The 72,089-nt window shown below is 43.5% G+C and overlaps 1 protein-coding gene and 2 non-coding genes across 7 annotated transcripts; all 3 read right to left on the reverse strand.

Annotated features, from left to right (window-relative positions):
* Positions 1 to 2,447: 2,447 nt before the first annotated feature.
* Tmpo (thymopoietin) lies at positions 2,448 to 27,395 on the reverse strand. 5 transcript variants are annotated; one of them, XM_036169613.1, is made up of 8 exons: positions 26,766 to 27,386; positions 20,435 to 20,561; positions 18,543 to 18,701; positions 13,156 to 13,253; positions 7,869 to 7,964; positions 7,365 to 7,475; positions 6,479 to 6,567; positions 2,448 to 4,596 (listed from the first exon to the last, which is right to left on the reverse strand). In XM_036169613.1, the coding sequence occupies exons 1-8, from the start codon at positions 27,051 to 27,053 to the stop codon at positions 4,314 to 4,316; spliced, it is 1,251 nt and encodes a 416-aa protein (XP_036025506.1). In that variant the 5' UTR covers positions 27,054 to 27,386; the 3' UTR covers positions 2,448 to 4,313. The 5 variants fall into 5 exon arrangements, with proteins under 5 accessions (XP_036025506.1, XP_036025509.1, XP_036025507.1 ...); XM_036169616.1 differs by lacking the exon at positions 26,766 to 27,386 and adding an exon at positions 8,062 to 8,181 and having other exon boundaries at positions 20,435 to 20,566; XM_036169614.1 differs by lacking the exon at positions 7,869 to 7,964 and having other exon boundaries at positions 26,766 to 27,384.
* An 8,301-nt stretch (positions 27,396 to 35,696) lies between these two features.
* Positions 35,697 to 35,768, reverse strand: Trnaw-cca. Its single transcript has one exon. It is a non-coding gene; the product is annotated as a tRNA-Trp (tRNA).
* A 646-nt stretch (positions 35,769 to 36,414) lies between these two features.
* Trnad-guc lies at positions 36,415 to 36,486 on the reverse strand. Its single transcript has one exon. It is a non-coding gene; the product is annotated as a tRNA-Asp (tRNA).
* Between the last annotated feature and the right edge of the window lie 35,603 nt (positions 36,487 to 72,089).

A 72,089-nucleotide genomic window follows, 5' to 3' on the forward strand; every position in this document is an offset into this window, starting at 1 on the left:
TCTGGTGGCAGTAGACCATGGACATCTGTGGGTAGCCTTTTTGTTCTGTAGATACTCATGTATTCCCAGCATTTTAAGCATATTTAAAGACTCCTATGTTTCTCTCAAGTTTCAGTATCCTCATTGCCAAGACTGGAGTGCTTGAGGCTTACTGGATGCTAACCACTGATTACATCCAGAACTCACCATACCGTCAAATGCCATGCTTTCAAACAGACAACGCAGCCTAAGTCAGGACGAGACCCAACACCAATGGGAGATGGGCTGGGACAGGTACTTTACAGTTGGGCTTTGCTCCAGAGTCTATGGGTCACAGCTGTCTGGGCCGCATGTTTGCTGTGGTTATGGAGAAGCCACCAGCCTCAGTAACCTGACTGGATGTGGCCTGTCACCAGATGTGTATGTCCCAGTGGATACCAAGCACACCACAATATTTGAAAGCTTTTTAAAATCAAAGTTGACTTTTCCTCTAAATTTGTTCTTCTAATTCCTGTCATGATTAGCACTACCTTCCAGAAGGCCAAATTAAGGTCTCCTAGGTTATTTTTCACTTACCCCTCGGTCCAGATCTAGTCAGATCTACCAGTTCCTTTTGAAAGATTAATATAATAGACCACAGCAAACATTCCAAACAACCATCTCCAGCAGTGTCGACACTCTACCGATATTCCAACAACTTGAGAGGTCAAGGAAGGAGGGTCCTCAGTTTGAGGACACCCCACAAAAATTTGCTCCAGACAGGTGTGGTGGTACATGGTTATAATTCCAACAGTCAGGAACCCAAAGCAGGAAGGAGAATGAACGGCCTTGAATTTAAAGCTAGCCTGGACTATACAGTCAGCAGAGTCATCCTCAGTTAATAAAAAGTTCTGGAACCAGGCATCAAACCCAGGGCACTGGACATTATCAAGTACATACCATAGCCACTGAGGTACACACTTGGCCTGTCCATATGAAAAAGAACTTTTAAGCACAGTTCTACTTCCTGATACAACCGTGTGGTTATCTGACACTTTAGCAGAGCTGACACGCGAGCATCAGGAACTGGCAAAAGTGAAGGTATGTTACTTCCAAAACTGGTGTTACAGAAAGGCCAACACATTGCCACGGAAAGCTCAGTGAATGCGATTTAAGATTCAGATGGTGTGGGGGGGAAGGGGCTAGAGAGATGGCTCAGCGGTTAGGAGTGCTGGCTGCTCTTCGAGGTCCTGAGTTCAATTCCCAGCACCCATATGGTGGCTCACAACCATCTGTAATGAGATCTGGCGCCCTCTTCTGGCATGCAGGCAACATGCAGACAGAATATTGCACACAAAATAAATAAATCTTAAAAAAAAAAAGGGTTGGGGATTTAGCTCAGAGGTAGAGCGCTTGCCTAGCAAGCGCAAGGCCCTGGGTTGGATTCTCAGCTCAAAAAAAAAAAAAAAAAAAAAAAAAAAAAATCAGACGGATGACATGTTACAGCCTTTTCCTACTGAGACTCTATTACTAATAAATGAATTTTTTAAAATGTGTAACAAAAGAGGAGGCGTGTGATAGCAAAGGAAAAGATTTAAAAAAAAAAAAGCTGTTTGGAAGGCAGGAAACAAACAGAAAATGAATTAGCAAAACTAAGGGAGGCTTATACTTAAATGTCCACAGAAAGATTAAAACCAAAATGCCATTAACCAAAAGCAAGAGGCGGAAGTGAGCCACTTAACCCTAAAAAGCACACAGGCGGCTTGGACTTAGGAAGAGCAGGGCAGACCGCAGATCTACAGCTGTGCAGAATCAGCCGCTCTAAGCACTTCTCTGAAGGAGAAAGTGACAAAAATACGTCCCCATAGGACGACCGTGACGTCCAGGCCCACACACGCTAAGGGCACAGAACAGTGCTCGGCACACAGTGAAGAACACAACGAGGTTCACACATTTAAATAGTCACCAGAGGGACACACAAAGGACACAAACCTCCATCTCACAAACACAGGCTTTGATGCACTCCAGTCACGAGGCTCAGACTCCAGCAAGACCAACAATCCTGAGTGTTCTACGTAAAAACTCAAGACAGTAAACATGAGCCAGGTGTGACTGTGCATTCCTTTAATGGGCGCTTAGGAGGCAGGTCTGTGAGTTTGAAGCCAGCCAGGGGTACATAGTAAGTTCCTATCTCAAAAAAAAAAAAAAGAGGTGGAAACTGTAAACATGGGGGCACAGCTGGGAAGGACGCACTGCAGAAGTCACTGCATTATAGAAAGAGAAGCTCGGGGAGATTCCAAATGCCATTCTCTAATGACTACTCAGCGCTTACACCTTGGAACAAAGAAAGACCCAACTACTACCGTAATTAGAAAGCAGGGATAGATTCAAATGAGAACTAAAGCTTCATTAATAAATACCACAGGAGATGTTATATAGAAATCTTAAAATTAAAGCTATCTGAAAGTCATTTATTACAACAACAAAACTAGAGGTTAATCACTTTATTATTGAATTATATTGTAAAGTCTACATCTAGGAATTAATAAATGCTTTGCATTTACATCAAGGACACGTCTCTAGTGGAATAAAACAGACACAGACAAAAGACCAAGTACACATTTAAAAGGGGTGGGGGGGGGTGGGCATGTTTGACCAGGCCCTACTTTTGCTGTATTGGATCACTTTTCCTACTTGACTGACATTACATGTTAAGTCTGATTTATCTCCCCACATTTTTAAACATCAAATGGGGGCTTCTCATAATTTTTAATTATAAACAAAAGACTGAAAGCAACATAAGAAGCCATGTCTAAAGACAAAGGAAAAGATGGCTATTATGTTAGCTTGGAAAAGGTGAGTAAAACATGGCCCCCCTGTGGCTCATCTCAAAAGAGACACTTTTACTCAGAGAGGCAAGCACTTCAGATCCAAGTCAGTTTCCCACATGCCCAGGAAGACCAGACCTACATGTTCTGGTCTTAACGGCAAAAGTTTGCTTAAAATGTCTACGAAATATCTAAAAGCTAAATACAGTAATAGAAAACTGTGCGCTGGTCTAAATATTCATCTTCGGCTTCTTCCTTTTTAAAAATTAAAATTATCTTTACATTTTGGATGTTATTAAAAATAATTTACATTTTTAGTGTGCTTTACGGTCAATGACTGTAAAATTGCAACTTAAATGACTAAGTTTAAAATTTTCATGTTTTACTTGATTCTATTAAAATTTAAATTTACTGCAACTTTATCTAAGCCATACATGAGGTAAATTTCAGCTAAAAAATAAGACAACCACAAGGATATTGTTAATCATTTCAAGAGTACATAAAATCATAATGCCCACCTTAACTGAAATTACAAATTAAGCATTCACTACTGCGTATGTGATTTAAAAGCAAATGTTATGCTTTTAAATCAAATTACATCAGGAATTATACGGTTAAGACAAAAACAAAAAATCCCATAGACACCCTTCCTCAACCCAAAACAAAAAAATCCCTGGCAAAAAAAATTTTTTTTGGTAATAGAAGACATTGAAACAATGAAACAGAGGACCTGTGTTTAGTTTCTAACGTCTAAACAAACACCCCTGAACACTTACTAACCTAAATCCTATTTTGATAAGCTGGATTGACAAGATAAATGCTTTGCTGTAAATAAAAAGTACAAGATTCCAATGACAGTCTCACAGCTAGCTAACAGTAGCCTGAAACAGCTATCTATGTTGCCCTAAGAGATAGATCCCTGTGGAAAACCAAGTGTACTCGGATGGTTCTAATGAAGTAGGACTTTCATGATATGAGAAGTATTTCCAGAAGTAGCAGGACAGGCTGCACCAGCAATGCCATCAGAGGTTCCAGAAGAGCGTACTGCTGCACCTTCCACGAACAACATACCGCGGCATTACAGGAAGCACAAACGCCCGACCCTCTCTTACTGAACCTCATTCACATTTCTAACATTTTTCACTCAGTAGAGAAGAAGTCATAAATCTTTTCTGTAAGAATTCCAAGTATTTAATGTGTAGCTTCACATTACATTACCAGGTTTTGCCTTTTTTCAAATACACAAAACAATGCATTTTCCCCAAAAGTGAAATAAGATGTCCACATTAAAAAAATAAAGCCTACAAAAAAGTTCCAGAGCTAAAAAAATTATTCATATGGCACAGTGTGATCTCCAAAGTCCAAAATATTGAAATGAGGTCCATGTATGCGTCCCGTTTGCTTTTCAATGCACACTAACTTTACTGAGGTGAAATCACAATGTAGTTCTCCAGTCAACAGTGGACACAAATGGTTTTCTAGTTATTAAAAACAGGAGATCAAGGTGAATGTGCCGAAGTGCTTTCTTCAGTTGGAGATTTTAGCATCTTGAAGAAAATTAGAGAAGGGATTTCCTTGGTTGGTTTCCATAGCTTGATAGACCAAAAACAAAAAAACTGCTACAACAACAAACAGCAACATTTTTATCCACATGGGAATGGAGCGTCCCTTCTTCGTCTTTTCCGACTTGACATCTGCCAAAGGAGCATACTTGGGGACATATTTCGATGAGAACGACTCTTCCATCCGGAAGTCACTGAGCTCCAGCGGCCGGCCTGCAGCCCCTTTAATTGGCCTGCGGCAGCTAGCACTGTTCAAAGTGAGAGAATTTCACAAGATTACCCTCAGACCAACAATAAACAGTGACCCAACTTCTATTTCTAAGCACACTGTATAAAGCAGCAGCAGCAGCAAACTGACACATTTAAAAAAATAAAAAATAAATAAAATAAAATAAAGGGCAGAGAGCCCATTTGTTATTTCTCTGTATTTCTTTTTTGATGTGGTGGTGCCGGGAGGTGAGCCAGGGCCTCGCATGGTAGGTGGGCATTTTATTATGGAGCCAAAGCCCAATTACATCTTAAAATGAGCTGCGGGCAGGCTGGAGAGATGGCTCAGAGGTTAAGAACACTGGCTGCTCTTCCAAAGGTCCTGAGTTCAATTCCCAGCACCCACATGATGGCTCACAACCATCTGTAATGAGATCTGGTGCCCTCTTCTGGCAGCAGGCATACATGGAGGCAGAATGTTGTATACATAATACATAAATACCTTTAAAAAAAAAAAAAAAAAAAAAAAAAAAAAAAAAAAAAAAAAAAGAGCCAGGCGCCTAATCCCAGCACTTGGGAGGCAGAGCCAGGTGGATCTTTGTGAGTTTGAGGTCAGCCTGATCTACAGAGAGAGATCCAGGCCAGGCACCAAAACTACACAGAGAAACCCTGTCTTGAACAGCCAGGTGTGGCAGCAAAAACCTTTAATCCCAGCACTCAGGAGGCAGAGGCAGGCAGCATCTGAGTTTGAGGCCAGCCTGGTCTACAGAGTGAGTTCTAGGACAGCCAAGGCTTCACAGAAAACCTGTTTCAAAAAACCCTCCATAAAATGTTAGCTATGTCATTTATTATAAAATAACATTGAAAACTCTCTCCAACCTTCTTAAAGGCTTTTCAAAGGTTATTTAAAAGGAAAAGAAAGATAGACGCTCGCTTTGGCTGTGAATCTCCAAGCCTAATGACTGACATCCACCTGGGAGGCGAAAACCAACCCTGACATTACAAGAGTGATGAAGCTTGGACTTGCCCACACCAAAACAAAACCCGGCCTGCAGCACACACAGCTGCAAACTCAGCACTTAGGTGAAAGCATGAGGATCAGGGGTTCAAGGTTCTCCTCAGCTACACAGTGAGTTCAATGCCAACCTGGGCTGCACAAGACCAGGGCAGTGGCTTGGCCAACAAAGCGCCTGCTGTTTACCATGAGGATCCAAGTTCAATCCCAGTGCCTATGAGCACACTCAAACACTCTGGGCTAGTCACTGCTTTTCCATTGAGCTTGAGGTCCTGAGTTTGATCTTACACCCCAGGGTGAAGTAGGAGAACCAACTCCAAGAGCTACCCTCTGAGAAGGCAAAAGATAGGATTCCTGGGGGCTAGTTGGCCAGTCAATCTAGCTGAACTGGAAAGCTTCAGAGTGAGTGAGTGACCCTGTCTCAAATATAAGGAAGAAGGGTTCAGAGGATGGCCCAGTGGAGTAACCATTCTGGCCACATCAACAAACTACAGTCAATGAGAGACCCTGTAGAAAAGTCACTTGATATCCAGTGTCTACCTCTGGCCTCCACAAGTAAACATGAGCACACAAAATAAGTAAAATTAAAAATAAACAAAGGTGTGTGTTCATGCATAGTTTAGTGGCACAGAGCTTGCCAAACACGTATGAGGCCCTGAATTTGATCCCAAGTTCTGTCAAACCCCGTTTCCATTTCCTCCTTAAAAGTGTTACGTGTAATACTCTGGCTTGATAAAATCTATTTTGAATGATTAAATTTCCACGGAGGTGAACCACAGCAGCTGAGAGGAAGTAATGTGTTCACAAAAGAACCACTTGATTCTGAGAACAAAGCTACAACAATGTTGTGATGAAGAACTGAAAGTTCCCTAGAATATATCCATTTTCCATTCAATCCATCCAAGTACCTGATTCCTGTTGGAGTAGATGCTTCATAGGGGAACATTTCCTTAAGAATATCCCTTTCCACTCGTCTTTCCTCTGTTTTCTCTCCCACCTAGGAAGAAACAAACAAACAGCCACATGTTAGAATTTAGCATGCAGTAATTAAAACACTTAAACAAACATTTCGGGACACCCTCTCATCTAGCCTGGCTTTGTCATCATCTAGGTATTCACAAGCCTCCAAGACTCTTCAAATGTCATCATTGAACCGCATCTAAGGTAGTTATTGGAGGGAAATGATACACATTCAAGGGGGGATACCCTGCAACCAAACTGTAAATTTCCTACTGGATTTCCTTGTCTTGCATTAAGAGTGCACTGTTTCTTCCTGTTAGAAATTCTGTGATAAAGGATTAAATATAGAAGATGCCTAATTAATGTAGACCTCTATCTTGTTAAGTCAATCAAGCCATTCAAATTGAAAGAAACTTCATCTCCTTTGCAAAAGATTAAAATTATGAGCCATGCAGCAAGCATTTTAAAGATCATTTATACAGGAGTCACCAGTTACTTGAAAGTCTTATTGCTTGACTTTTCAACAAAAGTGCAGTTTCCCCACAGCCCAAGGAGCATTTTAAACTTGGATCCATAACAAAAAAAGCGTGTTACAGCAGCACCCAAACTCCCCTGCATCAGGACCTGAAGAGCCACACAGCAGCAAGAGCTAGGTATATTAGTAGGTCATGCTAGATTAGTTTCCATTTTCAAACTAAAATTGTCCTTATACCACATATGCATACATATACACACCAACACACATAAACCTCCCAGGAAAATCCTGTCCCCTCCCATTTAAAAAAGCAAGTCTGAAAGAGGAATGAAGCAGTGAGCTAAATTGTATCTATTTACTTCAGCTCTTGTCAATGGTTTCTTTGGTGTTCTTCTGGGTATGTCTGAGAATTCAGGGACTGGCAGAATAGAAGATGCATGCTTGAAATTTCCAGTCAACCTATTGACAACCTGCCAAGATTCAAATTATTCAGACTCAGAATTATCCAAACATAGCAAAGACACTTACAATGAAAAGATATTCCACTTCTGCAATGTTTGATTTCCCCGAATAAATGTTCAGGTAACAACATCTAGAAACACATTCAGGGCTTCACGTGTGACCTTCTTGTAATTCTTCAAATACTTAGTAAAAAGTATTTTCATAGTATTTAGGATTCTTGTGCAATGAATTAAATTTACTTGTAAAATGGTTACATTCTGGATTCTAAAATCCAGAAACTTGAAGTAAATTAGTTCAAAATATAATATAAATTTGTGATCTGCCAAAATTCACCACCTCCCAAATTCCACCAAGGGGTAATACGAAGAACAGCACTTAGACAGTTTATGAAACATATTTACTAAGGAGTCGTTGCTTGAAGCCTTTATAGTTTCAGCTATGGGAGTACTCTCTGAAATTACTGCACCATCTACACGAAAATGCTGTGAAGTTTCCACCTGTTAGTTTGAAAACAGAACAAAAACAATAAATGTAAATAATCACTAAACCCCTACCGCTCTGAAAACCCACTTCTAAGCACTAAGCCTTCATCACCCTTTTCCTTGGAGTTCTCCTCGGCCCTCTTGTGGGCTCCCTAGTTAACGCCTACAGAGCTCCGCCTTTTGACGATCCGCTTGTCCACTCAGTCTCAGCCACTCCAGCTTGAGAATAGCTCTAGTCAAGTGCGACACGTGAGAAGTCAGATTCTACCGCAAACCCCTTATAATGACCATTTCAGCACTCCGAGACACCAACAACTCTCCCAATGCTGGCAGTTACAAACAATGCTATGCCCTGGACACAGTTCTAAGGGCACCGATTTTGCTGCCTTGCAATCAATCATCAGAAAGCAAGCAGACTAATCATGATTCATACGTGTGTCATGTTACAATCCACTTTCTAAACTCAAAATTTACTATCTATAAGCCACGCCCCCACGCCCCCCCCCCCCCGAAAAATCAGGCTGTAAGGCCCCTGACAGTCACTGTCAAACTGCAATTGTGTTCTCACCCTACAGAAAGCAGACAGTGTCACCTTCCAGCCCCAGGTCTCTCTCTCCCCCTCATTGTAGAAGTACTTCAGCGGCACAACACTTGTAATCCTAGCTTCAGGGAGGCAGAAGCAAGAGAACTGTCACAAGTTCTAGGACAGCCTAGGGTACACAATGAGACTGATTTAAAAAGTAACTGAGGGCTGAGGGCATGGCTTGCTTAGTACACGAATGCCACGCTCAGTCACTAGCACCAAGAAGAAATCCTTAGCAGTCGTAAAGGCTAGCTCAAATCCATTCAACCAATGCTTCTCAGCAGCACAGCATTCATAGGCCTTCTGTTCAAGCTAACAGTTTATGAACATCAATGGCAGCTGTATGTCTAGTTAGTACCTAGTAAATCTCAAGAGCTACTTTTTCACTCACAGCCTGTGATAACCACCCAAACCCTATAATGGCAGTCTCCTAATGCAATTTCATGTTTATCTTTATTTGGGTTGACATTAGAAGAGCTCTTTCCTGTTTAACAGCCCTGGCTGTCCAGGAACTCTCTATAGATACCAGACTGAACTTGAACTCACAGAGATCCACCTGCCTCTGCCTCCTGAGTGCTGGGATTAAAGGTACAAACCACCAATGCCCAAGGGGGGAAAAAGCACAATCTTTTAATTATGTGTGTGTCTCATGTACACATACACATCACAGGCCACAGAAGGTGTTGGATCCCTGGGGCAGTAGTTACAAGCGGCTGTGAACCATGACATGAGTCTGAGAACCCAACTCAGGCCTCTGCAAAAGCTCTTAACCGTCATTCAGCCATGTCTCCAACATCAGCATCGTAAAATTATTTACTCACAATCTGAACCTCAGGGTTTCTTATCCCGCTATTAGTGAGGAAATCTCTGTTGAATGTATAATTAATGTCAAAGACAAATCATACAAATAAAATGTAATGAATTCCTATTAATAGTCAAATTCCCAAGTATGTAAATAGGATTCAACACCAGCCTGTGCACCTCAATCCTGGTGACACACCTGTAATCTCAGACCTGGCCTCCAGGTCGTCATTCTCCTACGCCTGCCTAGTACTGCTGCAACTATAAGAATACATCGCCACTCATAGCAACTGACTTTGAGAATATAAATAAAATGATCATCTAATGGCAGAACTTGGAAAGATACACCAACAATTACACAGAGGATTATCTTACAGCATGTACATAAGGCGAGTGCCCTATGCTTTGAGCCAAATAAGAACCACAGTTAGAACAATCGGCAGCAAGATATTCCCCAGAAGTCCTGATGTATCATGGGGACCCATGGAAGAAACCAATCTTTTCTCACCAAATTCTGATTAAGCTACCAAGTGAGGAATGAGTCAGAAGATACCAAGTAGCCAAGGCATGTGAGAGTACAGGAGCTGTGCTGGTAAAGACTACACATCCCAACAAAAGAAAAGAAAACAACCCCCTCAAAAAACCCCACCCATTGCTAGGCGGTGGTGACGCTCACCTTTAATCCCAGTGCTTGGCAGCGGATCTCTGTGAGTTCGAGGCCAGCCTGGTCTACAGAGTGAGTTCCAGGACAGGCTCCAAAACTACACAGAGAAACCCTGTCTCGAAAAACCATAAAGAATGAGTTGGAGAAAAACAGATAAAGGGGTGCATTTCAGCTGGGTGGGGTGGTTTAAGACTTTAGACCCAGCACTCAGGAGGCAGAAGCAGGCCAGCCTGGTCTACAAAAGCAGTTTTCCAGGACAGGCTCCAAAGCGACACAGAGAAACCCTGTCTTGAAACAAAACAAAACAAAACAAAACAAAATCCCCAAACAACCCCCCCCCCCAAAAGCAAAAAAACACACAAAAAAACCAACCTACTCACACTACAACCAAAACAAACAAAAGACTACACACACACACACACAAATCTGTACTAAATTACTTTACAAGATAAACAAGTCTGGCATGGTGGTACACTTGTAAACCACAAGATGTTGACAGAGTAGTAGTAGGAGGAGGTTGAGGCTAGCTAGCATGGGCTACAAAGTAAGACTCTCTCATGTGTTCACTACCCACACTTGGGTACAGCATGATTAACACGATCATTCACACTGACTGGTTACTGCAATAGAGAACAGTACCCTCAGTATTGCTGTGAGGCAAAGGCATTTGGTGATCCCTGCAAAAACTACAGAATACTTTCACCTACGCATTTCCCCTAAACCAAGTGCTACCTGCAGATGGCTGCTTGTCATGCACAAACACCACATAAGTGAGAACTTCTCACACGTTCACTAAAGGACAGAGCAGCTGAGTCAGTTACCGCAGACCCACAAATCTCAGTATGCAGGATGAGGTCGCACAAGAGATGGGAAGGAAAATCTGTTTTGATTTGGAGTGAACTCTAGGACAGGCAGAAGGAGGGTTAAGAGTGCTGTAAAGGGAAAGGAGCAAATATAATAATCCATGTCAGGTACTTCCTATAGAAAACAAACTAAAAAGGAAGCGTTCATTCACAAGATTTTAAACACAGTACTTTATATCCTAGTGAGGTATCTTAATGAAAATGCACTGGATTGCATTTAGCAGCCTTAGTGTTATTTTGAAACATGTAAAACATGATATTTAAATTAAGAGAAGTGTAATTAGAAGAGCCAAGACACTCAGCATAGACACATGTCAGAACCAAGTTTATAACTTCTATCTGTAAACCTGAAATGCCATCCTGTGTTCACAAACTCTCCTTAGGGACAGAGGGGAACAAGGGATGAAACTCCAGACCCCATCTACCCAGCTGGGAATGGAGACCAGTAGTAAAACGTTTGGACAGCATACAACAGGCTTGGATTACAACCCATCATGAATACAAAAATCATAGCATAAAAAATTTAACATTCACTGTGACTCTGCACACCTTTAATTCTAGAACTCACATTTCAAGGCCAGCCCGGACTACTGAGTGAGATCCAGGTCAGGCACCAAAACTACACAGAGAAACCCTGTCTCAAAAAACCCAAACTGGCAAATAAAAGGGATTTTTCTGGTTCTCTTGTATGATCTTACTTCAAGGCAACTAAGGAACCCAGTAAATAAAGTTTTTTATAAAATAATTAGTTATGGATATCAAAGAAAAAAGTCATCATTTTGTAACTTCAAATAAAATAATGGATTTAGGCATTATCATCCACAGCTGTTAAAACCTTTAAGTGAAAAGGCCAGACAAAGCTTTATATCAGATGAGCCAACCTTTCAACATCTGAACTTGTTAATTTTAGTATATTTAAAGCAATTCATGCTGCTTCCTGAAATGACCAAAAGGAGAGCTATAACATCATTCATGAAATATTCTTGTCAAAGAAATTGAATCCAAATCCAGACCAATCCCTTAGTCTATGCTGTCCAATAATATAGTCACCAGCTACACTTGTGCTCAGAGATAATAGCCTTAGTCCAACTACAAGAGTTAGGAAGACCACTCAAGCAGACACCTAACATTTTTGCTGTGACTAAAAAGGTCTGCTATACTGCCACCCAGGTCTAGTCTCCAGCACACCATATCACACAGGATACCAAGGGAAAAAATGAGACTCTGAAACAACCTACCACCTCCAGACGGCAGGAAACACTGTCATGATCAATTATGGTCACTACATGGAGGGGGAGAAAACGGCTGTACTGGGAATCAGTATACTGTTCAGATTCCTCAAATGGATTACCCAGTACCTAGCATTTGGGAGGTACAGGCAGGAGGGTCAGGCAAGGGTACACTGGGCCCTGCCTCTCCACCTCAACCCCACAAAAGGAAGGAAGCAGGGCACGGCAGTGCACACCTGTAATCCCATCTCTCAGGAAGCAGAAAGGTTGACAAGTTAAAGGCCAGCCTGGGCTATATAGTGACACACTGTCTCAAAAACACCAAGGAAATGAGGCAGACAGAACATGGAAAAGACAGATGAATAACAAAGTAACATGGTGTCTAGCTGAAGAGTAAGGAGGAGGAAAAGAACCTTGGGTACTAAGCCTAAATCAGAGCCTGTAACGCTCCTCTGTAAAGTAATATATTTATTGATGCCTTATAATTATTTTCTCCCCAATTTCCTGTAATTTTCCTTTTGGAAACTGTTATCTTGTTCTCACCCCATCCCCAAATTGTAAATCTTTATCTTAAATAATGTAGTTTTAGAACCATACTAGCTTCATAGTGTAGGAAAAATCTACAAGTGAGGAAACAAGGTAAACTCAAACTCAGAAATCTAGACACAATGACAAATATAGAAAACTGTTTTCCCAAGTTCCAAAGAAGCTGGATCAAAAGTACATTTATTTCTATCTTCTAAAACAACTCTTTCAAAAGGAAGTATGACGGTAGAGTCACTGGCCTAGCACACCTGAGATCCCAGGTTCAAATCCGTTGCATCAAAATGAACAATGGGCGGGATGACCAAAAGCAGATTGCTCAGCAGGGGAGACAGCACAAGGTATGAATGCTACTGACAAATCCACAAAGTATCTATTTTCCATACCATTTAACAGTGAGACTAAGTGGATGGGTAAGCTGGAGCGTGCTCGCCAACTATTTATCAAAGGTCACAACACAGGACAGATGAGTGCTGGTCAGGTGACTCACACCAGCATAGGGTGATCATAAAACTTCAGATACCTGATTATGATCAACTCTTCTTTGCTTGAGTGTTACTGGAGTCTTTGCTCTGCCCTTTAGTGGCTCTCTCTTCTCAAGCTTGAGCTCTATTTTAGAGTCTGGAAATAACATTGGAGAAAACATTATCTACTGAAACACTTGAGTTATGTTTCACTCATATCACTTTGGAACCCTGGTTTTGGGCACATTAGTAGTACACATGACAATCTGTTTATTGTAATAGTCAGTGGAACAAAACTGCTTAGAAAATTTATCAAACAAACAAACCCTCTTACAAAAAACCAAAACAGGCCAAACCTTGACTTTTATAATCTTAGTCCATTTTTAGCCTTTCCCACTGTTTAATCTGATTATTCCTTCCTATTTACTCTTACCCATTTTCTCCACCCCTAGAATAAACCTTAAAACATCAAAGAATTCAAACTGCTCCTGTGGAGGCTTTTCCCTAAAAACCAATGCAAATGTGGAGGTATTGTTTTGTCTACGCAATACATTACTGCTATACAGCAAAGGTCAGCTAGTAAATTAAAATGTCGCATGTGGAAGGGGGGGAATTAAAAAAAAAAAAAAAAAAACGAGATTGTGCGGCACTAGTCATTTGACTAGGGTGCAGCTCAGTAGTAGAGCATGTTCTTGGGGTGCTGGGCTCAATCCTTAGCACCAAATAAACAAATAAAATGAAGTTTCTTATAGCATAGTCATTAACCCAATAACACAGTTTAAAAAAGAGCCAAGTGTCCCAATTCTTGTAGTCTTGGTTTTACCATAATTTGAAGACCCATTGAAAAACCTAACTTCCCAGCAGCCACAGTGGCACACACCTGTAACTCTAGCTCCTGGGGCTGTGGAGATGGGAAGATCTAGAGTTCAAGACTAGCCTGTGCTACATGGTGAGACTGCCTCAAAACAGAACAAAAACTTGACTTTTTTACTTTTGTGGTCATTTATAATAAAGCAGGTCAATTAATGCTGAAACTTTTGGTTCCAAAATTTTGCTTTCTTAGCAGAGAAACAATAGAATCTGGTCTTAAAGTTTAATTTCATACAAGCTCAATGTAGCCATGCTTCAAAATGATCAAGATAACTTTGTGCCTCGCTGAGCTTCCTGTCTAATCTTCTTAGTCCAAGCACATCTGCCATCCCTCTCCCAAGACAGTGATTGCTGGCCAACTACTTCAGACAGGTCAGTTAGACCAAGCAACCAACTCCACGCCCAACCGTCACTAGCTCTATGAATCTATCAGTACTGGTACACTGCTCAGTATAAAATCCACTCTACCAGTTTAGCAGAAACTGATTAGACAAGTAAGTCATCAGGCTACAAATTAGGTACTTGTTCAAATTTAGATTTTAATGTCCAATTGAATATGATCCTTAAATAGTGGAAAGGACATATGACCACCAGAATATTTTCAATTATACTGCTGGAATGTTTCAATAATGAAACGGAAAAGGTATGTTCATTCACAAGTATTCAACTCGTTGAAACTCCAAAAAGAAGACACACATAAAACATGTTTCTGGAGACCACACAAACTGTTCAAATTTAACCACTTTATTGAATTTGTAGAAGCATTCTACAGGAATACATTGCTTTAAGAAACCACACAGCACTTAACAGGTACATGTACACATGGTACATTTTAGGACACAAGTAACAAAGCTGCACAGATGGAATGTGCAGTCTAAGAAAGAACATGGCAGTAGACGTGTACACTCAATGGACTGTACTTGGTTATGCTTAAGACCATTTTCCATGTCTCTACATCAAGCTACCTTACCTTACAACCATACACATGAAAACAAGGCAATACATTGCTTCATACAAACACAGACATTGGGGTATAGTAAAATTACTTAAGGTTTTTAGAAAATAATTCAAATTTGCTTCTAGCATTCAGATCTGAAATTTAACTACTCAGGACATACAACATACCTTTACATACATGTAAGTAAAAAAGCCCTGTCTTCCCCATGTCTCATTCATCTAACAAAAGTCGTGTTGAGTGAACATCAACTGTGAACATCTACTTATCCACAGCCGTGTTCCTCAGTGTGGTCTACATGCTCGTATGACATTGCTTTTCTCACTAAAGTGAGCACACATGTGAGTGTGTGTGTACATACATACAGGCACGCACTGCACCTCTTATCATTCTCTTACAAAGTATCTCTAGGTTGAAATTCTTCCATGAAACTTTTCGGGTGGTGGTGAACTGAACTCGGCCATGTGCATGGTAAGCACATGCTTGAGGTGCAGCCTTCCCTTCTACTGTGGCAGAGCGCCGAGTCAGCACGTGTGGGGACAGCACTGAGTCACACTGGTCTAGAATTACCTTACAGTCTGTTGGAGTCAAGAGCATGAACAAGAACACGGACACATTTAGAACGTGTAGACACTTAGCCAAGAGTGACCAAGAGACTAAGTGCAAAGGCCGCCTGGAGATGCCTTGCTGTCACGAGTGGACACAGGCCTGCTAGCTAAGATCTGTGCAGTGAAAATGGCAGCAGGAAGCAGAGCAGACGGAAATCACAGGGCTGTGTGCCTATTTCACTGCCGTGAGACTTGGCATTCCTGCACACTAGACTTTTCAAAATAATTCCTTTGAGAAGGAAAAAAACAAAACAATGACTTAAGTGATTAACAATGTCTAACCCTGATCGAGGCAGAAAGAATGTGAAAGGCACTGATAAAGAGGGCGGCCGCCGGGCGGTGGGGGTGCAGGCCTTCAATCCCAGCACTCACGAGGTGAAGGCAGGAGGATCTCTATGAGTTCAAGGGCAGCCTGATCTACACAGAGAAACTCTATCTCGAAAAACAAAAGCAAAAAGATGATTCTACTGATACTTTAGTTGCTGGAATTCTTTTTAAATCTAAGAGCTGTAAAATTTTTTATCAGAAAGAAAACAATAAGACTCGTGTAAAAGTGTTATATAAAACAGGAAGCTATAAACTTACATAGTGAGACAAACGTGAACTAAACTTCAACTGTGGTAGGTCTGTCTGTGTGTAATTATAATTGGTGAGCGGAAGCTTAACACCTTGAAATTAGTGCTATTAGGAGACTAAAAAAGGCCTCAAAAGAAAATTCTGGCATACAAGTTGCTAGAATCCCTGAAAGGTTCATAAATTCTACAAATCAAAGATAAGTTCTTTTGTTTTTAACATTACTGTTTATTTCCACGCTTTTTAATAACTTTGTGTACTTCCCCTCCAAATAGTGTCCCACCCTTAAAGGGGGCAACAGTCAGTTTATTCTTAGAAGCTGGGGTAATCTTACAGTCCTTCAACCACAGATAACGCCGACCCATAGTAGAAGACCCCATGATATGGGCAGACACCCTCACGTCATCAAAGGCAGCGTCACAAAGATACGAAGCGGCATCATAGGTTCTGCTCAGAATCTCAAGGGCTTGGTGTGCATGACTAGGATCTGAATTAATAATCTGTGCAGCATGACTTATGTCGGCCTGCAGAGACTTAGCTACAAAGGCAGTGTGGGCTGCAATCTGCAATGCTGATGCTGCAGCTTCATAAGATCTACAGAGAGCTAAGTCCAAATGTTTATCACAGGACTCAGTGGAGGACGCATGAATTGCCATTCGTGGGGTGGTTTCAGGAATAAGCCCCAGGATTTCATCATCTACTGCTGGAACCGATAATATCTGTGTTGCCTCGCTGGAAGAAACTGGGTATTTGCATGCCAGTGAAGGCAGCTGCCCATCAATTTGCTGCCACTCCTGCTCGATCACTTTTAAAATGGATTCATGCAGGGGAAAGGATGGTTCGGGGGCATCTACTTTATCACGCTGTGCTTGCTGAGACACTTCCATTCCTAAGGCAGTAAGGGAATGAGAGACAACACTCTTGGCAAAAGAAGACCTATGTTCAGATGCAGGCGCAGTCTGACATGCCACACGTGAGCCTGAATCCCTTTCCTTTGCAGGCGTCTCACTGAGTCTGGGGACTTTGCGAGGAGGAGACAGGGATTCAGACTCTTGCTGGTTAGACTGGCTAAGTCTCTTGCATATGTTTTCTATATCCAGTGTGGGTACAGAATTAGAACCCCCGGGCACACTGCTGACCCCACCCTGGACTAACAGAGAATTGACATAGTCTCTGATGGCACGAGCAAGTGGTGGAGAGATGACCTGGGACCTCTCTGACTCCTGCAGCACCTCTCTTTCACTAGAGATCACGGACTGATCTGAAACATCAGGCCCCTCAGCACTTGAGGGCCGAGCCCTACCTTTCCCCCCACGGCAGATACTTTCTACTATGTCTTTACAGTAAGTAGTAGTGGTCTCTCTCATCAGTGAGGGAGAAGCCGCAGCAGAGGTCAGCCTGGCAGCGAGTTCACGCTGAGCAGATGATGAAGAACTTTTCTCTACACATCTATCATAGCTAGACTCGGAAGGAATAAATACATTCCGTCCTGGGACCAATTTCTGCACCTGTCCCTTCCCAGGCAAGGCTGTGTCAGTAAGAGGCTCCCTGGGGGGGTCTCCCTTAGAAGTGTGGACTCTCTTAGCTGCCTGCACTTCAGTCCTGCCCAGAGGAGGGCGGGTGGAGATTTCAGGAAAAGAAATACCCTGAAAAAATCCACCAGAGGGAGCAGATGCAAGTTCAGAAAAAGGAACAAAATCCCTAGTGGACTTCACTTTCTTGTGTTCTTTCTTCTTCCCTGTAGAGGCAAAAGAGGCAGGAAGTTTAAGCATGACTGGTCTGGGCTGGTCTTATTCTTTGCCTCCTTGCTAAAATAGTGTTGCTGAAGAAAAGGACCCTATACTTCACACTCCCAGAAAACCAATCTGGTACACAGTGCCTTGGAAGGCATGGTCAATTAGATATTTACAAAATCAGCAAACTATGAGTTAAAACTCCAAGCACCAAATTCTGCATTTACTTTAATTTAAAAAGGAATGTACTATTCTCAAAAATATTTAAAATCATGGTCAAAATTGCCATGAAATCAAATTATGTAAGCAAAATATTTTAAATAACTTGTATGCCTATCAAGAGAAGAAAACGTCATATGACACTATATTTATTATAAGGAATAATGAAATATGATCCAAAAAATATAACAAGGAACAAAATAGCACATAAAAGACTCAGTATATCATTTATATAATTAAAAACAAAACAGTATTTATCACGCTGATCACTACATATAAAAACTGGAAAGATAGATATCAAATTAATGATTTCTTCTGGAGATATGGTAATGGGGAAAGAAAAATTTTGAGAAAAATTCCATGTGAAGCAAAAGTTAAGTGGTTATTTAGACATACATCTTGTCCATACTGTTTTAAATTTTCTCTTCTTCATGGTCAGCACTGAGTCATGAAAACCCATGCATCCGATAAGAGCATTTAAAACTTACCTTCATCGTTGTCGCTGTATCTGTCAGAGTCATTACTTCCATTCTGTCTTGTGTTTTCTGCTGAAGAAGAGACTGTTGGGAGAGGCGTAGATGACCGTGATTCTGTGCCCTGTTCCCTCAGTTTCAACAGCTTCTTCTCATACAGCTTCCTGGTGGTCCCTGGGTGAAGGCAGAAGTTCCATTACTATTGACATGAACTGTCTTTTTACAAGATTGAAAACAAACAACAAAAACCATTATGTGCATGTACAGTGCAGATGCCCAGAGACCAGAGGGGCCAGATCCCCCTGGAGTGGGAGCCACAGGCCACTGTGAGCCACCCAGTGTGGGTTCTGGACAAGGCTCAGGTCCTGGCAAGAGCAGTAGACTCTTCAAACTGGGACCATCTTTCCAGCCCCTACAAGAAACCAGTCTTTAAGCAACATGCTTTCTGTTTCTAAAGTGATTAAATACAATATATAATGAACTCTTTTCTGAAAGAGCTGTTTCTCTGAGATGTTAATACAAGATTATAATTCTTTTTTTTTGAGAGATAGGGTTTCTCTGTGTATCCCTGGCTGTCCTGGAACTCACAGAGATCCGCCTGCTTCTGCTCCTGAGTGCTGGGACTAAAGGTGTGCACACCATTGTCTGCACAACATTACAATTTTCTTAAAAAGATTTTATTATTTATGTAAATGGGTGTTCTGCTGGCGTGTCTATCTGTGCATCATGTCCCTGGTGCCTGTGTCATTACAGATAGCTGTTAGTCACGTGGGCTCTGGGAATCAAAGGTCTGCTGTAAGAGCAGCTAGTGTTCTTAAATGCTGAACCATCTCTGCAGCTCCCCAAAGAGCTTTTTTATAAACAGATGGGAACCCCGAGCAAAAAATGATTATACTTCACAACATTAAGAGATCGATATGCCTATAAATAGTCAGTGAAATATGGGTTAAATTCTATAAATCATACTTGAATGTCTTTAATTTTCTACTTACATTAGGTATGCATCTTTCCTTAATTTCTGGATGATATGATAACTGGTTTACTGTTCACAAATAACACCTATTTGCTATCAAAGTAGTCTTAAGACAAACAACTGGTACAATAATATGTAATTTAGCATATTTTCATATAATATACATTTCAGTGTCTCTCAGAATTTTACAAAAGATATCAAGTGTCTATTGGTAATTAGAGCCACAGGCTTGTCTGAGAACAACTTATGAAATGCATACTTAAGTCCAGCCCTTGAGTGGCAAATCGAGGTAGGCTACATAGTAAGATCCAGGCTCAAACAAACAAAAGACAAAAACCAATCATTGTTTCCACTATAGCTAAATAAAACCCACCCAATCTCCCTCCAGCCTTCAAAATTTTTCATAGCCCTGACGCTATGTGTGAATTTTTCTCATTTTAGGGTTATTGCCTAAATCCTGTAAGAAAATCATAATTAATCTGGCAAAACTACTGCTATCTAGAAAAGCAAATGAGGAACCTAGAGCATTTAGTTCTGCGTGCCTTCTGTTTCATTTGTTCTTTAGGGTTATCAAGACAATTAAAAAGACTTTAATGTTAATTAGGAAATGGAACTTGTTAGTTAGGAACTGAGCTGCACTCTGCTCATTGACTGAGATGATTTGACCAGATTTTCTTCAGCTGTAAGACCCAAGGCTTACAGAGCAGCTCAAAATAACCACTGACTCGGACAACACCAGCAATGGGTAATTTTACATGTTGTCTACTGAAACTCTCATCTTACCTTCCTCATTTAGCGTTAATGAAACTAAAGTGTTGGCTGGTTCTATAAATAATGACAGCCCCTGAAGACCCAAATTCTAACCATTACTGAGAGTAAAAAATGCTCTGGGTCTTGCTTCTTAGAAAAGACATTTGAGACTTGATCAACTTACCCACAATGGGACCAGGATTCACCCCGTATCTCACAAGTTGATCCAGAAGTTCTTCATTAGAGAGCTCTGTCACATCTAGGTCATCTTTATCTTCTAGTCTGGGCTTATCAGTTTTCTTTGTGGCTTTCTGTAAACAAAGTACAATTACCTTCTCTACATGAAAAGCACTCATTTACATGACATTTTCTACCCTATCAACAGGTGACTCGTTACATTAGCCACAGCAATTTGGCTAAACTAAAAACCATTATTGGAAGGCTTTTCTAAGTTCAATTGTAGTTAGGCTGTACAAGCCTGATACACAAGTAACTTAGATGCTAAACACTGCTGTTGGAGGTGAGGGTATGGCTCAATGTCAAGGCCCTGCCTAAGCGAGGAGATAGTAATAGTGTGTCCTTTGACACCCATCAACTGTCCAAAAGGAAATAAAAACAGATTAAAATAAATTAACTTTGGTCAACACATCTAATATAAACCTTACATATTCTTGGGAGCCTTGGAATTAAAACCATGCTACCATGCCTGACCCAATTTTTAATGTGTAGTTTGCGTAATCTGGGTATACTTGTAAGAGAACATGAGAAAAAGGCAGGAACAGTATCACATTTTTATCCCAAGCATCAAGAGACAGAGGGGAGCCGTAGAATGACCCAGGAGTTAGGAGCACTTTAATTCCCAGAACCCAATAGAATAAAAGATCAAAACAAAGAAATGGCTTAGGCTGGACAGCGGTGACACACACCTTTAATTGGAAACTGTGAGTTCGAGGCCAGCCTGGTCTACAGAATGTGTTCCAGCACAGGCACCAAAAACAACAGAGAAACCCTGTCACCCATAAATCAAAGTGCAATTTGATGAGGAAAAAATTAAGTCATTAAAGAAATCTATTTCTTATTAGAAATGCCAGGGCTGTGACATAGCTCCACAGTGGAATGTTTGCCTAGTATGCCCTGGGTTCCAGTCTGCCCTCAAAAAAGAAAGAAAGAAAGAAAGAAAGAAAGAAAGAAAGAAAGAAAGAAAGAAAGAAAGAAAGAAAGAAAGAAAGAGAAAAGAGAAATAATGTAGGCTTTTAGAAGCAGGAAACCAATTCACACATAATGAAGTGAACAAAGAAAATTTGAGTGGGCAATATGCTCTCATAAAGTGAACCATCAACAGGTTGTTTGATTTTAAAATTTAATCTGCCTTGGGAGAAAAGTTCCAGCAAAGTAAATATCACCTAATAAATAATACATTTAGGAAGAACAAAAATTGGGAGGTGACTAATTTGTACATAATGAACAAAACCGCAGTTTCAATTAATAAGTAGTAACTGTGTGGAATTCTAAGTATTTTTTGTGCCGGAGCTGAGGACCGAACCCAGGGCCTTGTGCTTGCTAGGCAAGCGCTCTACCACTGAGCTAAATCCCCAACCCCAGCTCCTTTTCTTAAAAAAAAAAAAAAAAAAAAAGTTATGGGAATGATTGCTTGCCAGAATGCACTGTGCATATACCATGTGCATGCAGTACCTGTGGAGGCCACAGGAGGGCATCAGATCCCCGGAACAAGGAGTTACAGATTTCAGCAACCAAGTCAGTGCTGAGAAGCAAACCCAGTTCCTCTGGAAGAGTGGCCAGTGCTCAAGTGCTGTAACCCAGGGTGACCTTGAACTCCCAGCAATTCTCCTGCCTCTGCCTCCCAAGTTCTAAGTCTAGGTGCATGAACCAGTATATCCAGCTACTATTATAAAACATTCCACTGAACATCCGTTATGTATCCAGTTGAATTTTAAGTGCATTATATTTGCACTAACTTAAGGAACTCTAAAAATTAAGCCAGGCAAGGTGGCCTACACATTTAACACCAGCAGAGGCAGGCAGATGTTTGTTTGTGTTTGATTTTTTAGAGACAGGGTTTCTCTGTGTAGCCTGGCCGTCCTGGAACTCACTCTGTAGACCAGGCTGGCGTCCTGAGTGCTGGGATTAAAGGCGTGCGCCACCACACCTCCTGGCAGCAGGCAGATCTTTTGAGTTGGGAGGCCAACCTGATGTACAGAGTTTCAGGAAAGCCAGGGCTACATTTAAAAACCCTGTCTCAAAGCAAAGAAACGAAAAAGAACCCTAAAACTCCTGTGAGACAGACACATTAATATCTCCAATATTATAAAGTAAGAAAACTGAGACCCAAGGCTAATCTATTAAATCTTCATCTTCAGTGTGTTCTCTAGTAACATTTACATGGACATCATATCATTCTTTCACATGCACCCTTTCCTGGGAACTATTATCACAGTAACTTTGCACCACATTACCCTGACAATAAAGAAAGCAATCAGAAACCATATGTAGTATAAGCTACTGAACACAAGGCACACACTTATGAAACCTAATTAATCAATTTCCAACCTAATTAAATAATTACTAGATTTCTACATTTTATATGAAAAGGCCAAGTGGTGCAGAGCACCAAGTTCAAGGTCACCCCCCATGTACTATATGAGTTCAGGTCTAGTCTGAGCTACAGGAAACCCTGCCTCAAAACAAAAAGGGGGACGGGGACGGACACACCAACCACAGGTTTCATTGTTACTCCAGACATAGTGGGTCATACCTGAACTCCCAGTACACGGAGTCTGAGAATAGGACCCTAAGTTTGATGCCAGCCTGGGCTATATAATAAATTCAATAAGTGAATAAGTGTGCATGAAGTTCTCAATTCAACCCCCAGCACAAAAAAATCTCCCTTGACAGGTTCACTCAAGAATGTCTCTACGCTCCACTGGATCCCTAACAACTCCACCTGCATGCTCTGCACGCTCAGACAAAAAGGCAGATTGCCAACTCCATAAATGTTTACTCTGGTGCCCACTATCTAGATAACTGCAACACCTAAATTGCTGCCTGTAATCTAGCACTTAGGAGATCACGGCAGGAAAAACATGAGAATAACTCTATACAAGCAATCATAAATGTTCTACAAGACTTAAAAGTGCTAACTTAAGATTCTGAAATAAAAATTCATTTTATTCATGTATTTAAAACAATACGTCAATATTAATTTTGGGTAGTTGATAGAGTCCAATCAAGGCTAAACACCTAAAAAAATTTAAATGTTGCAGGTGGAGAATACAGACCTATCATGAGACCCACAGAAAGAACCCAGCTAGCTTGAAGATACGCAGGGCATAGGAGATACTCTGCCTCCGCCCTACCCCCAAGTGATAAGAGCTTACTTAACACAGCGCCTAGAGCATTGTAGGTGCTCAAAAAAAAGGGTAGGATCTTTCTTGTAAAGATGAGCTGAGCTGGGATGAGGAAGTAACACAGCTTTTAAAAAATAACAATAAAAAGTATGTAACCTATGAAAGCTTCAAGCCCAGTAGGTTTGAACTCCCGATCTTCCTGCCTCCACCAGATGAACTGGGATTTAAAGCACTGGCTGTCTAGAGGATCCAGGTTTGATTCCCAGCATCCACAGGGAGGCTCACAATGGCGTCTAACTCCAGCTCCAGAAGGTCTGATGCCCTCTTCTGGCCCCCTTGGGGAATGAGCGTACACATACACATGGTGGGCATACATGCATGCCAAACATTCACACACATACAATTGAAAAAAAAAAAAAAAGAAAGAAAAAAAAGAAAAAGAAAAAAGTGTGAAGTGTGGTCAACTCTTATAGGAAAACACCAAAGTGGATTACTAGACTGATGACAGTCTTTTTAAAGCTGCTGAGCAGACCTTCTGGCTTCCACATCTTGCCTTATTTGGTGACTGCCTGACCTGAGCCTGTTTTTTTTGTTCTCTCCTACAAAATAAAATCGTTAATACCCATAAACACGAAAACAAAACAAACAGATAAAGAGGTGTACTTTAGCAGGGCGGTGGTGGTGCACGCCTTTAGTCCCAGCACTCAGGAGGCAGAAGCAGGCGGATCCCTGAGAGTTCGAGGCCAGCCTGGTCTACAGAGCCAAGCTCAGGGCAGTCAGGGCTACACAGAGAAACTCTGTCTCGAAAAACTTAAAACAAGCCCTAAAGAGCAATTCTCTTGTTTAGAGACAGGGTTCATCAATGCAGCCCACACCGATTCAAAAATTCTTGGGATCCTGCCTCAGCACCTTGAGTGCTGGAGTCTCAGACTTGAGCCACGTGCTGCTAGTAAGATCAACTTAAAGTGTACGGGCGTGTCTTCCACAGGTTTTTTTAAAGACACATGCTACTGCTGCACTCAGCTCTTTATGTGGGTGCTGGAGATCAGATTGTGCATGGCAGGTCATTCCCCTAGCCCCCTAAAGTAGGCTTTAAACTCAAAAATCATGGAATAGCCGCCGAATGAGTCACTGCGCCCGCGCGCCCGCACAGAGAGAGAAAGGAGGGGTTTTTTTTTGTTGTTGTTTTTTGTTTTTTGAGACAGGGTTTCTCTGTGTAGCTTTGCGCCTTTCCTAGAACTCACTTGGTAGCCCAGGCTGGCCTCGAACTCAGAGATCCGACTGGCTCTGCCTCCCGAGTGCTGGGATTAAAGGAGTGCACTGGGCGAGGCCACAGAGGGGTTTTATTCGTCTATAAAGAACAAAATCATGTCATAAAAATAATGGATGACACTGGGGATTACGTTATGTGAAACTAGCCACTCAGGTATGGTGTACACCCATAATCCCAGTACCTGGGAGTCAGAGGCAAAGTCATCCTCGACTACAGTGAACTCAAGACCAGTCAGGGTTTTGAGACCCTATCTCAGCTTCCCTTCCAAAGACAAATATCGCGCATTTTCTCTCACATGCAGACTCCAGATATTATTTTTAAAAGTCCGACATGTAAAGTACAAGGGAGTAAAGGGACTAGTGGGAAGGCGGAGGGGGCGGGGAGTCAATCTGGAAAGAACTTGATACACATGCAAAAATTTCAGGTGAAATCCATTACTTTGTTTCATTAAAAATGTAATAAAATGGAATGTTCGTCCCCAAAAATCTACAAATAGGGAGACACCAAAGGCAGTAATAGGTGCGGCTGGTCAATATTTATGCGTTTATTGGTTTTAAACAAGAGCAGGTAGCTAAGGATCGCCACGATGGAGATTCCATCTACATCTCCAGGGGTCTGGGATTAGAGGCACCCGCTCATCCGGCCGGTGCTTACTAGACAGCACCACGTGCGCCACTTAAGACACTGGGGAAAAGAAGCGCGGTCAAGTTTTCTCATCTAGAGCCACACGTGCCTATGACGTATCTTTCTCTCATTTGGGCAATCAGCAAAAGACATCAAAACCAAAACAAAACAGTAAGATTAAACAAAACACTGTAAAACTTTCAAAGAAGCGACTGGCCCGAGGTGTGGTTCCGCGCCAGCACACGCTAAGCTGTGCTAGGCTGTGGGTTCAATTCCCAGCACCAAGAGAAGCAAGCCGCGATTTTTGCCCCCGGCTATACCAGTAAACAGTAGCAACCACTCCAATCAAAACATTCACTGGGTCTCTCAAAGACTAAGTTACACCAGTCACGAGCCTTAATTACTCGTTCTGACTTAAATTCTGGTAACTAAGTATAAACCAACAAAATACTATTTAAGATGTAGCCAAGAACAACATAAAAGCCAAACAGTAAACATCTGAAGGAACCCCTCTTAGATTTCAAGGGTCTGAGGCTTCAAATTGCAACACTGATACATCAGCACGCCACAAACTTTTTTTTTTCCTGCCTCCGAATCCTCCCTCCCTCCAGCAAAGCCTTGAAAACGGTAAACAACCCAAACTCTAACTGGGACCCTCCAAATACGTCTAGGGGAACTCCTTTTTCAAACGCAGCGTGTGAAGCATGCCGCTTGCAGGAAAGCTTAACCCACGAGAAGCGGGGCCCGTGGACGGCACACGGGGAACACGCACGAGGAAACCAACGGTTCAGAGAGCCCTCCGGAGGCACAGATTTAAAAAAAAAAAAGGCGGGAAGGTCGCTAGTTCAAAAAAAAAAAAAAAACCGGCCAGCGATGACTATGTCGCGAACTGCCCTCCAGGGAGCGCTCTGAGACTCTGCTGCGACTCGCTCGGGCCCGAAAGCGGGAAAACGCTCCAAGTCCAGCGGGGGTGCAAGAGGCCGAGCCTGCGGGGGGCTTTAACCCGGGAGGCCGCGTCTACACCGGCTCCCGGCCTGCGGCGCAGGGCGCACAGGGCCCCGGCGGCTCGCACCGAGCATTCCCCTCCCCGTCCGTGCCCGCCCTCCCTCGCTTCCCGGGCCAGCGGCCTGGCGACCACCGGCGGGCACCGCGGGCACCGGGGTGGGGTGGGGTGGGGTGGAGGGGACCCCACGCCGGGAGGGCGAGCACGCGCCCGCCTCCGTGGCCCCGAGCGGGGCGAGCGCCTGCCTTACCCTGCCGACGGCGGCTCGGCCGCGGCCCGAGGAGGCCCCGGAGCCGAGCACCGGGGTGGGCTCGCGCTCCTCGTCGCTGGAGAAGTCGGGCGGTCCCTTGCTGTTGGCGCCCGCGGCGAGCGACGACGACGACGGCGGCCGGTTGCGCGCCGTGAGGTGCTGCAGGTAGAGCTGCACGTACACGTCCTTGCGCTGCTCGCCGGCCGGGAGCGTCACGTTGTTGGCGACCAACTCGCTCTTCAACTTGTCTTTGGTCAGGACCGAAGGGTCCTCCAGGAACTCCGGCATCTTCGGGCTCGGCCCACTCGGACCCCTCCTCGGCCCCCTGACGGTCGTCGCTCACGCCGGCGCGCTCGCTCGCTCGCTCCTGGCCCGGGGACTGCGCCGCCGCCGCCGCCTCGCGGGGAGGAAGAGGACGAGGGATCCCTGGCCGGGAGCAACGCCGCCGGGCTGCGCAGAAGTCGGGACACAAAGCCCAGGTCGGCCCCGGCCACAAAAGCCCCCGGCGCACGACTGAGCGAGCAAGCGAGCGAGCGAGCGCAGCCAAGCCTGGAGCCCGCAGCCAGCCCGAGCCTACACACACACACACACACAAGTCGGAGGGGGCGGGAGGGGGCGGGGGGAGCAGCCTGGCTCGCGCACGCCCCAGCAACGCGCGCTGCCATTGGCGGGCGGCGGGAGGAAGCGCGGCGCCCATTGGCCGCGCGGCTCGCGCGGGTTCCAGCCACCGCCGCGGCGCAGAGCGAGAGATGCAGAGACGCAGTTTCAAAGGCGCTCGGGGCGGGCGTGCGGGCGGGCGGGCGGGCGGGCGCCCGGGCTCGGGGGCCCCGCTGTTTTCCTCGGTCCTCCACCCTTCCCCTCGGACGTTGATAAGGGACGGGCGGGGCTGTCCGGGCGCCCCGTTTCCTCTCCTTCCTTTTAACCCCCGTCCTGCTCCGGAGAAGCTTTGCACCGGGGTCGCTCGCCTTCGGAACGGCCGGAGTTGGTGCGCCAGCTGGGGAGGGACCCTCTGGCCCGGGCCTGGCTCCCTCCCGGGTCGCCGAGCCGCCCCCACCCAGTGCTGGCCCTGGAGGGGAAGCGGGGAAGCCAGGCAGGCTGTGGGCGCTTGTGTCCCCAGATGTGATCACTCGGGGAGTGGAAGCGGGGCGCAGGAAGGCAAAGCCCCCTCGGTTCGCAAACGCTTCTTTTGTTCTGGAATCTAGGGGAGAGCCAGACTTCCACAGCCGGATGAGTTCATGCTACTTGAGTTTGTTACAAAATTGCATTTTTAAATCCCCCGTTCGCTTCTTAACCTGTTACTAAATGCCTTGGTTTCAGTAGTTACTTGAGGCTTAAAACAAATCTCTGCTTTTGTGTTGTCCTTGAGCGGTCTAGGTAAGACACCCCTCACCCTCACCCCAAACGCACCAAGGATCTCACCATAACTTCATCAAACCTTGTGTGTGGTGATGGAACAAAACGAAACGAAAGCGCAATGTTTAGAAACGCCTTAATAGGCAACTTCATGTGCATCTACGTAGTGGTGCATACTGGCTTTTTTATTTTTGAGGAAGCCAGGAGCTCTATAAAACTCATGCTATAGATTCGAGTTAGAGCTTAATGGAGTCTCAGATATGCTACAGTTATAATGTCTTCTAGAACACAAGACTGACAACAAATGTTTCTCATTAACATATATTACATATAGAGGTGCGAACATGATCAGTGTTTATTAAATATGTAAAAAGTCGCAACAAAACTAGCAGTAAATGCTAATGTTCATTAAATATGTAAAAAGTCGCAACAAAACCAGTAGTAAATGCTAATAAAAACAATGTATATACGGTTTTGAACGATATAAATGTATGCATGTAGATGTATACACACACAGAGGAACTGTTTCAGGGTACTTCTCAGGAGAGGAAGTAGCTGACCTCAGATTCAGAGTATCTTAATCGTTTCCTCAGTGTCCAAGCTCTAGGTTGTGCTCTACAAAAAGTCTTAAATTTTAAACATGAACAAAATTAAAAATATGAACAGAAGATATTTTTTTAAATGTTTGCCTATTTCTACATGGTTAAATTGGAAAAATATTGAAAAGCAAAGCCTTCACTAAAAATGGACCTATAAATTTGAAGAAACATGATTTGGTTTTTTTCGAGACGGTTTCTCTGTGAAGCCCTGGTTATCCTGGAACTTGCTCTGTAGACTAGGCTGGCCTCCAAGATCTGAGATCTGCCTGCCTCTGCCTCCCTAGTGCTGGGATCAAAGATGTGTGCCTCCCCTGCCTTGCAGAACATCACTTTAATGATAGATTATTGTCCTAAAGGCAATTTCTTCTTATAATTATTAATTTTTTGTTTTTGAGACAGGGTTCTCTGTGTAACAGCCCCAGCTGTCCTGGAAATTGTTTTGTAGACCAGGTTGGCCTTGAACTCACAGAGATCCACTTGCCTCTGCCTCCTGAATGCTTTTTTTTTAAAATTTTTTAATTTTTTTTTTTTATTATTTTTAATGGTGTCTTTTCTTGTCTTGTGTGGCATGTGCAGATTCCTGAGGACAGAGAGGTTTGAATCTCCTGAACCTGGAGTTACCCGCAATTGTGAACTGCCTGGTGTGGGTTCTGGGAACTGAATTTAGGGAAGAAAAGCACACTGCCCTTAACCAGTGAGCCCATGCTCCAACCACTGAGGTTTTAATCACAGCACCATGCCCAGCACTCAATCTGTGACTCCTAAAGAGCTACACTGTAGATGCCTGATGTTCCCTAAGCAAAAACTTCACTTTGAGTCTGTTTGCCCACCTTCTTAATCGTTGGGACACCATCGTCTGGGGAGTGTGTGTGTGTGTGTGTGTGTGTGTGTGTGTGTGCTTGCAGAAAATAAATTTCTCAGGAGACATGATTGTTCTCATCAACTCTCAGAAATGTTGCTTTTCTATCAAACAAATATTTGGAGATGCCCATGGGTATACCTTCAGAACTAATTTTAGTGATAGAAGTTTTTTGTAGGTAGGGCTTTCAACATAGGGTTTCACTGTGCAGTTTTTGTGCCTGTCCTGGATCTCACTCTGTAGCTCAGGCTGGCCTGGAACTCTCAGAGATCTGCCTGCCTCTGTCTCCCGAGTGCTGGGATTAATGTTTTTAACTCTGCTGTAGAATTCCAAAGTAGAGAAATTTTTTTTCTCATATTCTGTACAAGTTAAGGTAAGGAAGTTAGGCTAGAAAGTCTGTTCCTAATTACCATTTCCAAACTTTACTCCAACAATCCTTTGTTCATCTGATAGCCTTCGATAACTTCATGGCTTCCTTTACCAACTTGCTGGATGTTTGCTGAAGTTAACCTTTCTTTCTGGCCACCTTGCCCTGTGTTGCTCGGGATGGCAGTGAATCTCAGGGCTCAGGGATCCTCCACCCAGCTCAGCAGCCGAGCCCCAAGTTTCCCTTAGAGCTCCACCTTAGTCTGTGTGACGTCAGCAGGTGGGTTACCACCAGCTTGCCCCTGTGTTCGGCCTCCTCCACGGCGGTGGTGGACCCAACCTTCATCAATAATTGCTCTCCTCCTCCATCTCTATTTCAGGATATCAACCGTGAACCACTAGGCTGTTTGCTCACCTAATTTGTCATATTCTCTCTTTCCTAATTATAACTTCCCACACAGCTGAGTAGGGTCACCAGCATTGAGGGGCTGTGGCAGGAGCACAGCGAATTTGATGTCAGCCTGAGCTACATAGTGAGAGAGACCTTGATTTAACAACAGAAGATTTATTATCTTATTACCTAAAATAGAAAAAAAAGTATTTTATATTGAAATGGGTACTAAACTAAGAAAAATCCTTAAAATACAAGTGATGCCTAAAACCTTGAGAATCAATGGGAAAATATTTGGGAGTTAATGGAAAGGTTTAAAACAAGATTTGGTGCAATTATTTTGTCATAAAGCTTTTTGTGCTTGTTTAATGTTTTTGTTGCTGTTGGGGGTTGAATTGACATTCTGTACATACAACTTAACCACATTCTCATACCCAAAGCTTTATTTTTTTTTTCAGTCACTTGGACAACTTCATCCCTTTTTCATGCTATTGTGCACTCAACTTTTTTAAAAACTGTTTTACATGGGATTGGTTGTGAACTTCAGGATATCACAATATTCACTCCTAATGACTTACTCCTGCCACTGTGTACCATTTCCTGCAGACGTCACAGCCTTGGCGTCACCACAAGCTGGTGACCAAGTACTCAAAACTAGCCTTTGGGGGACACTGGAACCATAACAAACACCTCGTAATACACACACACACACACACACACACACACACACACACACACACACACACAATTGAGGAAATACTGCATGGCCATAAAAACGTATTGTTGGCATTTATTTGAGTGTGCCAGGTTTGGTGCTTCTTGCCTTTAATCTCAGCAGTTGAGAAGCAGACGTAGGTGGATCTGTGAGTTCGGATCCAGCCTGGTCTACATATCGAGTTCCAGCCACAGCTACGCAATGAGACTTTGTCTCAAGGAGGAAAAGGGGTGGGGCCAGGGAATGGTGGCACATGTCTGTAATTCTTACGCTTGGAAGGCTGATTGTGCATTGAAGGCCAGCTGAAGCTGCGTAGCTGATATCAAGAGAATCAAATAGTCCTGGAGAGATGGCTCCGTTTCCACACACAGAACCAACATAGAGGTGGATGGAGGGAGAGACTGGACTGTTCTCTGACCTCTCTGTGCCCCCGACATCAGGCATGTGCAAACACTACATCATCATCATCATCATCATCATCATCATCATCAATAAATTAAAAACTGCAGGGACTGGAGGGGCGACTTAGCAGATAAGGACACTTACGTAATCAGAGGACTGGAGTCCAGTTCCCAGCATCTACATCAGCTTACAACTGCCTATAACTCTAGTTCACAGGGACCCAGTGTCCTCTTCTGAGCCCTGCAGGTACTACAAATCCACAGAGAGAACATTTTTAAAAGTTGAAAAAAGCAAAAGAAATACTGTTAGTCGTTTGTTGTCGAACTGACATTGTATCTGAGCCGATCAGCCTACAGGATCCTGTTGGCTCACAGTTTCCAAGCTTTCAGCCGTCATTAGCTTTGACATCTTTTAGGGCTGTGACAAGGCATAAACATTACTACAGAAGGGCATGGTGGAGGAAAACTCTCACCTCGTGCCTCATGGCAACTGAGAAGCAGAGAGAGACGGGAAGCAGGAGAAACAAGATATACTCTTCAGGGGGCTGGAGAAAGCTCAGTGGTTGAGAGCATTTTTTTCCCCCAGAGGACTTGGGCTCAATTCCCAGTACCACCCACATGGCAGCTTACATCCATCCTTAACTCCAGTTCCTGGGGATCCAACACTCTTTTTTTTTGGGGGGGGGGAGGTTGTGGTTTTGAGACAGGGTTTCTCTGTGTAGCTTTGCGCCTGTCCTGGAACTCACTCTGTAACCCAGGCTGGCCTCAAACTCACAGAGATCGGCCTGGCTCTGCCTCCCGAGTGCTGGGATTAAAGGCGTGTGCCACCACCGCCGGGCTCTAACACTCTCTTCTAATCTCTCAGGGCACCAGGCACAAGTGTAATTCACAGACCTACATGCAAGCAAAACACTGATACATATAAAATAAATAAAAACAAGTCTAATATATATCCACCTACCAGGTCCCACTGTTAGCCCATTCAGTATAAACTGATCTATGGCCTAACCCCACCAATGAAGTTAGTGCTTTCAATGGAGCCTGCAGCTGTGGACCAACCTTCCCACATATGGGCCGTTGGGGACTTTTCATATCAAGATGATAACAAATACTAAATTAGTACTGACCTTAACGTTCGTAGTACTTCCACTGTAGGAAAGGGAGAACAAGATGGCTCAGCAGGTAAGGGTGCTTGCTGCCGTTCCCCATGACCTGAGTTTGGTCCCCAGAACTCTCGAGATGGAAGGGAACGATACGTTGTCCTCTCCCTCCCATGGGCAGGCCTTAGCTCATGTGCCTCTCCCTAACAAAGTGGTTCTGGTAGGCAGTGAGGCACAGGTGAATAATTCTCCTCCTCTTCCTCTTTCTCCTCCTTCTTCCGTCTTCTTCTTCTTCTCCTTCCTCTTCTTCTATATTTTCCAAGCTTTCTACAGTGAACATGCATAGCTTCACAGGTAAAGGTACCTGCTGCCAAGCCTGATTCCTGGAACTCAAATGAGGTAAGAGGAGAGAAGTGAGTCCCACAGGCTGTTTTCTCACTTCCACAAGCTAGACAGCACCAGCTTCCCTCCCCCACAAAAACAAACAAACCCATGCGATTAAGAAACACTAAATTAGTGTGAGAACTGAGTCCTACCTTGTCCTAGCAACAGGAGGCTGAGGAGGGCAGGTGACAAGTTGGAGGCCAGTGTGAGCTACATACTGAGATCCTATGTCAAGAGAAAAACAAACAAACAAAACCTACCCCAATCCCTATCTAAAAACAAAAAAACAAACAAATAAACCCTGAGAAATTTAGGGATCACTTGGCCAATCTGAATTCAAAGTCTGTCTGCAATGTTGCACATTTAAAAGTTCCATTTAATCAGCTCATCCAGATACTATCCGTTTTAGGTAACTGACTGAAAATAATCTCAGAGGAAAGGGGTTATTAATCAGGTGAATACATAACCAGATCATACTGTACTAGCAGATATATCCCTTTTCAGGATAAACAATACCAGATCATTTTTTAACGAACAAGCACAAAGTCATAGAGTGATTACATGTCAAGAGTTTGAGAAGCTAGGGGCTGGACAGACAGCTCAGTGGTTAAGAGTGCTTCATTTCCTTCCAGAGGTCCTGAACTGTTTCCAACAGCCATGTCAGGCAGCTCACAATCTGTAACTCCACTGCCAGGAATCTTGAAGCCCTCTAAAGCTTCTGAGAGTACCTCCCTCAAACACACACACACACACACACACACACACACACACACACACACACTATACATAAATAAATCTTTAAGATAAATATAACTGAAGAGTCAAATATGGATGTGTGTATTCCTGAGTTTCTCTCGACAAGCCATCCCTATATAATGAATATAGGCTAGTTAAAATGCAGTGTTAGATTGCTTCTAAATTATATTAAGCCACCCAATTAACCATTCTAAGAAACTACACAGATCCAGCTTAGAGGAAAAGCTAGGACCTGTGAAATGGTAGTTTTAAAAGAAAAAAATAGTAATTGGCCAGGTGGTGGTGGTGCAGGCCTTCAATCCCGGGATTCCGGAGGCAAGGGTAGGCAGATCTCTTTGTGAGGCCAGCCTGGTCTACATGTTGAGTTCCAGAACAGCCAGAGCTACACAGTGAGCTCCTCTCTCAAACAAACAAACATACATACAAATGAAATATATTCAGGTACATATACTTGCCCTAAGTAGCTCTGTCAATTTCACACAGCCTAGAATCAGTTGAGAAGTCTCACCCACTGAGGGATGTCCAGATTAGATTAAGATTAGCCTGTGGATATGTCTGAGGGGAACTGCCTGGTTAATTGATGTAGGCCAGCCCAGGACAACTGTAGGCAGTCTCATTTTGTGAGCAGGTGGTCCTGGGCTGGGTAAGAAAGCCAAGCCTGAGCCTGAGGGTTCCAGAAAGCAGCGTTTCTCTGTGGTTTGCTTCAAGTTCCTCCTTGAGTCCCTGATCTGGTTTTTCTCAGTGATGGACTGTGACTTCTAAGTTGAAATAAACCCCTTCCTTCCCCCAATTGCTTTGGTCAGAGTGATTTATTGCAGCAAACGGAAGGCCACCACTTTCCAGTTTAGATGCATTTTGATGTATTTGGACTTACTTGACACCCTTAGCTTGTACGTGAACAGCACGGTCAGTCTTATCTGCCCCTATTATCCCAGCGTGCAGTCCAAATAAAAGGCTAGGCCATGTTCTGTGTTCTCAGTGATCTTGTTAAAGTTGTGAATGACAAAATTATGAACAACTGTAACAGCTCTGCATTTCCCTAAGAATAAATCAGAAGGCCACAAGCTCCTGTATAGTCTGCCTCTCATTCACCTCTCCAGTCCTTTCCCTGTAGAAGGAGGCAAAGTTGCCTTCTTTTGAGGGACGAACTTTCTATGTGCACACATCCTTGACACACATCCAGAAGCATGACGTCAGTCCGTCTGCATTAGCACTCCATCTAATAGACTCATTTTCACTTAATCAACTCTTTAAAAGCCCTGTCTCCAAATAGCCACATTCTGAGTTACTGAGGATGGCAGAGGAGTGAGTTAGGTCTCGACCATGAAAACTTTGGATAGACAATTTAGTGTTGGACTAAATCTACCTTTCCTCCACGTGTGCACTTTTTGGTTACAGTACTTCTTTATCTTAGCTTGAACCAAACATGTTATTTCATTTGTACAAACGTTAACCTTTTTGGTGCAGACAGAACCGGTTCTATCACCTTGTAATGGGCTGTATGACCCAGGGCAGAGTTAGTGCGTCCGTTTATGTCTCCATTCCAGTTTATGTTACTTTCATGGCACTTACTCCAACATCTGGCACCGGGTGGCTTAAAAAATAACTGTTTTCTGCTGCTCATAATCTGTAACATTTCATCAATTGTACGCGATCGTACTTGCTTTCAAAAGGCAAATACATTAAATCCATTTTTGGAGAAATAGTCTGTACTGCAATATTGCGTAATTGCTGTGAAAAACAATGCTTAACGCAGAGCTGTAAGACCATTTCTCAAGTCATTAATGACAAAAAAACAAACAAACAAAAAAAATCCCCCTCCCTTTGCAAGGCCTTGAGGCACTATGATATTTGGTAAGCCTTATTTTTCAGCAACTAACGTAGTACGGTGACTTCTGAACGAAGCTTTAAAGCACAAAAAAGCATTTTCGAAAAATGGCGGGAACACACCACGGCTCGCACTGAGCTAATGAATTCAAAAGTCAAAAACAAACTAAAAAGGAGCCATGACCCCGACGTGATTCGAACACGCAGCCTTCTGATCTGGAGTCAGACGCGCTACCGTTGCGCCACGAGGTCCTGCTGGGCTGTGGCTCGCGCGGTTTCTTAGGACTCCGAGAACATGGCGGTGGGCGCCCGCCTACCCCGTCCGTCCCCGGCCTCTCACTCCGGAGCTGGCGGAGCCGGTTCTCTCGGCGCCCGGCTCTCCCTGACAGCTAGCTCTCCGTCTAGGTCGGGAGGTCACCAGCGGAGGCGGGAGACTAGGGTTCGCGCCTAACCCGGTCGGCGGGAGAGCAAGGAACCCACACTTCCGCCTCTTCCCCCCCCCCGGCCACTTCCGCTCTGGCCGCCCCGCCCCCGCCCGTTAGGGGCGGAGACGCCCTCTCCCCTCCCCCACGCGGCCGGTCTGCGCGCCCAGTTAGGGGACCTGCCTTTGTAATCTGGCGGGACGCCACTGCGCACGCGCGGGCCTGCGCCATACGGCGCCTGCGCACTGCCCGCCCTCCCTCCCCTCCCCCAGCCGAGTCCCCGCGCTTTCTTTTCCTGCCCCCGCGCTAAGCGTTTTGTCGAGGAGAGAGCGATGTCTCTTTTCACCGGGGATCGGTGAACTTAAAAACGGTTGTCCCGAGAGGACACGGTTTGGGGTTTGCACACGATTCTTCCCCACATTTGACAGGAGACATGTCAGGGTTAAAAAAAAAAAAAAAAAAGAAAAAGTCTCAATCTCCCCGTCGGGGAATTGAACCCCGGTCTCCCGCGTGACAGGCGGGGATACTAACCACTATACTAACGAGGAGCCGTGAGCGGCTCCTCTCCCAGGTGTCTCCTAAAGGAGAGATGAGGTTTCTACAGGTCCCAGCTTCTCCCTGGAGGACTGAGGATGGAAAATTGGACGCCTCGGAATGAATTGCACTTGTTTATCTGGCATGTTGCTGGTTCTCGCCGTCTCTTCAGAAGAAAGTGCACTACTTCCAAGTTCACTCTAGCGAACCACGTGAAAATACCTTAGCAGAGCTCTAAGCTCTCCAAGGGTGCCAGGCTTTTGTGTTGGAGTTAAGCGTGATGAAGGGCTTGTGAGTTGAGATCCTCACAAATTCGTATTTCACTTGGAAGTTGAAGGCCGAGTGCATCAATCATACGGTCAGAGCAGTTCCGCAGCCCCGTGTCTTCGAACGATTCGTTCATGACACAAAAGGATCCGTGCTCAGGATTAGCTACCTTCAAATTGAATTTTACTCATCCACTGACTCCCTATACCCGTCTTAAGGTGTCTACTACAACTTAAAAATGACAGAAATAAGTTTGTTCACGGAGAAGGAATACTGCATTTAGAGAATTAAAAACAAAGATGTGCCATGGATTAACATAGGGCTGTGAAACACCAGCAGGACCGATAGGAGCATTTGGGATACACTAAGCCGTTTCGTAAACAGGATCAAGCCATTTTTCCAGGGGAACAAGGAGGGCCTCACTTACAAACTTACTTGGTCACCAAGTGCATTTATACAGCCATAGGTAAACAGACGCGACTCAAAGGATTCCAGAGCTATATGGAACTTACAACGTACCAGACATTGTATTAGATGCACTGGGAGACATTAATGGGTAAATCCCGACCTTATGGTGCTTACGTTATCGTAGAAGCCAGACAGACAATAACGATATAATATTAGAACGGTCACTCGTGTACCTTCGGGTCCCTTTCTTGCATTGTTAAGAACTAGTGAATTTTTATAGATCATAAATTACATGGTAATTAAAAAAATAACATCTGCTGGCAAGGGTTATTTGTTTAACATAGACAGAAATGGCAATTTCTGAGGTGTGTGAGGTGAGGCCCATTCATTTTTTTTTTTCACCTCTAACTACACTAACTTCCTCAAAAAAGCCAAAGCCCTCCAAAATCCTGTGGCGTGTGTCCACTTCTCACTCTCCAGTAACTCTTGCGAGGTCCACAGGGCCCTTGTGGTAGGCGATGCCCTTTTCTGGGTAGGATCTAAAGGACTTGCCCAGGTCTTTCAGTTGGCAGAGCTACAAGGAAGCGGGCACCGAGGTCAGCTGGATCACCTGTTTGCCCTGCTCCATATAGGGAGAGGAGGCGCTCACTGCGAGCTGTGCCTGTGTTCACAGGTGTTCCTGCACCCTGGGGACACTGAGCAGTACCCTGAGTCAGCTCAGACCCCGGAGCGAGCAGCTCAGCACCTGCTGTCTGTCTTCCTAAAATGGAAAGGAAAAGCTGGTCATTAACCTGAACCGGGTAGGGGAAATTCCTCACTGTCAGCATTGGGAGAAACTGCCGCTTACAAACGCGGCGGCTGGCAGTGCACACAGTACAGAGTCCCCCAGTGCTCTGTGCAGGGAGAGAGCATAAGGGGGAGTTGACATGATTGGAGTTTCAAGTCTTGGTCGAGCTATGCAGTTGTTTGGCTAGTAATCCTATCTCACAAAACGATCCACACACTCATCTCATCAGCCCGCGAGGCAAACAGGGCTGAAAGAGAGTCTTACCTTAGGCAGAGTGACACAGGAAGTGAGGAAAAGCTGGGAATCGTGCACGCTCTGGCAGCAAATCCTGGGCTTTGCTGCTTCGATCCATATGCCTGTACGTTAAAAAAGTAAACACCGGCCATGGAGAGAAAAATTTATAACTAGCATTTGTGTTTATATGACACATGGGATATGCTTGTTCCTATATTATTATTGACTAATCAGCTATTATAGTTGACAGGCAATGTATGGTTACTTATTCATATACTGAACTTACAATGTGCCAGACATTGTGGTAGATGCATTGGGATATTTCAATGGGTAAATCCTATCCTTATGGTGCTTTTATTACAAGCAAGCAGTAAGCAATATAATAACATGTTAGACATCAGATAATAAACAATATAATAGCATGTTAGACATCAATAAGAGCAGATATTGGAAAAATAGAATAAAATTAGAGAGTGGCTAGTTAAACAGGTTTAATGCATGGAGGTAAGCTTGGTTAAGAAGTGAATACCAGGCTGGCAAAATGACTCAGTGGTTAAGAGCATGTAGCTGAGGACCAGGGTTTGGTTCCCAGCACCCACACCAGGTTGCTTGTAACCATCTATAACTCCAGGTCCAAAGGATCCCTCAAGCTCTCTGACCCTTGTGGGTACCGCACTCAAGTGAACATATCTCTCCACACACACACATAATTAAAAAAAAACAACAACATAACAACAACAACAAAAGACAAATATTTCCTGAAGCTCAGAGAATATGGAGGCAGATAGAGGATGCATAGGAGTGCAGTGAGAGCCAGGTGGTGGTAAACATGGTGCACGCCTTTAATCTCAGCACTTGGAAGCTGGAGGCCGGCGGATCTCTCTGAGTTCGAGAGTTCCAGGACAGGCTCTAAAGCTACACAGAGAAACCTTGTCTTGAAAACAAAACAAAAAGAAGAAGAAGAAGAAGAAGAAGAAGAAGAAGAAGAAGAAGAGAAGAAGAAGAAGAAGAAGAGAGGAGGAGGAGGAGGAGGAGGAGGAGGAGGAGGAGGAGGAGGAGAAAAAGTTTGTACCGACTGTGCCATCAGGATTCCATCATGGATGGGGAGGGGCTCATCAGGCCCCACAGATGAGCCCCACCGGTCTGTGAAGGAGATTCACATTCCTCAGTGGTATAGCTATTGGAAAGTTGCCCTTATCCAAGTGAATAATCCCCGCTGATGCTTATGGAAAAAAACAACAACAACAACAAAAAAAAAAAAACAAAAACAAAAACAAAAAAACCTCTAAACAAGGGCTGGAGAGATGGATCAGAGGTTTAGAGCACTGACTGCTCTTCCAGAGGTCCTGAGTTCAATTCCCAGCAACCACATGATGGCTCACAACCACCTGTAATGAGACCTGGCGCCCCTGGTGCCCTCTTCTGTCCTGTAGGGACACGTGCAGGCAGAATACTGTATTCATAATAAATAAATAAATAAATCTTAAAACAAACAAACAAACAAAAATCCCCCCTCTAAACAAATGTTAAATGTTGGGGGGATGTAAAAAGGGGACCTCTTGGAAAGAAGGGGGTTGGTGGGAAGAAGATAAGACAGGAAGGGGGGACGTGATCAAAGCACGTTATATATGTGTGTGTGTGAAATTTAATGGAATTGTGTAGTGCCCTGGAACTCCCAAGTTGGGTAACTGCAGCCCTGCTTGCCGATCTTGACCAGATGTTCTCCCTATGCTGATTCCCTGCTGGTCTCCATCCTCCTGAGCACTCACTGTGTATCCTGCATTTGGTGTAAACAGCTTAGATGCAAGAATGTAGAAGATCAGTAGCAAACTTCTGCCCTCCAGGGTTCCTCCATTGTGCTGTAAGCCTGTATTTAAGGTTTCCTCCCTTCTTCAATAAAAGGCATTCCGCATCCTCTGGCACAAATGACCCGCTGTCTTTTGTCTCTCTTTTTCGATCCACAGCCCCTCAATCGGACAAGGTAAACAGGTGGTGATAGCGTGGGCGCTACCGCAACAGAATTGGAAATAATAAAAATGTTTCATTGTTTTTGGTTTTTCAAAGTTTTTCTGTGTAACAGTCCCGGAACTTGCTTTGTAGACCAGGCTGGCCTCAAACTCACAGAGATCCACCTCCCTCTGCCTCTAACTAACTAACTAACTAACTAACTAACTAACTAACTAACTAACTGTGTGAATAAGTAAATAATATAAGCAAGACAAGAGAAAAGAGGCAAAAAGTTGGCTAGGTTGAGACTACACTGTAGGGAGGTAACAAAAGTGAGAAGATTGTTAGTGAAGAAATCTATTGCAACAATCCACACAGGTGTCCTGGTTTGCTTTTCTGTCCCTGTGATAAAACACTCTGACCAAAAATCACTTAGGGAGGACGGTCCTTTTATCCGACATGTCCAAATGATCAATCTTCACTGAGGGAAATCAGGGCAGGAACTCAAGGCAGGAACCCGGCAGCAGGATCTAACACACTTTGAGGATGAGTAGTGCTTACTGGACCTCTTTCTAGCTCCCTGCTAGGCTTATCTCTTAATAAGTCCCTGGCCCACCTGCCTAGGGATGGTGCCACCTACAGTGGGCTGGACGCACCCACATCAGTTATCAATCAAAATCTCTTATAGTCATGGCCATAGGACAATCTGATGAAGACAACTTTCGTTTGGGGTTCCCTCTTCCCAGAAGACTCTAGGTTTGTGTCGAAGTTGACAATTAAAAACTATCACAATAAGAAACGGTGGCTTATTATTTATCTTTTAAAGAAAATGGTTACCTTGTTTTACAAGGGCTGCTCTCTTCCAGACCCCAAGGAGACTCACAATCTTGCTTTATTCCTGCTTTGGGTGCACAGCTCAAATATAGTGTTTGATTGCTTGTGGGTATAAGAAAAAAAAGCTGTCTGGAGCACTTCTGTAATTTCGTTCTCCTTTATCCCCAAAGTGTTGATATAAGAGTTTACCCATCGTCAGCCAGGTGTGGCTGCTCATGTCTTTAGTCCCAGCATCTCAGGCCACCCTGGCTACAGAGGAGAGCCTGTCAAACAAGCAAATAAGAAAGCAAAAACCCATAAAGTGAAGCTGGCAATCTAGTCAGGAAACAGCACGCCGCCCTACTCTTTATGCATTTATAAATACTTAAATTTATAAAAGTTGGAAAGAAATAGAAAAAAATTGTTAGAATGTGATGATCTGGAAACCTGGTGGTGGTGGCGCATGCCTTTAATCCCAGCAGTGGGGAGGCAGAGGCAGGAGGACCTCTGTGAGTTGGAGGCCAGCCTGGTCTACAGAGTGAGTTCCAGGACAGCCAAGGGCGACACAGAGAAACCCTGTCTCCAGGGGGAGAAAACAACAACAACAACAACAACAACAACAACAACGTAGAACGAGAAAATGAGGTCACGACTGCTCCAAGGTATACGGGACATTCTACTCTAGATATGAGGGAGAGCATAGCCAGAGGCATCTGGAAGGGTCCGGACTGCACTGGGCCACGAGAAGAGAGAGAAGGTGGTGGGAGGGAAGAGAGAGGAAGAGAAAGAGCGGAGAGAGGGCAGGAGAGGGGACCAGGAGCCCAGAGAGCCAAGCGCACAGAGGGCGCGCAGCCAACAATGGTTGAATTATGTAGGGAAGAGGAGCTGGGGGAAGAGAAGGAAGCTCGGGTGCTGGGGAGGTGTAGGGAGGGGTGGGGATGAGGTGCGGGGCAAGAGCGGGGCAACAAGTAGTGGGGATGCTGAGGGATGCAGGGAGAACCAGGCGGCCAGCATCAGCCTCGACAGGTTAAATTGGCAACCTCAATTTTCTACTATATGCGCGTTATCAAAACCAGTAATTTTTTAGAAGTTACTAATACTAGGCAAAACAAACAGCTCAAATGTCCTTCCTTAGCTTTCTGTTGATTTTTTTTTTTTTTTTTTTAATTCTACTGTGGTTTTTTCATGATTGCGCAGCTTAAACTGTTTATTGCTAGTCCTCAGCCTGGCAAAGGAGCCAGGGCTAGGGCGAGCGGGGGAAGCGGATCCAGCACTGGGCGGGCGGTCCTTTCCCTGTCCCTTTGTCTCAAAGCCCAACGTTCCCGGTCTTTTGTTCTCCGCCCCCACCAGGATTTGAGATTTAAAGAAAAACAAGAGCCGAGTCTCCTCGCGCCCTCTGGTGTCCCAACGAAGTATAACCAGAAAAAAATCGACAAAGATCGCGGCCATTTCATGTAGTGGAGATGCCCAGAGAGAGGAGAATATCTGGAATCGTGGAGGAATCACACACCAACAGACTTTATGTGCGGATACCTACTGAAAAACAAACAAAACCCCAACAGTGCCCATGATGCACGTATTTAGGAGAATTGCAGGTGCTGGAATGTAGCTCTGGTGGCTTTTGCCTGTGCAAAAAAATCTCTGGGTTTGATTCCTATTAATGATGTCACAAACAAAACTAAAAGCAAAACCTCATCAGCTTTAGTAAACACATCAGTTTTGAAAGCAATTGGCAAGAATTTCTGGGCTCTAGAATCAAGAAAGTCAAATAAATCACTATTCTAGTTTTTTTGTTTTGTTTGTTTTTGTTTTTGGAGACAAGGTTTTTCTGCCTGTTCCTGGCTGTCCTGGATCTCGTTCTGTAGCCCAGAGCTGGCTTGAACTCACTGAGAGCCACCTGCCTCTGCCTTTGGAGTGCTGGGATTAAAGACGCTTTACCACTGAGCTAAATCCCCAACCCGCAACCTTTTTCTTAAACCAGCAACAATTTGAATGTCATCACAGAGCTGTGCTTTTAGAATAGGAATAAAAGCAGGATTTTTTTCTTGCTTTTTTTTTTTTTTTAAGATCTTATTTTTGGGGGGCTGGAGAGGTGGCTCAACGTTTTTTTTTTCCCCTCAGAGGACCCACGTTCAATTCCCAGCACCCACATGGCATCTCACAGCTATCTGTAACTCAGTTCCACAGTACCTGACACCGTTATACAGGTAAAACAAATGCACATAAATGAAAGAAAGGACTGGAGGGATAGCTCAGCCGTTAAGAGGGTAGGCTCACAACCAAAAATATAAGAGTTCAGTTCCCAGCACCCGTGGCTATCCCTCTGGCTAAAATTAAAAAAAAAAAAAAAAAAAAAAAAAAGATTTTATTTTTGGGAGTCTAGAGAGTTAGCTCAGTGGTTAAGAACACTGACTGTTCTTTGTTCTTTTAGAGGATCCAGGTTCAATTCCTAGTGTCTGCATGGTGGCTCACAACTCTAGTTCCAAAGGGATATGACTTATTCACATGGTGCATAGACATGCATTCAGGCCAAACATACCCACACATCAAATAAAAATAAATAAATCTAAAAACTTTTAAAGTTTGGCTGTCCTGGAACTTACTTTGTAGACCTGGATGGCCTTGAACTCACAGAGATCTGCTTGCCTTTGCCTCTCCAATGCTGGGATCAAATTAATGGCTTGTGTCACCAATGCTCAGCTTTACCTGTCTGTCTGTCTATCTATCTATCTATCTGTCTATCTATCATCTATCTAGTCTATCTGTCTATCTAAGGAATATGAGTGTTGCCTGCACTTCATGTAGCTCCATATTTGCCTAGCATCTGAGGGGGCTGGAAGAGATCTTTCCAGCTCCTCTTTCTTTGCTTTTAAAGAGGAAACAAGTAAAGAACAAAGAAAAGAAGTAGAAATTATACCATCCCATCCCCAAATACCCATAATAAATTTATCTTTCCCAAATACTTAAAAACTGACCCACATGGGCTGGAGAGATGGCTCAGAGGTTAAGAGCACTGACTGCTCTTCCAGAGGTCCTGAGTTCAATTCCCAGCAACCACATGGTGGCTCACAACCATCTATCATGAGATCTGGTGCCATCTTCTGGCCTGCAGGGATATGTGCAGACAGAACACTGTATACATCATAAATAAATAAAACTTAAAAAAAACAAAAACGCCGGGCGGAGGTGGCGCACGCCTTTAATCCCAGCACTTGGGAGGCAGAGGCAGGCATATCTTTGTGGGTCCAAGGCCAGCCTGGTCTACCAAGTGAGTACCAGGAAAGGCACAAAACTACACAGAGAAACCCTGTCTCGAAACCCCCACCCCCAAAACCAACCAACCAAACAAACAAAAACAAAACAAAACAACAACAACAACAAAAACTGACCCCTAAACTGTCAGGGAGAACATGAGTCACCAGGACCTCTGGAATATGGGGGAAGACTATTTTTTTTTCTTGAGTGGGAACAGCATTAGGTTGTGCCTGCCTTAGGACTAGACAGGTTGCACAGCTACTAACCCAGACATGTCAGGGCAGGACAAACAAAAAGCCAAGAATACCTGTCCTTGAGGTAACAAACAAAAAGCCAGGAGTAGCCTGACCTAGAGGTGGACCAGTGACCATCAACAAGAAGGTTCATCTGAGGAGGGGAAACAGGCTGGCACAAAGGGAAGATAGCCATAAAGAAGGTGAGGCCAAGATGTGGTGCATGGGGGGTCTCCATGGACACTGGGTTTTCCTGCATTATTGTTGTATGTTTAAAAAATCAGTTTAGCCGGGTGGTGTTGGCACATGCCTGTAACCCCAGCATTTGGGAGGCAGAGGCAGGTGGATCTCAGTGAGTTCCAGGCCAGCCTGGTCTACAAAGCTAGTCCAGGACAGACTCCAAAGCTACAGAGAAACCCTGTCTCAAAAAACAAAAAACAAACAAACAAAATCAGGTTATGAGGTTTTTTTGTTTTAAGATATATATAATTTATTTTCACATGTACGAGTATGTTTGCCTGTCCATATGTCTGTGTATCATGGGTGTGCCTAGTGCTGAGGAGGCCAGAAGAGGGTGACAGATCTCTGGAACAAGAGTTACAGACAGCTGTGAGCCATGTGGGTGCTGGGAATGGAACCCTTCTGGTTATCAGTTACCTTGTGGGTTCATGGGAATCGAATCCAGATCCTCTGCAAGAGGAGCTGGTGCTCTTAACCACTGAGCCATCAATCACTCCGGCCTTACACTGTGAGCTTTTTAAGAAGATATATTTCCCCTTAAAAAATAGATAAATTTTTGGTTTAAATGTTGGGTTGGTAAGATTATCATTATTATTTGGAACTATAGTTGTATTTGAATAAGTAACATATTGCCAATAGAATGAAATTCCCAAAGTAGCAAAAGGTGTGTAGATAAAACTGTTCTACAGTTCTCTCAATTGACGTCTGTGGTGGATTGGCAGTTCATCAAGGACTTCAAAAGATTACAGTCTGTTCTGGCTTCCTTCTCTGGGGCTGTGAGAAAACACTCTGACCAAAAGCAGCTTGGGAAGGAAAGAGTTTATTTGGCTTAGAAGTTATGATCTGTCCTTGAGGGAAACCACAGCAGGATTCTGGAGGCAGGTGCTCATGCAGAGGCCATGGAGGGGAGCTGCTCACTGGCTTGCTCCCCATGGCTTGCAAAGCCTGCTTTCTTATGCAACCCATGACCTGCTCAGGACCTACCCACAATGGGCGAGAAGCCCCCACATTAATCATTCATCAAGGAAATTCCCCATAGGCATGCCCACAGGCCGATTTGGTGGAGGTTAGTCTGTTCCTGAAGTTAATTGTGTGAAGCTAACAAGAACTAACCAGCGTGCTTTTTCTCATTCTCCTAGGTCTTCCTTCTTTCAAACCTTTAGTCAATCAACTTTTCCTTTTTACAAATGTCACTTCGTGATTGCACGCTAACTCCTGTGGGCTGTAAGACCACTACTAAGGTTGGCGCTTGAGAGGAAAACCAGTCCCAGCAAACTTTCCAAATTCATTCCTTTTAGCAGCAAGGAAGGTTACCCAGAGTTCTGGCAAGTGTCTTCTTGTTTGGTGAGCCTGTTCCTGGGTCCCAAGGCGAGTTAGTAGGTGATAATTAATCAGAAATCAGCGGACAGCAAGAGACTCTAGTATTTTTTTTCATACTCTAGAGCAGTGGTTCTCAACAGGGGTAGCGTATCAGGTATTTACATTACATAATAGTAGCAAAATTACAGTTATGAAGAGGTAACACAAATAATTTTACGGTTGGGGGTCACCACAGCATGAGGAACTGTATTTTTTTTTTTTTTTTTTTCTTTTCGAGACAGGGTTTCTCTGTGTAGCTTTGTGCCTTTCCTGGAACTCACTCTGTAGACCAGGCTGACCTCAAACTCACAGAGATCTGCCTGGCTCCGCCTCCCGAGTGCTGGGATTAAAGGCGTGTGCCACCACCGCCAGGCATGAGGAACTGTATTAAAGAGTTGCAGCATTAGGTAGGGTGAGAACCACCGCTCTAGAGTTCTGTGTTGTTTTTAAGAGCCCAAATCCATAGTATAATCTGTTTTTCCTTGGAGTCAATAATAATTTAATCATTTCATGTCAAGGGATATACCCAGAGAATTATACACTGCATTACTATCTCAATTCAAGTTGTACAAGCTTTATAGAGCATTCTGCCCACATCCTCCCTCTTTTTCAAGCCCCTCAAAGATTTAGGTCTTATTAGTAACCTTATTCCAACTTCCCTCATTTTTTCAAATAGTTGGATTTTTAAAACATTTTTTCCTTTTTTTGAAAATAGATTTTTTTCCCCATATAATATATCCTGATCTCCTCCCTAACCCCCTCCCATCCAGATCTTCTCTCTTCTCTCTTTCTGTCTCTCATTAGAAAACAAACAGACTTCTAGGGGAAAATAATAAAATAAAATATATTAAGTTAAAACAAAAACTAGTGCATCAGAATAGGATGAAACAAGCAAACAGAAGGAAAGAACTCAAGAAAAGGCACAAGAAGCAGATGTAGACGCAGAGACACACTCATTTGCACACTTAGGAATCCCATAAAAACACTAAACAGGTCAGGCAGTGGTGGCGCACGCCTTTAATCCCAGCACTCGGGAGGCAGAGGCAGGCGGATCTCTGTGAGTTCAAGGCCAGCCTGGTCTACAGAACAATGTCCAGGACAGGCACCAAAACTACACAGAGAAACCCTGTCTTGAAAAAACAAAACACTAAACAGGAAGCCATAATATATACACAAAGGACCTGCTTCTCTGGCCAGAGTGAAACTTCCCTCATTCTTAAAGAAGTTGAACACCATTTCATGTTTATCTGCAGCAATCATTGTCTCCAGAGCTAGCTCAGGGATGGGTTTTCTTCCAGGGTTCTCTGGTAAAGTAGTTTTAGAATGGAAGGGCATTGTTTAGAACAGTCACAGAGACAGTGTTGACGTCATCATTATTTTAGGATTCTGAACGAAAACTCATACTTTCGAGTCTGTGGGTACTCATCCGAGTTTGTGCTTTGTTGCCAGTTCATATTACAGTAGCACTCAATTCCCTCTCAAAAGCCTCCGTTCAGATAGACAATTGTATTGTCAATTATTATTTGACAAGTACACCATAGTATCACCGTTATCCTTTGCTTTAATACCTCAGCCAGGGTTGTCATGAAGCTTGGCCTTGGTGTCCTTCATTGGTGTCTTTTCAGAGCATAGAACAGTGCCTAGCTAGCAGCCAGCAAGTGCTTAACAAATATAAATAATCAATACATAGATTCATTGCTGGGTGCTTGGCTCATGGCCACCTGAGCAACTGGGTTCTGTTAGCAACAAATCTGAAGGAATGGTTTTGGGGTATACAACTCATGGTGCCTGCCAAAACACACATTTGAGGCTTAGATAGATGTTGTCAAGTTCTTCCCCACAGGGGGTGAGGCAGTTTACACTCCCACCAGCAATATGCCTGAGCATCTGTCTCCCTAACCTTCATCCACATGGTGTTATCAAATTTTTTGTCTGTGCCAATCTGGAAGTTTAATTTGCATTCCCCTTATTATAGAGAGGTTTGAGCATATTTTTATGCTTTAAAGCAATATGCAATTTATTTCCTGAGAAGTGTTTGTTTATATTTTTTGCCTCTTTTTTTTTTTTTTTTTTGAGTCAAATATTGGCCTTTTTCTTATCAGTTTTTGGGAATGCAAAGAGTCGTTAGCAGATTTTCCTGTGTTTTGGGTTGGTGTATGATGTTGTTTCTAAGCAGAATTTAAAGAATATATATTTAGCCTTTTTCTATATCTTGTATCATGCTTAGAAATGCTTTTCCCATTCTCATCTATCAGAATAATTCTCCCACAATTTCTTTACTTTCAAGTTCTCATTGTAAATCTTGATCTGTATGGGATTTCTTATTTATTTACTTATTTATTTGCGGTGCTGGAGATTCAACCTAAGGTCTTTTGTGCATTGACATCTGAAGTTTGAGTCAGGTAATAGACATTTATAAAAATATAATCAAAGAGTGGGTGGTTCTCTCCTGCTCCTTTAAAACTCTGTATGATATCTGTGTATATTTATGGTGTGTGTGTATGTATCTATGTATGTATGTATGTATGTATGTGCTTGTATGACTGTTTATAGTGTATGTGTCAGGGAGGGGTATAGAGGCTAGAGATTGATGTTGGATGTCTCCCTCAATTACTCTCCACTTTTTTTTCTTTTGAGTCAGGGCTGTACCTGAACCTGACATGCATTACTTTGGCTGGACCAGCTGGCCCGGGAGCCACAGGGAACCTTAGCTTGGTTTTCATCCTGTCCTTTTGAGAGATTTCTACACGTCTATATTCCAGCCTCTGTTTTGATTTTTAAATTCTGTTTTCATGTTTTAAAATTTCATATGCTCATAAATTTAAAGTAGATCCTAATTGAAAAATAGTACTTGGTTCTTGTTTTATGGAAACAAGATACTGACTTACCTTTCCTCGGTGAGAACATTAGAGAGTGTGATCAGAAGTTGCTTCTCTCCTCTTCAGTTTCTGTTTTCTTCAAGTAGATCTCCTCCTCCTCGTCTATGTCCTCTTCTTTTTCTCAGAGATATGGGTTTACCTTGTAGCCTAGGTTGGTCTTGAACTTACTGTTATTTTTCTTCTTCTTCCTTTTTTTTTTTTTTTTTTTTGGTTAAGGTAGGGTTTCTTTGTGTAGTCCTGGCTGTCCTGGAATTCACTATGTAGGCCAAGCTGGCCTCGAACTCACAGACATCCTCCTGCCTCTGCCTCCCAGAGTGCTAGGATGATTGGTCAGAGTTTTATGCCAGCCACATTCCCACCACTAAATCAACTATAGCAAAAGGGAGGTAACACCATTAGCGGTTAAAGAATGGGGCTGAGAGGAAGCACCCATTACCCATAGTGCACTTCTGCCTTATACATCTACAAATGTAGGCCAGGTGAGCAAGAAACAAGGTGGAAAAGTCTGTCAAGAGGCACCTAATAATGCCTGCTTAGATCTTCTCATAAGCACCCTCATGGAGCATTGTGAGCTATTGAGAACCTGACAACCAGTAGGCAATATCAGACAGAAAGTGTTCCGAACACCTCACGAGTATGCATTGCAATTTAAAGATTGATTTGTATTTTTCAATGATGTGGAAGTGTGTATGGGTCTGTGCAAATGTGAGTGTAGGTACCATACCCATGGAGGCCAGAAGAGGGAGACAGATTCCCTGGAGCTGGAGTTAGAGGTGGTTGTAAGCTGCCTAGTGTGGATGCTGGGAGCTGAACTGCGGTTCTCTGTAAGAGCAGTATCTGCTATCAACCACTGAGCCTTCTCTCTAGATCTGTAGAATGTCATTTAAAGTACAGCTGTCAGTCTATGTGAACAAGGGTCAAGAATGAGGGTGTTTTGTAAGAACGAAACAACTGAAAATAATTAGCAATAGTTTCAGGACCTGGCTGGAAGAATAAACATAAGACAATAGAATAAGAATTTGATCAAATTTGGAGCTGGAGAGATGGCTCAGAGGCTAAGAGCACTGGTTGCACTTCCAGAGGTCCTGAGTTCAAGTCCCAGCAACCACAGGGTGGCTCACAACCATCTGTAGTGAAATCTGGTGCCCTCTTCTGGCATACAGGTGTTTATGCAGGCAGAACACAATATATATACATAAGTTTAAAAAAATCTTAAAAAAAGAATTTTTATTAAATTCACAGTTATAACAAGATATATCACATTAATATTAATATTAAAAGGGGCAAGAAAACACAAAGGGGTAAATTTAGCCTGGTGCCTGGTGAACCTACCTTCTTACATCTCCCTGTATCCAATCACGAATGCCAGCAACTTCAACACAAGCCCTTGTGAAAAATCAAAGTGGAATATAAAACAAAACCCAGGTCAATGTGAGAGGGCCAGCCAAATATCATAACCGCTGCTCCTGCTCAGTCTTCTCTCAGAGATCAAGCCTCGATTTCTTTTTTTCTTTTTCTTTTTGTTTTGTTTTGTTTTGTTTTTTCGAGACAGGCTAGCCTTGAACTCACAGAGATCCGCCTCCTTCTGCCTCCCAAGTGCTGGGATTAAAGGCATGTGCTACCACCGCCAGGCTCAATTTCAGTTTTTTTGGGACTGAGCAAGCAGTTTCTGAGGAAGCCATGAACAAAGGGCAATCTCCGACACCCCTGCCAGTAAGGATGAGGAGGTCTGGTACATGCTGTACCAGGCCTGAGCCACAGTCAGTAGATAACCAAATAAGGACAAAGCCTGGGATTTGTCCAGACCTGCCCCCAAATAGACCTTAACCAGCCCCTGACTAGCTCTGGCCAATCAGAATGTAGTAGTGTGATTGCCATTTACTTAAACCAATCATATCTAAAATGACCTAACTGCTCTGGGAACTCCCCTTAGCCGTACTTAAAAGGAGCTCAAGGTCCCTCTCAACACTGTCAGCAAAGTGGAAGCTTTCTTGAGATAATAAACACTCTTGCTGATTGCATATGTGGATGGTGGTCTTTTGTGGGACTTCTCCAGGACCCTAACAAATGCACGGTGGTAATCTTCTTGCTCCCACCTGCCAAATGCTGGGATTACAAGCCTGGGTCACAGTACCTGGCTTCTTTGAATAGATTTCTCAAGGCCAATGGAGTCACTGAAGGAAGGAGTGAGTGCTGGTTCAGTTTAGAGAGTTCCTGCTTTAGGCTGGTTTAGAGGTTTTACCTTGCTTACAGGTCACTCTTAAGTAAGAACAACCCTGAGTGTGTAATCTGGAATGTTAACACACTCTGTTAGATATTTGGATCCAAGTCCGTATTACAGATCTGGCTCACATGATCAGGGAGGCGGGGAAGGGAAGCCGTTTTCTTGGCTGTCTTGGCTCAGTTGCTTCATCCTAGAGCTCATTCTCACTGCCAGATTGGTAGCTCTGCCTAGCCTAGTCTACTTAGGGAGTGTTTGTCATTTCCAGACAACTGAGCAGAGGGAAGAAAATCCCCAGATGTGCCAATCTTCTTGGAAATGCATCAACTATCAGAGTCTGAAGGGAGCATGGGCATGTGTTTACTTGTGGTTCTGATTTTGTGTTTTAAGCCAATTCATCAACTGGAAAGTAAATCAAAGGAAAATTTATATAAAGAGAGGGCCAGAAGAAGTTTCTAGATGGCTGACATCAGTACAAATACCAGGATCTAAGCTATGGAAGTCATCTAGTAACAAATGTTTAGGTAGGGTAAGAAGTTCTTGTGCTTTTTTTTTTCTTTCTTTCTTTGGTTTTTAGAGATAGAGTTTCTTTGTGTTAACAGCTCTGGCTGTCCTGGACTTGAGGACAAGCCCTATAGACTCGAACTCACAGAGCTCTATCTGCTTCTGCCTCTTAAGTGCTGGGGTCAAAGGTATGCACCGGCACCAGCCTGGTTTCACATAATTTTCTTTCTTTCTTTCTTTTTTTTTTTTTTTAAAGATTTATTTATTTATTTATTATTATTATGTATACCACGTTCTGTCTGCACATATCCTTGCAGGCCAGAAGAGGGCACTAGATCTCATTACACATGGTTGTGAGCCACCGTGTGGTTGCTGGGAATTGAACTCAGGACCTCTGGAAGAGCAGTCAGTGCTCTTAACCTCTGAGCCATCTCTCCAGTTCCTCACATAATTTTCTTAATCAAAATTATTCATTCCAGATATTCTCACTCTGAAGACTTAAGACAAACCAAGCTAAGCAAAATTTAAACAACCAGGCCTAGTGGCATAGGAGGCCGAAGCAGGAGGAATAGGTGTTCAAGGCCAGCCTGGGATACATACTAAGTTCAGGGCCTGTCTGGGCTATATAATGAGGACCTGCCTCTAAAGGAAAAAAATAGCATTTTAATTCCAAAAGGTTTATGTTAATTAATTTTTCTTAAACTTTGGTAATAAGATGGATAAAAATGTTGTCATTACCTCATAAGTTAATTGTAAAGATTATATTAAAATAATGTATTTGTATTTGAAGGTTTTTCCTGCCTCAAATTTCTACACTGAAAATGTAATCTTTTTTTTTTTTTTTTTTTGAGCTTCGGATTGAACCCAGGGCCTTGTGCTTGCTAGGCGAGTGCTCTACCACTGAGCTAAATCCCCAACCCGAAAATGTAATCTTGAAGTTTTTAGTGTCTCAATATTTAGAGCAGGTTTTCTCAATTTACATAGATTTATACAGCTTTGATATTACAAAGTAAAACGGCATAAGACTGAAATAATTCTATTATCATCATCATCATCATCATCATCATCATCATCATCAGAGACTGAGTCTTGCTGTGTAGCCCTGGAAGGCCTGGAACTCTTGTTGTAGCCCAGGCTAGCCTTGGATTGTGATATTCTTCTTGCTTTTGCCTCGTGAGCCCTGGTATCACAGGCTTGCACCACTGTAACCAGCTCTGAATTATTTTTTAAATTTTCACACACTTTTTGAGTGTGCGACATTATTAGAAAATAGACTTGAATGAAATAATTGTGTTGTACGTGCATTTTTGGTGAAGGTTCCTGCTGTGGTTAAGATATTAATCTATGCACGAGAAAGGTAGGGTCTCCAGACTAGCAGCGCCAAGAAGTGTTGGAACCTTTATAAGATGAGGCCTCCCGGAAAGAACTTAGGCCACCAGAGGTGCTACACTGAAGAGACCACTGGGACCCCAGCTTCTTTTTGCTCTTCTTTGCTTCTTGACAATCACAAGTGACCAGGTCTGCTCTACTATGAGCTCTTGCCATGGCCCCACAGGCCCAAAGTGGCCACAGGCTGAAATGTCTGAAATCCTGATCGACAATAAGCCTTTCCTTCTTTTAAAGTTGATTTTCTTAGGTGCCTAGTCACAGTACCAGAAATCTGGCTGGTACAGTCCCTAATGGATAGCTCCCATTGAGATTTCTTTTGTTTTTATTTATTAACTTATCACATTTTGTGTTTTTGAGAGGCCTCATGTAGTCCAGGCTAAATTAGTTGCTATGTAACCAAGGATGACCTTCAATTCTTTTTTTTTTTTTTTGCCGGAGCTAAGTACTGAACCCAGGGCCTTGGGCTTGATAGGCAAGTGCTCTACCACTGAGCTATATTTCCGACCCCGGCCCTCAATTCTTTATCTTCCTGCCTTCACCTCTCAACTGCTGGGATTACAGTTGTATACCACAGTGCTTGGTTGCTTGGTTTATTTATTTATTTATTTTTTAAGATTTATTTATTTATTATGTATGCAATGTTCTATTTGCATGTGTCCCTGAAGGCCAGAAGAGGGCACTAGATCTCATTACAGGTGATTGTGAGCCACCATGTGGTTGCTGGGAATTGAACTCAGGACCTCTGGAAGAACAGCCTGTGCTCTTAACAGCTAAGCCATCTCTCCAGCCCCCTTGGTTTATCTTTTAAAAATTTATTTATTATTTATTTTATGTCTATGGGTGTTTTGTCTGTGAGTGTACTTGTATAGACCGGGAAGATGGTGTGGGATCCCTTGGAACTGGAGTTAGAGATGGTTTTGAGCTGCCGTGTGGGTCTTGGCACAGACCCACAGCTGAGAATCAAACCTAGGTGTCTTGGAAGAAGCCACTGCTCTTAACTGCTGAGCCATTTCTCTGGTCCCTGAAATTTCAGTCTACTGTATCCCCCATGACAAGGTTTCTCTGTGTAGCCCTGGCTGTTCTGGAACTCAATCTGTAGACCAGGCTGGCCTGGAATTTAGAGATCCACCTGCCTCTGCATCCTGTAAAAGTGTGCGTTACTTTTTCCTTTTTTCCTTCTTTCTTCCTTCCTTCTTTCCTTTTTCTTTCTTTCTTTCTTTCTTTCTTTCTTTCTTTCTTTTCTTTTTCTTTTTTTTTTTTTTTTGGACAGGGTTTCTGTGTGTAGGCCTAGCTGTCCTGGAACTCATTCTGTACTCTGTAGACCAGCTGGCCTCGAACTCTCAGCGATCCGCCTGCCTCTGCTTCCTAAGTGCCGGGATTAAAGGTGTGCGCCACTACTGCCCAGTTACATTTCTTTTTTTAATTTCTTTCTTTTCTTTCTTTCTTTTCTTTTCTTTTTTTTTTTCTGAGTCAGGGTTTCTCTGTGTAGCTTTGCGCCTTTCCTGGAACTCACTCTGTAGCCCAGGCTGGCCTCGAACTCACAGAGATCTGCCTGGCTCTGCCTCCCAAGTGCTGGGATTAAAGGTGTGCACCACCACTGCCCGGCTACTGTGTGTCTTTTAATGTTGAAAAATGTAAATTATTTATTTTGGCAGATTCTCCCAGTTTCTTCAGGACCCACCAACTCCAATGTCTAATCATAAATACAAAATAAACATGCATCATATTCCCCCCACATCATTCGTACTGATGCCCACATAGTGTTCAGACCTTTATTTTTAGAGCTTGATTTTAATAGCTTTTATGTTTGTAAGTGTGGTCCATGTATGGGTGGTCTATGCACACATGTGCGTGCCAGTGAACATGTACACACTGAAGCTAGGGAAGGACCTTCGGTATCCTGATCTGTTATTGTCATATCCAGCACACTTATCTGTGTTCCCCACAATGTGAAGAGCCACACTTGCTTTTTATCTGGTTGCTGGGATCTGAACTCAGGTCCCCATTCTTGCAAGGAAGCACTTGGCCACTTGGAATAGACTAGCATCCCACTCTTACCCACTGAACCATCTTTCCAGCCTTAGTTTTAATTAAAATAATTTTTTTTTTTTGATGCTGAGGATGAAACCCAGGGCCTCAGTCATACTAACAAGCATCCTTGCACTCAGCTAAATCCTAGGCCCTTAATGCTCAGGATTTAGAAGGTAAATTGCTTTTTCATGTGCAGCCTTTAACCAGAGTTAAAAGAGGGTCATAAACCAAACACATGGTTTGAAAACTGAGACCCTTAATTAGAGGCAGGTCACAGACAGTACTTGGGTATCACCTCCCAGTTTTCCAGTGGGTTCTACATGTTGCATCCATAGGTTGAAGGGGAGAGTACCCAACCACGATCAAACAGGAATATGACCCTGGACCATCATTGCAGAGTAGCACCTCCGCTCTGCAGGAGATAACTCTGTACCAGCTGTTTGTACATCACTGGTATATCGCTGGCTACCTTTCTCTGTTCAGAATGTAGACTCTGAAAGGAGTGGAGGAGAGACGGAATGGTAACAGTGTCTGCTATGTCTTGGGCTTTTGCTATATTTGAACTAAAGTTCAAGTCTTCTTTCACAAATTGCTACAATAAATAGATTTTTTTTATTTTTTATTTTTTTGGCAATCAGTTCTTGCAGGTCTGATGGGAAGCCCAACCATGAGAAAATACTTCAAGACACTGGGCATTTGGTCTGCTTTTGAGCCTTTCTCCATTCTCTATTTGTATAATTAAGTAGTGAATGAGAAGACACAGGAATGTAAACTGTGCTAGAGAGGGTCCACTTCTTTTTTTCTGGTCATGTGTATAGACCTTTTTTTTTTTTTTTTTTTTTTGGTTTCTCAAGACAGGGTTTCTCTGTGTACTTTTGGTGCCTGTCCTGGATCTCACTCCGTAGACCAGGCTGGCCTCGAACTCACAGAGATCCACCTGGCTCTGCCTCCTGAGTGCTGGGATTAAAGGCGTGCACCACCGCTTCCAGCTGTGTGCACCATTTTCTACAGTCTCCTTTGTAGTTAGATAGAGTCATGTGATACATTCTGCCAAAGAGAACGTAAGTGCAGGTGATGAAAGCCTCCGTGAAGGCTGATCTATAAAATCTGTCCCTGGAACAATCCTCAATGCTTGCTTGTCCAGGATGCACAGAGTGGGCTGACCCCTGGGTGGCATGTTTAAGATAGTGGAGCCACAGGAAGGAACCCACGTCCCTCACCACAAGTGTGAAATAAACCGTCCATCAGTTACCCTCCACTGCTCTGGGATGTGGGTAATAAATAAACTTTATTAAAACATGATGCCAAGAGTTGAAAGCTTTATCTGTTAAAACAGCAAGTGGTTAGGTTAACTTATTCTAGTGTCTAGCTGCCTGGCTGACAATAAGTAAGCAATAAAGGTATAATTTAAAAAAAATGACGTGACTAGAGAGATGGCTCAAAGGTTAAGAGTACCAGCTGTTCTTCCAGCACCCACATGACAGCTCACAACTGTCTGTAACTCTAGTTCTAGGGGATCTGACACCCTCACACAGACATACATGTAGGCAAACACCAATGCACATAAATAAATAAATAAATAAACAAATAAATAAATAGGAATCATTAAAAAATTATTTAAAAAATGACCCTTTAATCCCAGCTCTTGGGAGGCAGAGGCAGGTGGATCTCTGTGAGTTTGAGGCTAGCCTGGTCTACAGAGCGAGTTCCAGGACAACCAGGGCTACACAGAGAAACCCTGAATGGAAAAACAAAAGAAAACAAAAACCAAACCAAAACAAAAAGACAATGGTGTGGTTGCACATGCCTTTAATTCTAATGGCACCGGCTGGTCTCTGTGAGTTTGAGATCTGTCTGGTGGACACAGTGGGTTTCATGACAGTCAAAGCTACATAATGAGACTCTGTCTCAAAAACCAAAAGGAAAACCAATGAACGCCAAACGTCAAAGAAAAGTTCAGCCCGTACCTGACACACCAGAACGGGGCAGACGGAGACAGGGTGATGGCGAACCAGAGCTGCCTTGTGTTACATAGTGAGCTGCAGGCTAGGCTGTGTTATACAGTAACATCATCATCATCATCATCATCATCATCATCATCATCATCGTCAGCAGCAGCAGCAGCAGCAGCAAGACAGGGAGCCTTACTCCTATGCCTCATGCAACACTACATGCCTAGGTGCATGTGTCAAATAAGCTCTGGGTTTAATGGCAACCATTACACCTTTTTTCAAAATTTTTGACAGCATCTTACTGTGTTGCCCTGCTTACCTTGAACTTGAACTTCTAGGCTCAAGAGATCATCTCACCTTAGCCTCCAGATAGCTGGGGTTACAGCTACGCACCATGGCACCTAATCAAGCCACTGCACGCATAGTACCGGCATATTAATAGGTTGGACTTGTAGACCTGAAGTTTTGGACCCTGGCACATCCTGTCACTATAGGTCAGCTTTATCAAAGGCTGTGATTTGAGGGAAATGGAGCTGCTTGGAGAGGAATCAGGAACAGGACTGTGGGAGAGAGTTCACTGGAAGGGCGCACACATCCCACCCCTCACCCTCTCTCTGGGACTTCAAGAAACATAATGACTTTCTCTGTTTTCCTATGACATACATCATCTCTCCCTCCCTACAAGTTTTGTTTGTATCTCATGAGAGAGAGAGAGAGAGAGAAAGAGAGAGAGAGAGCCGAGTTCTGTATAATTCAGCAGTTAGTAGAAGCTTCTATCATTTTCTAACATTTAAAATTTAAAGTAAATGTAGCGAATATATTTTTGTTTGTGAATAAATCACACTTGAAATAGAGCAGACCAGATGTGGCTACTTGAAGAACAGCCCAAATTATAAGGTTCCTCTTTTTTTTAAATGCCAACAACATCATCAGATTCTTTTACATTTTGTAAGATGATATATTTTAACTACTCTTCAAACTTCTGACAACTTTGGGGTTCTAAGTCCACCTTTTAAAAATCAATAGATGTGCTGGGTGGTGGTGGCAGCGGCGGTGGTGGCACACGCCTTTAATCCCAGCACTAGGGAGACAGAGCTAGGTGAGTTCGAGGCCAGCCTGGGCTACCAAGCGAGATCTAGGACAGGCACAAAGCTACACAGAGAAACCCTGTCTCAAAAACAAAACAAAACAAAACAAAACAAACAAACAACAACAACAACAACAACAACAACAAAAGCAATAGATGTGTATCTACTAAAAGTGCAGGGTTAAGCCAGGTATAGTGGCACATGCCTCTAATCCTAGCACTTGAGAGGCAGAGGCAGGCAGAGCTCTGCGAGTTCAAGGCCCACTTGGTCTACAAAGTGAGTTCCAGAACAGCCAGGACTGTTACACAGAGAAACCCAGTCTTGAAAAGAAAAAGGAAAAAAAAAAAAAAAAAAAAAAGGAACTTCTCTTTCCCGCCCAAAGCAAACAAAACAAAACAAAACAGAGTGCAAAGTTGAAAGACTGAGGAAGGCCTTTCTGAAGTAGAAAACTACCTTCAATGTTCATGTGGCCCTTGCCAGGTAGCCCTTATGCATTTGTTTATATGTTAATTCAGAAAATTAAACTCAAATTTACTTTTTAGAGTGTTTATTGGCTTATGTCATTGCAAAAACCCAGAAGTAGAGTGGTCTTTACGTTTGATGTGACGTAGGAGCTCAATGATGCTACTAAAAACTTAGTTGCAAGAAAAGCTGCCTTCCAGGGTGCTGCGGGCCTGCCTGGGTTCAGGTCTGAGACAGGGAAGGGGCTTCGGTATGAAGAAATGAACTGTCTGACCGCCAGGTGAGTTTCACATAAGTGGCCAGCCATGAACAGCTCCAACCATCTTTATTTACATCAAAAACAAGCATGTTTTCCCATCCTAACAAACAAGTTCTTCCCATCCTCCAACATAAACTTCCGGCAAAAACAAATATGTCATATATGTTCTTTCCCCCCAACTTCTATGTCAAACTATCTTTAAACCAAAAACAACACTTATCATTTTGCTTGTTTATCCGAATATCGAGCCAGGTACATCACGTCTTAACAAAATGAAAAGGTGATTGACATAGGCACACATTTTCAAGAACAACAATCCCATTAAAAACGTATTTACGGATAGATAGATAGGTATAGGGGTGATGTGCCTCCTATCCTGTCAGCACTCAATCAGGACAGCTCCCAGGGTCTGGAGTGACAGCTGGCATCCCCAGACAAGAAACCTGAGAAGCACCAGCTCCCAAAGAATTTTGGCGGGAGATATTTGAGAAAAAAAATGGAGTTTCCAGGAACAATCACATCTGTCCCATGTGTGACTGACAGAGTGGCACTAAAAACTGCTAAGACACTCATCAATATTATGAGAGAGAAGAGTGTGCAGGCCGGGCAGTCCCAGCAGTATTCTGCGCTGTCCCGAAGTCCACTGGTCCTCGCCCTGTGAGCTTTGCCTCATCTGAAGACCCTTTGGACGAGCACTCACATACTGGTCCGAAACTAGGCTGCCCGGCTCCCAACACCAGGGGCCAGCTTTATTTGCATTCACCGGTACAAGATGCTCCAGCCTCTACATGCTTTCTCCATATCAGAAGAAAAATTGACTTTCTGGTCCATCAAATAAAACAAAACACAGGGCTGCGCTCTAATGAAAGCAGTTTTTTTTCTTTTCTTTTCTTTTTTTCTTTTTTCTTTTTAGCTGAGGACCGAACCCAGGGCCTTGCGCTTGTTAGGCAAGCACTCTATTACTGAGCTAAATCCCCAACCCAAAAGCAATTTTAAGTCATGGGCTATGACCAGTTGCTATGACCAGTTGCTATGGTTACCTGATGGTAGGTCACTGAGGTAAAAAGGTGGCTGGCTCAGGCTCTTCAGGGTTTGGAGCTAAAGGTATCATTCTCTTCCTGGCTAACCACAAAGGATGGGCGGTCCCTTCAAAGATGCCCTGAGTACTTTTGGAGGGGGAGTGGGTGGGAAAGGACTCCAGGTTTTGGGTTTTGTTTTGTTTTGTTTTTTTTTCTTCGACAGGGTTTCTCTGTGTAACTTTGCGCCTTTCTTGGAACTCACTTTGTAGACCAGGCTGGCCTCGAACTCCCAAGTGCTGGGATTGTGCATCACTACCGCCCCGCGGGACTCAGGTTGTTAATCCAGGAGTTGCCCATGGTGCTGGCTGACGCTTTCTCCTCTTCCAGCGACTTCTCAGCTCTTCTTGCACTCCGCGGCTCCTGACCTTGTTATGACCCACACATTCTGTCCCCTTTTGCATTGTGACGGATAGTTTCAATAGTCTCAGATACTATCTAGAATTACCTGGGAAGAGATTCTCAGGGAAGGACTGTCTAGATCAGGTTGGACTGTGGGCATCTCCTTGGCTGACTGTCTTTTTTTGTTTTATGACTTTTTTTTTTTTTTTTTTTTTGAGCTGAGGATTGAACCCAGGGCCTTGCACTTGCTAGGTGAGCACTCTACCACTGAGCTAAATCCCCAAGCTGATATTTTTAAAAATTATTTGAAAGTTCCATATACAGATTGATTTTATCTGCCTACCATTACCTCCCTCAAATTCTGCATAATCTCCCAACCCCATTTCCCCCCAGATTCACAACGTCTTTTTATTTATTTATTTTGTTATTAACACTAAGTCCGGTTAGTGTTGCCTATGTGTGTACATTGGTGTGTGGCCATCCACCAGGGGACATGCAGCCTACCAAAGGAGAAAGCCTTTCTCTTCCCAGCATCATCTACTGCTGATTGCTCCTCTGATGGGGGTGGAGCCTCATGGGGTCCCTCCTGTAGGGGGGATTGTCTTGATTTTGTTAATTAATGTGGAAAGACCCAGCCCACTCTAGGTAGCACCGTTCCTTGAGTCTGGGTCCTGGGTTGTATAAGAGTGGAGATGAGCTGATTAGTAGGCACTCATGCATCCATTCATTCATGTATGCATCCATTCATTCATGCGTGCATCCATTCATTCTCTTTCTCTTGACTATGAATGCAATCAGCTGTGTCAGGTTTCCACGGCCTTGACTTCCCCACAATGATGGCCTGGAGTCTGGAACTGTGAGCCAAATCAACCCTTTCTCCCCACCTTTTCTTTTTTCTTCTTCTCTCAGGGTGCTTTAGCAAAGCACCAGGAAAGAACACTAGGACACCTACCTACTCTCTGATTCCATGTATTTATGAGAGGTTCAGTGAAGTCCAGAAAGGACGTCATCTGGCTCTGTTATTCCCTTCTCAGGGCAATAAGATACAAGAAAGGCTGAAGTACTGAGGACAGGGCTTCTTAAATGCTTTCTACTCTTAGCCTGATTGGTTTTTTTTTTTTTTTTTTTTTCCTGAGACAGGGTTTCTCTGTGTAGCTCTGGCTATCCTGGAATTTACTCTGTAGCCCAGGCTGGTCTTGAACTGACAGAGATTGGCCTGCGTCTGCCTCCTAAGTGCTGGGAATAAAGACGTGCACCACCACTGCCTGTTGTAGCCTGATACATTTTTTTTTTTTTTTTGATTCTCTGGGTGTACACACACACACACACATAAAATATAGGTATGCAAATCAAACATTTACTAATTATAATTTTGCTATTTGTTAACAATGATTGTAAATTTTCATACTCATGAGATAATTGTACTTATTTTTATCTAGAGAACTAAATCTTGGCTGAATATTTGATACCACAGGATACAACGCCTTTGATGTTTCTTAGTTGGTCAAATTGAGAAATATGGAAGATATTCTGAGTCCCACAGTATCAAATATTCAATCAAGATTTAATTCATTATGTAAAACTAAGCACAGACATCTAATTAGTTCGCAAATCAATCATATGGGGGTCTCAAGTAGCCAAGACTGGCGTTGGATTTACTGTGTGGTTGAGGTTGGCCCTAAACTTCTAATCCTACTTTTGCCAAAAACTGGGAACACAGACTTGTGCTATTAAATTTGGTTTATCAGGGACTGGTTATTGGAAGCAGGGCCTTGTGCATGCTAAGTGAGCACTCTATAGAAGCTGAACTCACAAACTAGCCCAATGTTTTGATTTTATAACTGTCGCTGCTGAGAATGTCATTTTGCATAAATATGTAGTACAAAATGTCAGGTGTGTGCTCAGGGCCACTTCAGAAATCGTTGGAAATTCTGTCCTAATCCCAAACCAAAGTTTCTGGAATAATTTTTCATAAAACCCAAGTGAACAACTCAAACAGCCATTTTTTAATTTATTTTTATTTATTTATTTATTTATTTTGAGACAGGGTTTCTCTGTGTAGCTTTGCGCCTTTCCTGGATCTCACTCTGTAGACCAGGCTGGCCTCGAACTCACAGAGATCCGCCTGGCTCTGCCTCCCAGTGCTGGGATAAAAGGCATGCACCACCACCGCCACCGCCACCGCCGCCGCCGCCGCCACCGGGCTCAAACAGCCATTTTTAAAATGAAGCATGAAGCCACGTTACAATCCAGTCTGATACTTACATGGTGAAGAATGGTGATACAAGCAAACATTATATCCTTGTGTTTCAATAAGAGCGGAAAACTTGTGTGTATAGTACAAACACTGACATTCGCAGTACACAATGCTATCAGGTCTGAGCCAAGGTATGTCAGGCTGAATTCGCTGGTGCTGAGTGTCATGAAGGCACCTTTAGTGCTCAGAACCAATGCTGCTTTGAAGGCAGGCAATGAGCACGGGCCAGTTGTTAGCAGAAACACCTCAGACTCATCATGCCATTGATTTAGATTAACTTCTGGTCATTGCTCATTGGGAAACCTTTCACTGCTGTTTGTTTCTTTTGCAACCCTCCCACATTCAGTGATGGATTCTCATATGGGCTCGTGGTCCATAGTAGAAGAAGCTGGGGACCAGCACAGTTAGAAGTAAAGGTCGTGTGGGTTGTGGTACGTAATGGGTCTTTCTTTGGACTGCCAGCTCCCAAATAATGACATGGAGATGTATTATTAATCATGAAAGCTTGGCTTTAGCTTAGGCTTGTTCCTAACTAGCTCTTAAAGCTTAAGTGTAAGCCAGGCGGTGGTGGTGGTGGTGCACACCTTTAATCCCAGCACTCGGGAGGCAGAGCCAGGTGGATCTCTGTGAGTTCGAGGCCAGCCTGGTCTACAGAGCTAGTCCAGGATAGACTCCAAAGCTACAGAGAAACCCTGTCTTGAAATAAATCAAAACCAAACCAAACAAACATAAACAAAACAAACCCTCAAGTTTAAATTAACCCATTTATATTAATCTGCCTTCTGCCACGTGGCTGGTCACCTCTTTTCAGTACCATATGTCCCAGTTCCTGTGTGCCTCTTAGACCCCTTCCCCTAGTTCCTCTCTCTCCTAGGAAGTTCTGCCGATCCTCTCCTGCCTAGCTATTAGCCATTCAGCTCTTTATTAAACCAATCAGAAGGCGCCTTAGGCAGGTGAGGAAGGACAGACACATCTTCACACAGGGTGATCAAATATCCCACAACAGTGGTAGTACACACCTGCCATTCTAGCTCTCAGAAAGCAGAGACAGGAGCATTGTGAGTTTCAGGTTAACCCGGGTTAAACCTTGTCACAAACAAACAAGGCACCATGACATGAAACAAACCGAGAAACAAAAGAGATGAGTTTCTGTCAGAGCCTCTGAGAAACGTGGTGTAGTCAGGCAAAAGCCAGCCAGCCCTGAACACGGAAACCGAGTGGTTTTCATGACTCTAGTTCAGCATAGGTGAGGTCCACAGGGAAACCAGGTTGATAGGTCAGGAGACCCTGTGACAGAGTGAGGGGCAAAGTTTCATAGATGATCTGAGGCTCATGGATGAGCAGGAGTGCACACAATGTCTGTGAAGGACATATAGTCCCCATCATGGACAGACCAAGGAGAAAAGAGTACAAGAAATAAAAAACAGGGGTTGGGGATTTAGCTCAGTGGGGATTTAGCAAGGCCCTGGGTTCGATCCTCTGCTTAAAAAAAAAAAAAAAGAAAAAAAAGAAAAGAAAAGAAAAGAAAAGAAAGAAAGAAAGAAAGAAAGAAAGAAAGAAAGAAAGAAAAAACAAAACCAACTGTTCCCTTCCTCTGTGGGAAGAACAGCATCTCCCACCTGGTACGAGTTTTGTTACTCACCCATATTTAATAAATTCTGATTAGGGGCCATGGTGGCCTTGAAGATAAAATGATGAACAGGTTGTTCCTGGCCACCCAGACCGCATAGTAGATGGAGACAGATGCTTGTCTAATTTCATTTGGTTTTGGAAGCCAAGTGACCTTGCTTGCAAGCATGTAGGAAGAACACAAGGTTCTTGGAGAATTCACAGAAAAGAGAGGGGCAGGGGTAGCGTGGGGACCCTTATAAGCCAGAGAAGAGCAGCTGCCTTTGTGAGTGCTATTATTAGCACAAGGGGCTTTCTGTGTCCAGTCTCTGAATGTTTCCAATTTGAATTCTTCACTGGAGAATCTGACTGGCTCAGTTTGAGTCAATGAACTTAGCTGACAAGCAGACATGATTATCACCGCCTTCATGAATGCCATTTCCAGGGAGGTGACCCTGAAGCCACCATCTGTATGACAGGGGGCTAGAGAGACAGCCAGCAGTTACCCTGGTGTCCTGGGGGTGAGCTGCCTGAGGCACAGAGCTATGTGGGTACACAAATCTAGAGGCAACCCAGCAGAGGCGAAAGGGAGGCCTTGGGGACTGGTGAAGGCAGGTGGTACAGGAGTTACTGGGGATTAACTTCAGTGTTCTCTTTTTCTCAGTCTCTCAACTCTGCTTCTGTGTGCGGTAGGTGCACACAGCATCTACTGGTCTCGCCACTGGACAATAAATCTCTTTTCCGGCTTTAGCTACAGAAACCTCAGAGAATGGTCCTTAGAGGTCACGGTTGATTTTTAGGTCGGAATCCATTATGCAATCAATCAACTTTATGTACAGAGATAGGACAATGTGAAAATAAATTCCACACTAAAGCTGCTTGATAACTGACAAAAATGGCCGATGGCACATGGCATCAGAGGGGCATATGTGGCTGTATTCCTTGACAGCCTAGAGACAGTTAATGGTTGGTAGGGGTGGGTTGGGCTCAGAAGGCCCACTCTTCTATGAGGCGGTGTAGACAGTTGATGATTTCTGAGGAGAGACGTTTTCTTCAGTGGTGAAGCCACTGGTGAGCTGTCCAGACTCCTACAATGAATCCCTCACTCATACTCTTATGAACAACCCTAATGAAACCCACTGTGTCATTAAAAAAGAAAGGAATGAAAAATCGAAGTGAAACTAAGTGGGAAGAAGAAAGGAAAAGTACGTGGGAGTGAAGGGGGAATAAGAAGGGGTGATGGGGTGAGTATGGTCAAAATACATTATATACATCCATCAGAATGTCATAATGAAACCCATTGCTTATAACTAACACGTGCTAATAAAAACAAAAAAACAAACAAAAAAGGAAGTGACCGATATCAAGTACTTTAGGTCAGTTGTCCCAAACTAGTTATCTATCACTACACAACTAGTTGGCCCCAAACTTAGTGGCTTAAACAATAATCAAAAGTTAAGCTCTGTAGTTAGAGTTTTCCTGCCTGGCCCACACTCAGGACAAATCTCTCTCACCCTTCAGGCCCATAGACACTCAGACACAACCAAGTAAACACACAGAAACTTATATTGTTTACAAACTGTATGGCCATAGCAGGCTTCTTGTTATCTACTTCTTCTATCTTAAATTAACCCATTTCTGTTAGTCTATAAGTTGCCACGTGGCTCGTGGCTTACCATTACCTTACATCTTCCTTGTCATGGTGGTGACTGGCAGCGTCTCCCCTGCCCCAGCCTTCCACTTCCCACAATTCTCCTCTCTCTTGTCCCGCCTATACTTCCTGCCTGGCCACTGGCCAAACAGCATTTTATTTATACAGAGCGATATCCACAGCAAAGCTCTCACACCATCTCTGTGGTTTGATTCGTTCAGGACATTCTGACTCAGGATGTCTCCTGAAATCACAGCCCAAGAGATGTTGGATGGGGATGCACTCATCTGAAGGCTCAGTTAGGGCTGGAGGGTCCTATTCCAAGATGGCGCACTCCCATCCAAGTGTGCTTTCTCAGTTCCTCTCAGTGTAAGGCTCACCACAGGCAGACTGTCCTCATGACAGGGCGAATGCCTTTGCTAAAGAGGACCAGCCCAAGAGAGTTCAAGGTAGAACTCCTGGTGTCTTTAAAGGCATAGTTTCCAAATTCACACTCTATCATTTCCACAGCAGGCATCAAAGAAGCAAGGGTGTGTATCTCAGGAGGGGAGGATTGCAGGGGCATCTTCAAGTCTGGGTATCACACTCTACCCCTCAGGACACTGTACAGAATGGGATAGTAAGTATTGTTATGTGAATTACAGGCTTTGCAGCCAGGCCAGTTTGAGGAAAGTTGTGTTAAACCAAGTTTGAAAGGCTCCTCTTCTTTTTCTCTTTCTCTTTTTCTTCTTCCCTTCCTTCCTCCCTCCCTCCCTCCCTCCCTCCCTCCCTCCCTTCCTTCCTTCTTTTCTTTTCCCTTGAGGCATGGTCTGTCTACATAGGTCTGGCTGTCTTGGAACTCACTTTGTTCACCTCTGCCTCCCAAGCTGGGATGTCCAACTCAAGGTCCCTTTTCACAAGTCTTTTCTTAGTGTCTGGGTCTGACTTTGAATTTCTGAAAGGTGGAGAGAGTAACCAGCAGCAGCAGAGCCCCTTCTCATTCCCCAACTTTCTCACCACTGGCCCCTTCTCCCTTCCCCCATCCCTCTGAAAGCAGACCAGAGCTGCTTGTCTCCTGCTAAACACTCAGTCTCTGGCAAAGCAATATATATTTTCATTTGGAGCTGGTCCTGTTGATTTTGGGCACCGCACATCTTGAAAATGTAGAAGTAATTAAAAAGTGTAGCAACACATTTTCCCATGAGGTGCCGATCTGACTCTGAGGGAGTTCTGTAGGAGAATTTTTCCAAGCTCTCTGTTGGCAATGGTCCTGGGTGATGGTTCGAAGTCAGCAGTCATTGAGACGTAAAAGTTCAGGCTGCTGCTGTAGAATATGTCTGTGGGCAGACACAGGAGGTACAGGCTAGTCACATCTTGTACTTTGGCTTTTTGCCAATGAATATTGAATTTTCCACTTTTAGGACTTTGCCAATCTCCTCTTATCTTAGGAATTTTTTTTTTTTGTTATTAACGTTTAGGTTATTTTCCATGGCAACAATCCAATTCATTTGGAGTGTTTTATTGCATTTCTGTGATCTTACACCATCTTGAATTATTTAACTTGGTGTAAATGCTGAGGTGGTATGTGTGTGAGGGAGCCTTCACCATATGTGTTTATGGAAATATGCTCACTGACGAGCCTTTTCCAAGGGCAGCATCTGTTCTTATGCATATTTCATAATATTTTTGTATCAAGCCTATATAATAATCAGTCTCCATCATTTGATGATTTCTCATCCATGATGGTTTCTTCTTGAAGTCTTCTGATCAATTATAATTTTTAATAAAGGGAGCAAATTAATTAGTATCTAAATTAAAATAAGAAATATCAATAAAACCAACAAATGCAGTATCCCTGAGATTTTTCATTCCCATTACACAGTGCATGCTCTTAAAAAGAGCCAGGGCCTGGAAGATTATTGATAGATGACCTGCCTAGCATGTGCAAGAGCCTGGGTTTCACATCCAGAACAGGAAAAAAGGGAAGGAGGGAAGAAAATGCTTCTTCTTCTAGAAGTAGGTGCTTCTAGAATATTTACATCTACTGAGTATTAGCTCAAGTAGAAAACCCAAGTTTTGGGCTGGAGAGATGGCTCAGTGGTTAAGAACACTGGCTGCTCTTCCAGAGGTCCTGAGTTCAATTCCCAGCAACCACATGGTGGCTTACAACCATCTGTAATGAGATCAGGTGCCCTCTTCTGGTATGAAGGCACACATGCAGGCAGAACACTATACATAATAAATAAAATAAATCTTAAAAAAAAGAAGACCCAAGTTTCTCCCACCTGTGGTTCATGAAGGAGGCTTAGTGCAGAAAAGTTGCTGCCTCTAACCTCTTCTCTGGCTGAAACTTTGGCCTTACTCTGGCTTCCTGTCTATGGCGCTCTCAGTTTCTTGCTTTCTTGCACAAGATGGAGTTTCACAATGTCCACTTGCACATAATGTCTTTTTAAATTGCCTGTAAGGGGTACAGCTGCTGATTTCAGAAACTAGTGAGTCATGTACTGGATTTCTGTTCATCTACCTTCTTAAAATAGTACGTGAAACCATACATGATAATAGCATTTCCTGAGTTCTCAAAAGTAGAGAATTAAGCCTATTTAGGAGACCTAGTTTTTTAAAATTTCCTCAAACATCTACTGGTTTTAATGTAGCAGAGGAAGTACAATTATATTGATTGGAAATCTGATGATTTTAAAGCTGAAAGAGGGGCCTGGATGCCTCCTAATGTTGTGCACACCAAAGCCTACCCCACAGCTTGGTTTGCAAACGACTGATTGTCAGATACAAGATGATTTCAGGAAGTGTATGGTGGAACTTCAAAGAAACCACCCCCCCATAAGATCAAACACAGGGCCTGTTCATACTAAGCAGGCCCTATATCATTGAATTATATCTCCAGTCCAAATAACAAAAAAAAGTAATCATAATTTACTTATTGAACTGCATTGGGCAGTATATTAGTTTGTTTTCTGTTGCTGTGATAAAACCTGACCAGGTTGGAAGATGTTAGCACAAGCCTTTGACCCAGCACTCAGGAGACAGAAGCAGGCAGATCTCCCTGAGTTCAAGGTCAGCCTGTTCTACAGAACAATTTCTAGGACAGCCAGAGCTTCACAGAGAAACCCCATCTCAAAAAACCAAAACAAAACCCAAAAAAACAATCCCCACAAAAAACCCTTCCAAACCCCCAAAATCCCCAAACAAACAAATACCACCACTTGTGAAGGAAAGGGTTTTGTCTTACATATCCTGATCACAGTCTACTATTGAGGGGAGTCAAGACAGGAACTAAGGCAGGGCAGGAACCTAGAAACAGGAAATGAGGCAGAGGCCAAGAGAAATGCTATTGACTGGCTCGTTCTCATGGTTTGCTCAGCCTGCTTTCTTATACAGTGTAGGAGAACCTGCCTAAAAAGGCGGCGCCACCCTCAGTGGGCTGTACTTAACCACAACCTAGTAGTAGCATGTTCTCATTCAAGGTTTTCTTTTCCAAGATAGACTCCAACGTGTCCAGTTGACAAAACACAACACAACACAAAACAAAACAAAAAAAAACCCTAACCAATACAAATAGCATATCTCTCAAAATCTGTGTTCACTTAGAGCCTCAGAAGGTGAAATATTTGGAGATAAGGTCTGTGTTGGTATAGTTATAAATCATTAGGATTAGGGCAGAATCATTATAGTACAGAAAGAATGTTAAGTGTTGGAACACAGTGCAAGAATGAAGTTGTGTAAGGGGAATTCTGAGTGCTTAGGAGAAAACTCCAAAAAAGCAAGACAAGAGTCTTGTGACCTCCTGTTTCTTAAAAATATGGAATTGTTCTTAGGATGTACTTTTGTGCCCTTCCTAGGTGTAGCAGATAGGAGTGAGTTTATTCATTTGCCTCTATGTGTGATTCTGACTGGTCCAGCCGGTCTCTCCCGGGGGCTGAGCAGGACAGCCCATCCATCCCATTCCACCGAGAGAAGAACACTGAGCCGGGAGCCTTGTCAAAGCAGGAACTCGCTTTATTGCACCAGGAGAGGACTTATAGAGGTTGGGGTGATGGGGGATGGGGTGAGGATAGCGGGCCAAAGAGAGGATGCCATCTCAGCAGTTACTAGGCAGAGGCGATTCTAGGTCAGATAGAGCTGAGTCACTTGTATGCGGAAGTCATGTCCAAAGACACGTTGCCAAACTCAAGCTAGGCTCAGGAAGTTACACTGGGCCTCACGCTCAGGCCTTATGGGGCCCAACATGTATGGAAAAACATTTTTTTTCTACGTGTGGCTTGTCCTTGTGATTAATACCTTACTCATATGATTCTTCTTAACCCTCTTCTTAAGCTTAAGTTGTCTGATGCTCTGAATAAAGTTGGCTATTGCATGAGACTTTAGTCTGCCTCATTTATCAGCTCTGCTCTTCTAGGTTCACACCTCTAAATAGGGTGGTAAACAGTAAGTGCCAGATGATGGGGAGAAGTGCTGTGAGACACTGTCTACTGGATGTGACACGGCACTGTACTCACACATCCACACACAGCCCTCATGGTCATCTCCAGAACAAACGAGCAGACTGAGCTGTCAATATTCCAGCACAGACGGTTTTGGTAGTAAATTGCCCACGATCCAGTAAATAGCCCCACACCTGTGTGTATGCAATCAACCCTAATTAAACTCAGTAGGTTATTATGAGACTTGGAAGGGGGTGTGTTGAGGAAAAGAAGGGTTCCAGAGGGTATGGGAAAAGGAGAGGGAGGTGAATATGATCAAAATATATTATATTATGCATATGTGGAATTGTCAAAGAGTAAACAGTTTTGTTTGTTTTTATTTTACAAGACAGGGTTTCTTTGTGTGTGGTTCTGGCTGTCCTGGAACTTGCTCTGTAGATCAGGCTGGCCAACAATTTTAAAAAAAAAAAAAAGGCTAGAGTTGTTAGCACATACATATATGAGAAATAGATTTATTAATAAGCATATGTGATGGTGTCTTAGTTAAGGTTTCTATTGCTGTGAAGAGACACCATGACCACAATGATTACCCTTTAAAAGATTTATTTATTTATTATGTATACAGACGAGGGCGCCAGATCTCATTACAGATGGTTGTGAGCCACCATGTGGGTGCTGGGAATTGAACTCAGGACCTCGGGAAGGGTAGTTGGTGCTCTTAACCTCTGAGCCATCTCTCCAGCTCACAAATTATTCAGTATTATTTTTTTGTTTGTTTGTTTGTGTTTTTGAGACAGGGTTTCTCTGTGTATCTTTGCGCCTTTCCTGGATCTCGCTCTGTAGACCAGGTTGGCCTCAAACTCACAGAGATCCACCTGCCTCTTCCTCCCTAGTGCTGGGATTAAAGGCGTGCGCCACCACTACCTGATTACTCTTATAAAGGAAAACATTAAATGGGCTGGCTTACAGTTCAGAGGTTCAGTCCCTTAACATCATTGTGGGACACAGCGGCATGCAGTTATACATGGTGCTGGGGAGGTACATTTTGTGCATGCAACAGGAAGTTGTCTTTTTCACTGGGTGTGCCTTGAGCATATATGAGACCTCAAAGCCTGCCTCCACAGTGACACACTTCCTCCAAGAAGGCCATACTTATTCCAACAAGGCCACACCTTGTAATAGAGCCACTCCCTTTGGGGGGCATTTTCTTGCAAACCACCACATATGGTTAGTGTTAATTTGCAGCTTGACAAAATTTATAATCACCTGGGAAATGGGCTTCTTAGCATGCCTATGGAAGATTATCTGGATTATCTTAACTGATGTGGGAAGACTCAGTTTGGCCTTGAACTCACAGAGAGCCGCCTGCCTCTGTCTCCCTGAGTGATAGTATTAAAGGCATGCGCCACCACTACCCGGCTTCAGGCTGCTTTCTCATGCCATTTGGGACTGCCTGTCCAGTAATGGCACTGTCCCCTGTGATCTGGGCCACCAACATCAGTTATTAGTCAAGACAATGCACTACAGACCTGTCTACAGGCAAATCTCTCTCTCTCTCTCTTTTTTTTTTTTTGAGCTGAGGATCGAACCCAGGGCCTTGCGCTTCAAGTGCTCTACCGCTGAGCTAAATCCCCAACCCTACAGGCAAATCTTGTGGAGGCATTTTCTCAACTGATAGTCCCTCTTCCCAAACGATTCCAGCTTGAGTCAGGTTGACCTAGAACCAGGCAGCACAGGGAGCAGGCGGGGCATTGATTTAGAAAATCAAGGAAATAATCCCACAGGAGGTAGGAAGTATTACAGTCATGGTGTGAGTGATACAAGGACCTACTTGGGAAACCTTGCTGTTTGTAGTCTGCAGGCTGCTTTAATTTTTTTTTTTTTAAAGAGAATGTCTTATTATTTTTTTAAAAGATTTCTTTATTTATCTATCTATC

The sequence above is a fragment of the Onychomys torridus genome, chromosome 20, assembly GCF_903995425.1.
Source record: "Onychomys torridus chromosome 20, mOncTor1.1, whole genome shotgun sequence".
NCBI lineage: Eukaryota > Metazoa > Chordata > Mammalia > Rodentia > Cricetidae > Onychomys > Onychomys torridus.

Excerpts from the sequence above, each read along its gene's own strand:
- Tmpo (XM_036169612.1), bottom strand. The coding sequence starts at position 27,053 with ATGCCGGAGTTCCTGGAGGACCCTTCGGTCCTGACCAAAGACAAGTTG. Across the intron at positions 20,562-26,765 it reads GCCGAGCCGCCGTCGGCAGG|AAAGCCACAAAGAAAACTGA; the intron begins GTAAGGCAGGCG and ends CTTTGTTTACAG. Across the intron at positions 18,702-20,434 it reads GAATCCTGGTCCCATTGTGG|GGACCACCAGGAAGCTGTAT; the intron begins GTAAGTTGATCA and ends GCCTTCACCCAG.